Here is a 72,089-nt window from a genome sequence, read left to right on the forward strand (position 1 = left end):
GATGGGAAAAAAATCCACAAAATTTTCATCTGAAAGTACAACAATCAAAATGGCATTGGACTTACGTCATCAGTAACATCGGAACCTCAAGGACAATGGACTAACACCTTCAAATTTCTGAGGGACGGGGACAGTGGATTCTGTACTCACGAGCTCAGTATTTGTGATTTACCTGCTCGCTAACATTTATTTTTAACACTGAAGCCAATGCTTGCGATGCTCCCCTGCTCATTTGGGGACAGGTGCAGAGTGGCAGGAAACGTGAGCAATACAACATTCCCAGCTGAGGTCAACGAGGTCAGCCAAGGCGGCCCGCCCCTTTCAGCTCTCATCTGTGAAGCAAGTGTCTGCCTCCCTGTCTATTTAGTGCCGCATTCTCCCCATTTTTTCCTGATTTTTGTGAGTGGTTTCCAACTGTTTAATATGGTTCCCACGCACAGTGCTGTGTAGTGCTCCTAAGAGCAAGAGGCTGGGCTGAGCTTACAGGGAACACTGGTCTGTTAGGCATAAGTAACGGCGCTGTTGGCAGAGAGTTCCACGCTAGTGCATCGGCAATAGCTGTTAAGTAAGGCATCTTTAAACAGAAACACACACAAAATAAGGTTGGCGGTGGTTGGTGAAAATGTCATGACAGCAGCTGGAAGGAACCCAACCCTGGATTTCCTGCAGGAGGGGGCTCGGAGTTCCCTCATTTGGCAGTCATGTGACTACAGAACACAACGACTGCAAATAACAATAGTCAAGTATAATTTAATTTTTTTAGTAGAGGCCTGGTGCACGAATTCGTGCACCAGTGGGGTCCCTCGGCCTGGCCTGCAGGATCAGGCAGAAAACGGCTCTCCGACATCCCCCAAAGAGTCCCAGATTTCGAGAGGGCGCAGGCCAGGCCGAGGGACTCCACTGGGTGCATGATCGGGGCTGTGGAGGGACGTGGGAGGTTGGCCAGCTGGGGAGGGACCGCGGGAGGGCTCCAGGGCATGTCCAGCCCATCTTGCTCAGTCCCCATTGGCCAGACCCCAGCAGCAAGCTAACCTACCAGTTGGAGCATCTGCCCCCTGGTGGTCAGTGCACTTCATAGCGAGCAGTTGAGTGGCCTTAGCATATCATTAGTATATTACACTTTGATTGGTTGAATGGCCGACCAGATGACCAGACACTTAGCATATTAGGCTTTTATTATATAGGATTGTTGACACTATTACAGATGTCCCCTGAATAAACTATAATTTTAACTTAGAGTGTTTTTCTTTAATAATATAGTGAGGTTTTTCCTGTCAGTGTACAGTTCTGTGAATTTTAACTCATGTACAGATTTGGGTAATCATCATCACAGTCAGCATACAGAACATTTCCATCACCCCAATATCCCCTCGCATTGCCCCTTTGTAGTCAAATCCTCCTCTCCCCGCTTAAGGCTGGTGACCACGGATCAGTCCTCAGTCACCACTGTATTGCCCTTTAAAGAATGTCACATAAATGGAATCATCAGACAGTATGTAACCTTTTGAGACTGGCTTCTCTCACTCAACATAATGTCTTAAATATTCATTCAAGTTTTTACATGTATCAGGAGTTCTTTCCTTCCCACGGCTCAGTGTAATATTCTACCAAGCCTAGAATGTTAAACACAAACCATCAATAAAGTATGAGGATATACATGTTACCTCTTACAATGTACCCCCTTGTCCTTTATCAGGGGACTAGAGAACACCAAAAGAAAGGCACTAAACCAAGCAGGGGAAGGTAAAAGATTTGCAAAGCCAGGGGTTCTGTCCTGAGGGGAAACATGAGAAATCCCAGGACGATGGTAAAGACAACATCCCAAGACAATAGCTGCTCAGCTCCCCAATCCAGCTTGAAGAATCTTCTTCAAAGGATGGAATCCACAGAACCATCGTGTGTTCGAATGCATTGAGAGGAAATTCCAGCAACTGGTGGTGACTCATTCAGAGGAATTAATACACAGGAAAGGAAGCAAACAGAAAAGGAGATTTTTTTTTTAACTCTCATGAAAACAAAGAGTTGTGCAGATTAGGAAAAGTAGCCAGAATATACTGGGGGTCAGCTGCAACTAGGATTCACACAATGTAAACAGTGAATATTTATCTAAACACAATTCCTCTGGGGCCCAGGGAATAGGGGTAAAGAGATGACTCTTGTTCATAACAAGCCTTATAGAATTATGTAACCCTGGAAACGATGTGCCTTTATAACGTAGACACAAATTAAAACTAAATTTTAAAAAGTTAACATGAAAAAAAATGTTTCTTTCTAAATCAGGGCCAAGATAAAAAGGAGAAAGGAGTGAGCGGTTCCTGATAGCGCCGTCCTTGAAGCTAGAGTCATCAATTCCTCCCAATGCTCACAGCACTGAGGATGAAGGTGGGAATGGAGTGGGGACAGGCTTCCTTCCTACATGCCTCTTCCTTTTGGGGTGGGACATCTTTCTCAGAAGCTGCAGATCCCCTGTGTGTCTTACAGAACAGGACTTGGTCACATGTTCTGATGTGTGTGTTTTCCCAACACCTCGCAATTCCCCAACACCAGCTGGGTGTCCAACTCTGCTCAGCTCTGACACAGCCGGCAGATAGCAGCAGATCCCACAGGCCAAGGGCTCAGTCCTACAAGACCATCCTCCCACCCCAACTTCAGAAACCCACAGCAGGCCCAGGTTGTCACCTGTGGTTCTGAGGATACCCAGTGACTAGAGCAGCCATGGGCAAACTACGGCCCGTGGGCTGGATTCGGCCCATTTGAAATGAATAAAACTAAAAAAAAAAAAAGACCGTACCCTTTTATGTAATGATGTTTACTTTGAATTTATATTAGTTCACACAAACACTCCATCCATGCTTTTGTTCCGGCCCTCCGGTCCAGTTTAAGAACCCATTATGGCCCTTGAGTCAAAAAGTTTGCCCACCCCTGGACTAGAGGTTCCATTACCCCTCACTGGGTTTGATTAATTTGCTAGAGTGTCACACAGAACCCAGAGAAACATCTTACTTTCTAGATTACCAATCCTATCTAATAAAAGGCTAATATGCAAATCAACCGAATGGCGGAACAAACTGTTGCTATGAATGATGTGCACTGACCACCAGGGGGCACTCAATGCAGGAGCTGCTCCCTGGTGGTCAGTGTGCTCCCACAGTGGGAGTGCCGCTCAGCCAGAAGCCGGGCTCATGGCTGGCAAGCACAGAGGCGGTTGTGGGAGCCTCTTTCACCTCTGCAGCAGCACTAAGGATGTCTGACTGATGGCTTAGGTCTGCTCCTTGCAGGGCCTAAGCCATCAGTCGGACATCCCCCAAGGGCTACTGGACTGAGAGAGGGTGCAGGCCGGGCTGAGGGACCCTCCCGAGTGTACGATTTTCATGCACTGGGCCTCTAGTTTATTATAAAAGGGTACAACTCAGGAACAGCCAGAGGGCAGGGGTGCCTAGGGCCAGGAGTGTGGGAAGGCCACAGAGCTTCCTGTCCTCCACGAATCTCCACATGATCAGCAACCCGGAAGCTCTCTGAAGCCCACCCTCCCCCAGGCTTTTGTGGAGGTTTGGTTCATTAAATCACTGGCCATTGATGATTGAACTCAATAGTCAGCCCTTCTTCCCTCCCAGGAGCAGGGGGTGGGGGATGGGAGAGATGGGAGAGTAGGAAGTTAATGGGGTTGGTTCCCTAGGCAACCAGCCCCCATCCCTAGATTCCCTAGAGCAGTGGTTCTCAACCTTGGCTGCACATTAGAATCACCTGGGAATCTTTTTAAAAGCCTGATTTCTGGGCCTCATCCTCCGGAAATTCTGTTTCTTTGTTATGGGGTGGGGCCACAACATTAGTAACAAAGAAACAGAATTTCTGGAGGATGAGGCCCAGAAATCAGGCTTTTAAAAAGATTCCCAGGTGATTCTAATGTGCAGCCAAGGTTGAGAACCACTGCCCTAGAATCTTTCCAAAAATCACTTCATTAGTATAACAAAAGACACCTTTGTGGCTCTCGACATTTAGAAAATTCCAAGGGGTTCTAGAAGATAGTTTCCAGGACTTTGAACCATTGTATTTTGGGGAATACCGATTTCAGTGGAAAGTGTGGCCCTAACTGCTTCCCAGGACATTTAAAATATATATTTTTATTGATTTCAGAGATGAAAGGAGAGGGAGAGAGAGAGAGAGAGAGAGAGAGAGAGAGAGGATGATGAGAGTCATTGAGCGGCTGCCCCCTGCTCGCCCCACACTGGGGATCAAACCCATAACCCAGGCATGTGCCCTGACCTGGAATCGAACCGTAACCTCCTGGAGCCACACTGGTTGAGCTCCAGAACATTTTAATGAAATGTCTGAATTATCAATACAATCGTGACATGGCTGCCTTCTGCATTGTCTATGAACTTGGATGGGTAAAGAGCATTTGAAAGATTTTTTTGCAATTCAAAAACAACCTGACGCTATTATTATGGGGAGCTGGGTGAAGGGTACATGAGAACGCTCTGTAGTATTTTTGTAACTTTTGGTGACTCTTAAACTATCTCAGAGTGAAAGGGTATGAAAATATATTCCAAAAAGGTTGAAAAAATGTTTTTAATTTCTACCAATAGCTTTGGATTCCCACAAGAAGGGAAGGGCCTCCGTTTCCTCTTCTATAACATGAGAACTAGATCAGTGGGTTTCAAACCATAGTGTCACTGAAGGTGTTTCAACAGCTCAGCCAATATCTGCTTTGATTTTTATCTTATCAAAGCCAAGTGAAAATGCACAGTATTCGTCCTGACTTTTAACACTCTGGGGGCACCCGCAAGTTCACTTTACTTTCAGATTAGCTCTTTGACTTCCCAACTTTGAAACAGTGTCTCCTTTCCCACCTATGCGTTATACTTGAACCTCTTTGGCGTCGGTAACTATACAGATTGTAACTACACTGCATTGCTTTTTTGGAAATGGATGTGGATAGTTTGCTTTTCTTTGCTTACATTCAAACCTTGCATCGGTTTAGAGAAATGCAAATTAGATCTACCACAGAGCATTTTTTACCCTCAGCTTGGCAGAGATCAGAAATGTGATAGCACCTGTGAGGGAGGCTGCAGGAAACCGGTGCTCTGACGAGCTAGCCGGGAGTTCTAAGTGGCACAACCCCCTGGCACACTTCAAAATTTTCAGTGCATGTACTCTTTGACCTAGTAATTCTATTTTAGGAAATTATCCTACAGATACTCTCTCTCATGTACAGATACAGGCATAGATATTTGGTGCAGCTTTGTAGTAATTAAAAAAAAAAACTGGAAACAAACTAAATGTCCATTAATAGGGATTGTTGAAGTCAATTTTAGTGTATGTACATACACAATGGAAAACTGAAACTCCTCCTAAAGCAATGATGCAAATCTAGACCCATGTATAAGCAATATTTCCCACGATACATTGTTATGCAAAAAAAAAGCAGAATGTAAAATGTTGTTTGCATTACAGTATAATTGGGGGCGGGGGGGTGGACAAGAAACTGGTAATAGTTGCTGCTTCCTGGAAAGGAAACTGGGGGGCTAGGGGAGGCCGAAGAGGCACCCACTTTTCTCCTTTTTTTTAGACTGTTTGAGTACTTTCATGTTCATGCGCTAATTACATAAGAGTGAAAAGAATCAGGCATTTGTGCTTGCCTGTGTGAAATTATCCAAAGTGAATACACTGTTAAAATACAGGTGTGCCACCCTCAGTGAGGTGCCAGGCAAGACGCAAAGCCAGCTCTCAGCAAATACTCGGTTGTGCAATCACCAGCTAATGCCCGACAGGTTGAGTCTGATCATGTCCTGTTACAGAGGGTCTTAGCACTTACGTTAACGTTCACATGATTCTTCCTTGACTTGTATGTTTATGTCAGGATTGCAGGCAGTTGGTAAATATTGCTGGTGCATCCGTTGGGGATAAATTTTCCCCTGGTCCCCTTCCAAGATTTCAGATCAGGTTCCAGTGATGAAGTCAGGAATGCTCGCTCGCTGGAGTCACCCAGGCGTGTCCCTATGCTGCGTGCCTGGACCACATGCCCTGCCACCATTCCGTCCTGGGTGTGTTCTCAGCATGTTCCCCAGGAGACGCTAAGGTGCCCTCCAGTTAAGAATCACCTGCAGCGTCCAGAAAGGCAGGGCACACCTTAGAACAGTGGTTCTCAACCTTGGCTGCACATTAGAATCACCTGGGAATCTCTTTAAAAGCCTGATTTCTGGGCCTCATCCTCCAGAAATTCTGTTTCTTTGTTACTAATGTTGTGGCCCCACCCCATAACAAAGAAACAGAATTTCCAGAGGATGAGGCCCAGAAATCAGGATTTTAAAAAGATTCCCAGGTGATTCTAATGTGCAGCCAAGGTTGAGAACCACTGTTCCAAAGGAACCTTGATACCATCTGTCTGTCCACCCATCCATCCATCCATGAGACATCTATCCATCCATCCATATATACATGCATGCATCCATCCATCCCTTTTTATTATACCAGGCTGTTAACTTGGTAAGAAATGTCATCCTCACTGAGCAATTCAATCTGGAAGGAACCCGTATTGAAAAAGTGACCTGAAAGGGGAAAGGGAGAAAACGCCCTTCCCAGTGGTGCTGGAACAACATATCCTGCAGCTCTGCTCAGAACGGCTGGCATGGACATGTGTTCACATGGACCAATAGCAAAGCAACTGCAGGTATGTTACTTACACCTAAAAAACCATTAGCACCCAATAGCATCCCAAGTGAATCATGATGCCACTTTAGAATGAAATATTATGCAACCATGACAAGTAAGAGGGGGAAGCAGAGGTCTGCAAGTGCTGAGTGCCCAGGTTCACCGAGGGAGCGTTCACGTGTACCAGACTTCACCCAGACCTTCCGAAGCCGTCTCTACAGACGGGGTTGGTGAGTCTGCACGTGTAACAACTACACGGGTCCTCCTCACGCGCCAACCAAGCTGTGAAAACTCTTCAGAATCGAAGCCAGTTATGAAACAGTGGGCATCGTGTCGCGTTTGATGAGGATTTGATTCAGCTGCATGTGAAAGAAACAACACCCCCGCCCCCAAACACACACACAAATAACAGTACCTGACACAAGATAAATATGCATTTCTCATGAAGCTCAGAAGTAGGCAATCTAGTTGACATCCCCATAAAGAAGTTAGCGGCCCAGCCGGCATAGCTCAGTGGTTGAGCATGGACCTATGAACCAGGAGGTCACAGTTTGATTCCCGGTCAGGGCGTCACACATGCCTGGGTTGCAGGCTCCATCCCCAGTGTGGGGCATGCAGGAGGCAGCCTATCAATGAATCTCTCTCATCAGTGATGTTTCTATCAATAAAAATATTTTTTAAAAAAGAAGTTAACGACCTGGACAACATCCAACTTACCTACCCAACATACCTAGAGGACAGCCTCATTCTCACAGTCCAAAATAGCAGCTAGAGCTCCTGCCATCACATCCCCATTCCAGGCAATAAAGGCAGGGAGCGATAAAGGATGGGCAAATGGCATATGTCAGCTGCTGTTTTTAAGAGATTTTCCAGAAGTTACATCACAGCATTTCATTCACGTTGCCAGAATTTAATCCTACGGCCATGTCTGGTCACAAAGGAGGCCGAGGAAAGTTTTCTTCAGAAGGTCATTCACTCAGTTATGAATCAGAAATTCTACTACGAAACTGAAACAACCAATGTTGGGTACAGAAACAACCATCTGTAACAGAGGTATAACATTCTATCCAGTGGTGGGCAAAAGTAGGTTTACAATGGTGATTCGGATTAATGCAATAATTAACAAATAATAATACAAGAATAAACTGTTTCACTTATCACAGCTGTAAACCTACCATTGCCCATCCCTGTATTGATTTGAGAGCCACATGAAATTAACATTTTTAAATTAAAAATAGACAATACCACTAGTTCGTGTGGTACATTCTATTATATATCTATGGTAAAATGTTGAGAAAGATGTATCATACATAAAGATGTAAATACTGTTTATCTATGGTTGGTGGGATCTCAGGTAGCCATGTATTACTTGTGTTTTTTAAAATAATGGTCATAATATATACCCCACAAGGAGATTTAAAAACAGCATGTAAGTTCTAGTCATAATTTTATAAAATACATGAATAAAACACACACACACTTACATATTTATATATGTAAAAGCCTGACATGCTAAGTGTCCGACTGTTAGACCATTTGACCAGTCGCTATGATGCACACTGACCACCAGGGGGTAGACACTCCAACAGGTAGGTTAGCTTGCTGCTGGGGTCTGGCGGATGGGAACTGGGCGAGATGGGCCGGACATGCCCTGGAGCCCTCCTGCGGTCCCTCCCTGGCCTCTGAAATATTTATTCTAGTTAATTTCCTTCTGTGCACAGGGCCTCTAGTATATGGATAGACAATAAGAAAGAAATATTGCCCTCAGCGGAATGCCTTTTTTAGTCGTGTTACCTAGGGACAGGTATAGTGAAGGTGACTGGTAGAGTCCCAAGGGGGCAGGTGCTTTCCATAGAGACAGGAAAGGTCTCCCTGGGAAGGGGCATTCCACTTGGCCCTGACTGGCAGAAAGAAGCTAGTCCTGCAAAGACCAGGGAAAAGCAGAGAGAGGGCCTCAGGGGCAGGAGAGCTGGTGTTTGAGCAACAGCTGGGAGGCTGTGGTAGGGGCCTGAGCACAGCAGGAGAGGACTGGCCGGCAGGAAGCTGGACTGGTGGGCAACAGCCAATCCACACCTAGCTCATTCCTGCCTCAGGGCCCTTGCTCTGCCGTCCTCCATCCCCATTCAAGTAGCACCTGCTCCGAGAGGCCTTCCTTGACCATTCCCACGGCCAGGATCACATCCGTGTTTTATGTCTTCTGAGGCCTTACCACTGTCAAGCAAGAACCCTGCTGATCTGATGAGCATCGCTAGCCACTCCCAAAACTCTCTTTTTGGATCACCCCTGCACCTCCGAGGTCCAGCCCAGTGCCTGGCACATTGCAAATACTTATAAACAAAGAGTCCCTAGAGCAGTGGTTCTCAACCTTGGCTGCACATTAGAATCACCTGGGAATCTCTTTAAAATCCTGATTTCTGGGCCTCATCCTCCGGAAATTCTGTTTCCTTGTTACTAATGTTGTGGACAACATTAGTAACAAAGAAACAGAATTTCCGGAGGATGAGGCCCAGAAATCAGGATTTTAAAAAGATTCCCAGGTGATTCTAATGTGCAGCCAAGGTTGAGAACCACCGTCTTATAAGAACTCTTGTGATTATATTGGTCCCACCTGGATAATCCAGGATACTCTCCCCATCTGAAGATCCTCAACTTAACTACACCTGCAAAGCCTCTTTTGCCACATCCTATGTAATCCTATATAATAAAAGGCTAATATGCAAATTGTCCCCTCAACTGGGAGTTCGACCAGGGGGCAGGGCCAGTAGGCCAACCACCCATGGCCCCTCCCCCTGGCCAGCCAGGCCTAATTGGCCCCAAGTGGGGCGGGTGGGCCAGACCCCACCCATGCACGAATTCGTGCACAGGGCCTCTAGTAAGATAATATATTCCAAGTTCTGAGGATTACAATATGGATAATTTTGGAAGGAGTCATTAGTCTACAACAGACATATACATGCTGGCATGCCCCATGGTCGGAGACAATGCTTTTTAGGATCCATACAGATCCTTCAGATAATGGTTTTGGTCAATGTGGGCAAAAAGGGCAAATCTGTAGCAGAATATGTATCAATTCCAGCCAAGTTGAATCACTGGCCCATCCAGGTAGAATATAAATCAACGATCCAGTGAGTGGCTGGCTGGTCCCTTTGCAGGATCGTGCTGCATTGGGGGCTTAGTGTTGGTCTCTTGTGCTGCCATGTTGTGCACTTGGCACTAGCAGGAGCCAGGTCAGCACTGTGAAGTAAGAGCCCTCCCTGTAAATTCCACAAAGAGAACCTTCACCCTTGCCACCAGGCAGAGGAAATTCTGTTCTTTGTTACTAATGTTGTGACCTCACCCCATAAAAAGATTCCCAGGTGATTCTAATGTGCAGCCGAGGTTGAGAACCACTGCCCTAGAGAGACAGACTCCAGATAGTATAAAGTTGGATAAAATGAGTTCTAAGAAGAAAGACAAAGCAGAGGGAGGGAGACAAGGCGGTTGGGAGGGGGAAGAGGGCAGCAGTATTAGACTGAACAAGCCAAGGATGGTCTCTGAGCAGGGACTTCCCCCGGGAACTTAGAAATGCGCGTTCCCGGGCCTCGCCCCAGACCTACTGAATCGGAAACTCGGGCGGGCCCAGCAGCCTGTGCTCTGACAAGCCCTCCAGGTGGCTGTGCCCGGAAGGCTCGCGGGCCTCTGGAGCAGGGGCCTTCCGAGTCCGGTCCCAGGTGTCAGTCTCATCTGCATGATCGCGGTCCTCTTCATTTCACCAGTGTGGCCCGGCCCCCACCAGCGCTCGGATGAGCTGCGCGCTGACGCTCAGCGGGCTTCCTCCCAGGTCTCCGGTTCCGCAGACCCCTTGGAAGGGGGCGGTGGGGGAGGGCATGCCGTTCAGACAATCGCCACCCCCTTGGGACCTTTCCCGGCCCCCTCTTCCCCCCCGGTGGAGTTTGGGAGATTTGGGGTAACCGCTGCGACGCTGGTGGGAAAACTTCTGCCTCGGTGGCCCCAGATCCTTGAAGTGTGGGGATCGGAGGGTCTCACGAGGTCTGGCCGGCGGGGCTTGCCGCCTGACTGCAAAGCCTTGTCCACATTAAAGGTGGAGATTTGAATGGGGAATGGAGCCGTGGTCGGTTCCTCGGAGTTTGGGGTTCGTTTTTCTTTTTCTTGGGAGACAAGCAGTCCCTGGTTTCGCCCGAAGCATTGTTTCCCAAAGTGTGGTCCAGGGACTGCGTGCACGCAAGCCACCTGGGAGCGCGGGCGCTTATTTTAAAAAGCAGAAAGCTCTCGGGGCCCCACCCATCTGGTCGGGGCCGGGTTGCCGGAGGGATGATGGAGGGGGAGAGACCCACCCTTTCCTGGGAGATTCGGGAGCACGTAAAGTTGGAGAACGCCTGGCACAAGGGTTTGCACACACCTGGCACAGTGAGCGCTTACCCTGCTAGCTGTTACTAGTTAACAGTTTGGGAGACTTTGGCTCCCCAACTTGGCAGGGTATGTCATTTGCATAATTTGTGAAAAGCACAGATTTTCCTAAACCCCAGCGCCCCTTCACCCCGCCTCCTTTACGGCTCCTCTCGGAAGTGGGACTCAGATGTGTCCATGTTTAACTCCTAGCCCACCTCCCCCAGGTCATTCTGATGCCGAAACAGGTTTGGAGAACTTGGCAAAGAAAAATAAATTCTTTTTGCTGGTGGTGAGCACGAGCTGTGCCCAGAGTTTTTTTTTATTTGGTCTCAGTTCATTCTCACTACAAGTGCAGAGGTAGGTAATGTTTTATCATTCCAGATTTTCAGATTTGCAAATTCAAGTGGGGTCCCTCCGTCATAACCCAACCGGGAGACATGCTGGGGGCTGGGGACCCCTGCGCTGGCCTTTTACAAGCACCACCTCATTGAAGCCTCTTAACCAGGCTGTGAAGCAGAAACTTCTCCCCATTTCATCCTGGGCATCGGAACCATCCGCGATGCAGGTCCCTTCATCTCTTGGTCCCTTGTTTCCAGTTAGTGCCACCAGCACCTCAGCAGCCCTGCGGCAGGTTTTGAAGGAATGGCCTCCTTCCTCCCATCCATTGACTTCAAAGTCCTTAAGTGCAAGATGGCTGATAAGGTATTGCCACGCCCAGTCTCAGAGCACCTCTCCGCAGCCGGTCCACCACATTGTATTTCCCCACAAAGATCTCTTGTCTTAGTTAGACTTGGGGAAAATTGAACATAATGTAACTGACTTCGAATTTTTCAGGAAATTGATACATGGATGCCAGCCATATATGCGCAAAATATTTCTCATATCGTTTAGGCATGGGAAAAGTTAGGAATAATATAAAGACCTAGTAATTACTGAAATTTAAGAAGCACGGGGAACATGAAATAATGTGAATGTGTTATTACATAACTATATTCACAGATACATTTTAAAGATGTAGCACAATGCTTATGCCATCTTATGTGGGGGAAAGGTTAATTTTACAATACTTTATGATCTTAAACAATTTTCAATTAAAAACAATTTTTAAGTGAAGAGGAATGGAAGAAAATATTTTGTAATGTTCGTGGTACACATGCTGCTTCTCTTCTAAATTTTCTGTTATAAACATGAGTTTCCTTAGAAGAAGACAAAGTAAATTTTTAAAATAAAAATTAAGGTTCTCATGTTAGAGACTTATTAATTAGTGATGTTTCTTTATTCAATAAGCATTTACATAGCCCTTTCTAATATAGTGCCAAGTACTGTGGTGGGTACTTTGTAAAGTAACACAGTATTACTACTTAGTATCATTACTCGGGAGACACAATGTCCCTGTCAGTTAGGAATGGATTTTGGCCATATGTAACAAAACTGACCTATGCTAGCCTAATGAGAAGTCTGCAATTGGTTGATTCAGGAGATCCATGAAGTAAGGACCAGCATCTGTAGGCATCTCAACATTGTCCTCATAGTTACAATATGGCTGCACAAGCCCCTGATATCACATCTGCATTCAAGGGAAAATGCCTGTTCCCTTTTTATCATGAAAGCCAAACTTTCTCCAGAACCTCCTTTAGCAGTGTGCTGCAGGGGTTCCCAAGTATGGAGGGGACCAACATTATTTAGAGTGGTGGCTCTTACAATTGAGGGGGGAGGGTGGATAGGATTTGGAAACGTGGAGGGATTCGTTTTCATGACTGGGAAGTACAACCATTTTTTTTTCTTGTTTGATTATCTTTTTCTTTTTTTTATCCTTATGGGGGGAAAGAAGAGGTACAACCATTCTTTAGCTGGGCTGCTGATTTTTCGAAGTGCAGGGCAGACATGCATATCAAAGAACATTCTCCTGTAAAATGCCACGCGTGCCCCTACGGACAAAAATGTGTTAGGAGCCATTACTTGGGTCTGGGTGCGTTACTGCTAGGACAGACTCGGAAACCTGTTTGCAAGGAAGAAGAGGGAAGTGGAATGGACATTGAGCCGGCAACTAGCCATGTCTGCCACCATGCCCTGTTTTCCTACATGGATTTGGTTTGTATTGTAATTTCACACTGTTTGGGATTAATCTGTCACTTTCCCTTTGTCCCATGGAGTTCCTGGGGGCACAACGGTGCTGGTCGAGCTGACCCCCGACATCCATATCTGTGGCATCTGCAAGCAGCAGTTTAACAACTTGGACGCCTTTGTAGCTCACAAGCAGAGTGGCTGCCAGCTGACCAGCACGACCGCGGCGGCCCCCAGCACCGTCCAGTTCGTTTCCGAGGAAACGGTGCCTGCCACCCAGACACAGACCACCACTAGGACCATCACCTCGGAGACCCAGACCATCACAGGTACGGCGGGGGGATGGGGAGCCGGGCAAAGTGGGCCATGTCCCAGACGCCGCCACGGAACTTGTGAAAAATATAGTTTCCCAGGGTTCACCCGCTAGGGTTGCTGGTTCATTATTTTTAACAAGCTCCACTGGGAAACCAGCCACCCAGCAGGGTTTGGGAACGGCTGGGTTAAAACATTAAGTGTTAGCAGTTATGCATGTTGTCACATGTTAAACCAAACAAAATTAAAAAAACAAGTTTCTAAAGCAAAAACCTAATACTAAGAGGAAGAATACTCGCAGGAAATGCATTGCTGTTAAAAAAAAAAGATAGCTATTCTGGGTGATGGGAATATGTATGTGGTCTTCGCATTTGCATTATTTGTATTAAGGGATAAAAAAGAGGGGTTTTTTTTTTTTTTGCTTGTTTTTAACCCTATAAGCAGGCATTGATGCCTCCCTCCCCTGGGGTACAACCAGGAAAACAGAAAAGTTCATCCCAGTTCTGGGTGGTATCCGTTCACTCCACCAAAAATAAGCTGTAGATGGATCCCAAATTTAACTGTGTATAATGAAACCATAAAAGTCCTAGAGTAATACTATACACACAGACGCACACACATGTGTACCCACAGACACACACGCGCGCGCACAAACACACACATACACCTACACTTACACCTATATAACCTGTCTTAAGGGGGTCAGACAGATAACTTTACAAATATGAAGTAACCCATTTAAGAGTGAGTACTGACATTGTGGGGTCCTGTGGGGAATTAGAGAATGTATTCCTTAGCTAAAGGCATTCACATTTTTAAATTTAAAAACAAAAAATACTGTGCCTACCAAAGAAGACAGGTTGTGGACACCACCCCCCACCCCCACCACCAAAGAAAAAGAAGCATGTAAGTAGTTGCAGATTAACTTGCAATTTTTCCAAAGTGAAAACAATGTATCGAAAAGTCTAAAGGCAACTGGAGAAGAGAATTGCAACATATGTGACTAAGGCCTAATGTGCGTCATATGTAAAGAACTCCTAAAAATCAGTGACGTCGCGAAAAAGAACCAAGTGGAAAAGTCGGCAAAGGCAATAGGTGCTAGACAGGAGGCACCAGCAGGGAAGTATGCCTGCTGCCTCAGCAGTGGAAGACATGCCTGTCGACAAGGCTTAGGGGGAGGAGCTGCTCCCCTTCCTGGGGAGGTAAATTCACATAACCTGGGAGATTTTGTGGTATCTTTTGAGTTTTTAATGTTAGATTTCAGATCTTCCACATTTCAAAATGTACATGAAACACATTTACCCAGTAAGTCCACTCCCAGGTATTTATCCTGTAAAACTTATAGCGCATACTGTAAAGTAAGTGGAACTTTTATATGTCTACAACAAGAGGAAATTAGATAAATCAATATCAGAGATTCAGACAGTGGATTAAAACTTGGCTTTGAAAAGGGGAGCTAGATCTATATGCGGACAGAGAAAAATCTCCAAGTGTAAAACTCATACAGATGCATACATATATATCATTATATTCAAGGGCAGCTTCTAGAACAGGAGTGAGGCAGGTCATACTAATGAGAGGAATGTAAACTGCGCACATTAGGGAATGGTGAGGACTGTGGGAAAGCGGAGATAGCTGCTGTTTGGATGCAATCAGATACTTGAGTGTTTCAGAGAAACCAACCAAATGTGAAATTTCCCAAACTTTGCAACTTTGATGGCCAAACAAAACACATCTGTGAACCTGACTGAGCCACAGGCTTTTTTTTTTTTTTCTTTTCTTTTTTGTTTTTTTTTTAGCATATTCTCATGTTTACCAAATAGTTCATCTGGAGCTGAGGCGTGGAGAACACCACCTACTTTCTCTTCATCAAATACATGTTGCTGTGATGTTTGAATTTTTTGGTAGTAAGCAAAGTTCTGTAGTTGTTTCCCTAATGCACCCAAAATAGTGTTTCTGCTGAGTTTTTAAAACATTGAAATATCATTAACTGATCACCTCACAAACCTTAATAATAATACCTCGAGGTCTTCCCACTCTCTCCAGAGTTTATCTTAATTATTGTTTTAGAGGAAGTCACCAAGAACATTTGAAACCTAAAATACACCTTGGAGATGGGCCTGGTACAACCTTCTCATCCTACAGCTAGACCAGTGTAGCTGTAGATGTGGGTGAGACATGGCCAGGGTCCCACCACAGGATCAAGACAGTCCTGGGACTCAGGTATCGTGGCCCTTACCGCGGGCGCCTTCTTTCTGCAGACTCAGCTCCCTGTCCTCAGAAGCAGACGCCCTGTACCCTCACGCTATGCCGTGATGCCGCAGTGTGAGGAGGCGTCGAGGCCCACACTTTATTTGTGTTCCAATCGTTACATCCTTCTGTGTTCTGAGCCTTTGCCTATGAGGTTCCCTCTGCCTGAAATACCTTTCCTGTCTTTGCCTGGCTGACACCAGCTCAGCCTAAGAGTTTAAGGTTCATAACTGTCTACACTCAGAGCATCTGGCTTATCCTGGAACATCCCCTCCCCTGTGAATTGCAGCAGCAGCGACGCACACCTTTCTGTTTTCCAAAGGAGCCAGGATTCCTCTGGCCTCAGAGCCGCCGTGCGTGTTGTTCCTCTGCCTGGAACTGACTTAATTCTTAGGTGTCCCTCAGTGCTGCACCTAGAGGCATTTCCTCCAACCCCCCTCCTTGACACCACACACACACTGTTCTCTCGGACCAGGTCAGGTTCCCATAACTCAATGAGTATGTGGGCATGAACCTTAAGGTCTGCCCCATCGCTGAACCATAAGCACCATGAATGAGGTCAGGGCTGCACCCCTCATGTTCACCGCTGCATCCCCAGCGCCAAGAAGGTGCTGGGCAGGAGGGTGCTCATTCTGGGTTGAGTAAATGAACCACTGACTGCCCAAGTGACATTCATCAGTGAAACTGACCCCACACCCAATCGCTCCTCTGTCATCCTAGTTCTTGGCCCGATGACATCCATCTCAGCATTTCCACTGCCCACGTTCCTTCACTCATGCTGTGCCTCAGTTGTGCGTACCGTCCTGTACGCTCAGGCCAGACCTGGAGTCCTCTTCGTGCCCAACTCCTGGTGGCACCCACTGCACATGTTGAAGGGAGCGCCCTGCTCTGAGCTCTGAGCTCCGGAGACGGATAGCTGGACTCACATCGCAGTCTAACGCCTCACAGCCCTGGACTGCACAAGTCACTTATGCACTCTTATTAATATTCCTCATCTGGCCCTCCTTGGTGTTCTCAGTGGTTAGAGCGTCGGCCTGCACACCAAGGGGTCTCGGGTTCGATTCCTGTTCAAAGGCACGTACCTTGGTTGCAGACTGGATCCCCAGCCCAGTAGGGGCTTGTGCAGGAGGCAACCAATGGATGTGTCTCTCACATTGATGTTTTTCTCCCCCACGTCTTCTCCCCACACCTCCCTTTCACTCTAGCTAAAAGCAGTGGAAAAATACCCTCGGGTGAGGATTAAAAAAAAATAATTCCTCGTCTGTACAAAGAGATCATTATGGTACCTACCACTATCAGGGCATAGAGTTAGCACCGGGCATTGTAAGGATTCTGCAGTGATCCACGGAAAGGACCTGGGGCAGAGGATTGGGACTCAGTAAATGACTGATTTTCTTAACGAGGAGATGAATGAACAGATGGTGAGATCTGCTGCTTTTCTGCCAGACTCAGCTGCCCTTTCCGATCGTTCCTGCGCCTGTGCCACAAAACAAGCGGAATCTTGCGGGTTTCCTTTCTTTCACACAATTTAGTTTGGTTTTCTGGGCCCAGCTCCCCCCACGCTGGGGCATCAGTGTCCCACCCGTGACGGTGCCCAGACCTGCCTGTGGACTGGAGTCCCCAGGGAGCTTGTTAAGGACCCCGGTGCCTGGGCTCTGCCTCCCGGAGCGGCACCTCTGGCTGAGGCGCAGGCACCTGGTGCTTAACAAGCTCCCGGGGGACTCCGGTCTCAGCCAGGTGGGAGAGCCCCTCCCCGCCCAAGGCCACAGCCCGAACCCGGACACCGACACTGGCAGCTTTCTCCAGATGCCCCTCCCAGACGTGGTCCAGGCTTATTTCTCGCTCTTTGGTCCTTGATGAAGCCGACCTCCTCGTCACTCAGCTCCTGGGTCTCTCTCTGTCCTACACTAGTTGGATGTACAGTAACATGTATTCTCCGCCGGTAGTTTGGAAGCTTCCTGTTTCACATTGGATTGAAGAACTTGCCTGTAGGAGCAGTAAAATTAGATGCTGATGCTGGCGGGGGGAAAAAGCATCCCACGTGCATTTTCTAAGTTCTGGCTTAAAATCGTGGGGCTTTGGAGGCAGGGGCCTGGGTTCGAGTCTTGGCTGCATGGGGCCGGAGGAGCCAAGGACTCTGGGTGTCTCATTTTTAAAGTGGGGACGGGAATAAATGGCAAGTTCGGGGCCCTGAGCCGGACTGGGCAGAACTCCTGCCATGAGCACTTGCTGTCACCGTGGGCAGGTCACTTGGCCCCGTGTCTCCGCTTCCCCAACTGTAACACGGAAGTGATGGAGTTGCAGTCACCTTGGGGGTTCTAACCCGGCTTTCTGTGTTCTGAGCCTTTGCCTATGAGGTTCCCTCTGCCTGAAATACCTTTCCTGTCTTTGCCTGGCTGACACCAGCTCAGCCTAAGAGTTGAAGGTTCATAACTGTCTGCACACAGAGCATCTGGCTTATCCTGGAACATCCCCTCCCCTGTGAATTGCAGCAGCTGCAACGCACACCTTTCTGTTTTCCAGAGGAGCCAGGATTCCTCTGGCCTCAGAGCCGCCGGACGTGTTGTTCCTCTGCCTGGAACTGACTTAATTCTTAGGCATCCCTCAGAGCTGCACCTAGAGGCATTTCCTCCAACCCCCCTCCTTGACACAACACACACACACACACACACTGTTCTCTCACACCAGGTCAGGTCCCCATAACTCAATGAGTATGTGGGCATGAACCTTAAGGTCTGCCCCATCGCTGAACCATAAGCACCATGAATGAGGTCAGGGCTGCACCCCTCATGTTCACCGCTGCATCCCCAGCGCCAAGAAGGTGCTGGGCAGGAGGGTGCTCATTCTGGGTTGAGTAAATGAACCACTGACTGCCCAAGTGACATTCATCAGTGAAACTGACCCCACACCCAATCGCTCCTCTGTCATCCTAGTTCTTGGCCCGATGACATCCATCTCAGCATTTCCACTGCCGACGTTCCTTCACTCATGCTGCGCCTCAGTTGGGCGTACCGTCCTGTACGCTCGGGCCAGACCTGGAGTCCTCTTTGTGCCCAACTCATGGTGGCACCCACTGCACATGTCAAAGGGAGCGCCGAGCTCCGAGCTCTGAGCTCCGGAGACAGATAGCTGGACTCGCATCGCAGTCTAACGCCCCACAGCCCTGGACTGCACAAGTCACTTATGCGCTCTTATTAATATTCCTCATCTGGCCCTCCTTGGTGTGCTCAGTGGTTAGAGCGTCGGCCTGTACACCAAGGGGTCTCGGGTTCGATTCCTGTTCAAAGGCACGTACCTTGGTTGCAGACTGGATCCCCAGCCCAGTAGGGGCTTGTGCAGGAGGCAACCAATGGATGTGTCTCTCACATTGATGTTTTTCTCCTCCATGTCTTCTCCCCACACCTCCCTTCCACTCTAGCTAAAAGCAGTGGAAAAATACCCTTGGGTGAGGATTAAAAAAAAATAATTCCTCGTCTGTACAAAGAGATCATTATGGTACCTACCACTATCAGGGCATAGAGTTAGCACCGGGCATTGTAAGGATTCTGCAGTGATCCACGGAAAGGACCTGGGGCAGAGGATTGGGACTCAGTAAATGACTGATTTTCTTAACGAGGAGATGAATGAACAGATGGTGAGATCTGCTGCTTTTCTGCCAGACTCAGCTGCCCTTTCCGATCGTGGAAAGGACCTGGGGCAGAGGAATGGGACTCAGTAAATGATTATCTTAACGAGGAGATGAATGAACAGATGGTGAGATCTGCTGCTTTTCTGCCAGACTCAGCTGCCCTTTCTGATCGTTCCTGCGCCTGTGCCACAAAACAAGCGGAATCTTGCGGGTTTCCTTTCTTTCACACAATTTAGTTTGGTTTTCTGGGCCCAGCCCCGCCCCCCCACGCCGGGGCATCAGTGTCCCACCCGTGACGGTGCCCAGACCTGCCTGTGGACTGGAGTCCCCAGGGAGCTTGTTAAGGACCCCGGTGCCTGGGCTCTGCCTCCCGGAGCGGCACCTCTGGCTGAGGCGCAGGCACCTGGTGCTTAACAAGCTCCCGGGGGACTCCGGTCTCAGCCAGGTGGGAGAGCCCCTCCCCGCCCAAGGCCACAGCCCGAACCCGGACACCGACACTGGCAGCTTTCTCCAGATGCCCCTCCCAGACGTGGTCCAGGCTTATTTCTCGCTCTTTGGTCCTTGATGAAGCCGACCTCCTCGTCACTCAGCTCCTGGGTCTCTCTCTGTCCTACACTAGTTGGATGTACAGTAACATGTATTCTCCGCCGGTAGTTTGGAAGCTTCCTGTTTCACATTGGATTGAAGAACTTGCCTGTAGGAGCAGTAAAATTATATGCTGATGCTGGTGGGGGGAAAAAGCATCCCACGTGCATTTTCTAAGTTCTGGCTTAAAATCGTGGGGCTTTAGAGGCAGGGGCCTGGGTTCGAGTCTTGGCTGCATGGGGCCGGAGGAGCCAAGGACTCTGGGTGTCTCATTTTTAAAGTGGGGACGGGAATAAATGGCAAGTTCGGGGCCCTGAGCCGGACTGGGCGGAGCTCCTGCCGTGAGCACTTGCTGTCACCGTGGGCAGGTCACTTGGCCCCGTGTCTCCACTTCCCCAACTGTAACACGGAAGTGATGGGGTTGCAGTCACCTTGGGGGTTCTAACCCGGCTTTAGGGCTTCTGCATGGAAGACACTTAGCACTGTCAGCATTAGCTCTTGTTCAGTGAATCGGGCTGTGAAAACTATACAGCACCCAGAAATTGCTGGCACCGGGCCTGGCTCATGGCAAGTCCCCGCCAATACTAGTTGAATTGATCACTTGACCTAGAATGATCTGTTCATCTCCTTTGGTTAGTTTTCACTCTGCAGGTCCCAGGTTAAAAGTCACCTCCACCTAGAAGCTAGCCGTGATTTCCCCTCCCGCCACTCCTGCTTCCCCAACTGTAACACGGAAGTGATGGAGTTGCAGTCACCTTGGGGGTTCTAACCCGGCTGTAGGGCTTCTGCATGGAGGACACTTAGCACTGTCAGTGTCAGCTCTTGTTCAGTGAATCGGGCTGTGAAAACTATACGGCACCCAGAAAATGCTGGCACCGGGCCTGGCTCATGGCAAGTCCCCCACCAATACTAGTTGAATTGATCACCTGACCTAGAATGATCTGTTCATATCCTTTGGTTAGTTTTCACTCTTCAGGTCCCAGGTTAAAAGCCACCTCCTCCTAGAAGCTAGCCGTGATTTCCCCTCCCGCCACTCCTGAGATGAGGTTTCTCACTGCCTCCCACCTAGCACTCACGGCAGTCGTAACTAACCAGTTATTTGGTGACAAGCGGTCTTTACTTAGCCAGAGAAGGGAAGTGGGCTGCTGTTGGGGGTCTGGCAGTGTGGTGGATGCAGCAGACGGAGAGTGGGAGGGCTGTAGGCAGCCAGCAGAGAAAGGAAAGCGGCCGGACAGCTAGGAGCCATCGTCGGGAGGTCTTGGTGTTGCTAGGAGCCGGGCTGGCTCTCCCAGGCCAGGCTGTTCTGTCGAACATAAACAGCGTCACAGAGCACCAACATGGTCCGGGCCACTCTGTGACCATGGAGGAACCGGAAAAGCAAAATACCTTCATCATCGTTTGGCGCCACAAAATAGCAAACATCCCCCCACGCTGATCTGAGCGACGCCTGCTTCTCTACCTGTTACAGCTTTAGCCTCCTCTGCTGCTCGGTAATATTTACTATGATGTCAAATCACAGACTTTCCCCCACTTTTTCTTTTATTTTTAAATATGTTTATTGATTTCTCTCTTTTTTTTTTTTTTTAGAGGGAGGAAGGGAGAGGGAGAGAGAGGTGGAAACATCAACGATAAGAGAGAAACATCAGTCAACTGCCCCCTGCGTACTCCCTACTGGGGATCGAGCCCACAACCCATGTGCCCTGACTGGGAATCGAGCCATGACCACCTCTTGGTTCATAGGTTGGTGCTTAACCACTGAACCACGCCGGCCAGGCTCCCCCACTTTCTGGCAGCTTCCAATGCAGGCTTCCTTGAACTCTCCCCCCAAATTACCTAGCATGAGCCCCAAATCTGAGTCCTTTCTAGCACCCTGTCACTGAGACTCCACGGCTCCCATGGTCTGAGGGTTCCCTCCTGCAGTGAGTAATAAACTTAGTCACCTGCAGGTGTGTCCCTGGTCTGTGGCCAGAGGACATTGACATAGGGAAGAACAAACTCACCTCGTTGATCTGAAAGCCTTAAAAAAGAATCTGAAGGCTTGTTTGGCCTGTGAGCCATTGATTAGTGGTTTCATTTCTAGACCAGCAGTTCTCAACCTGTGGGTCACGACCCATAATTTCTAGATCAGCGGTTCTCAACCTGTGGGTCACGACCCCTTTGGGGGTCGAACAACCCTTTCACAGGGGTCGCCTAAGACCATCGGAAAACACATATATCATTACATATTGTTTTTGTGATTAATCACTATGCTTTAATTATGTTCAATTTGTAACAATGAAAATACATCCTGTATATCAGATATTTACATTATGATTCATAACAGTAGCAACATTACAGTTATGAAGTAGCAACGAAAATAATTTTATGGTTGGGTCACAACATGAGGAACTGCAGTTAAAGGGCCAGAAGGTTGAGAACCATTGTTCTAGACCAGGGGTGGGCAAACTTTTTGATTCGAGGGCCACAATGGGTTCTTAAACTGGACCGGAGGGCCGGAACAAAAGCATGGATGGAGTGTTTGTGTGAACTAATATAAATTCAAAGTAAACATCATTACATAAAAGGGTACGGTCTTTTTTTTTTTTTTTAGTTTTATTCATTTCAAACGGGCCGTAGTTTGCCCACGGCTGTTCTAGACTGTCAGTCTCCCTGCAGGCAGGCCTGGCCCCTCACAGGCGCTCAGAGAAGCAGTTACCGAGTGAGAACAGGAGCGGGCGCTCAGCTGTAAGGATGAAGTTCATTAACGTGCATGAAGCACAACGCCTGGCGCCTGCCCCATCCCGGGGCCCAGTGACAGTAGCTCTGGGCCTGTTGTGCGCCAGACGCTGGAGCCGAGAAATGGAGATGCTCACCCCTGGAGACTTCCAAGCCCATGAGCAGGGGAGCAGGACCAGGGTGTGAGACATGCACGCCCAGCCTTGTCGGAAAGTAAAAGAAGTAGTTAGTCCCCTGGGGAAAGCCAGGGAAAATATTGTGAGGTCAGACGTATAAGTCGTCTTGAAAGAATCACCTGCCTTTGGGAGGAAGATGGTGGAAAGGGGGCATTTCCTAATGGTGGTCTGCGGGTGGGGCAGCTCGAGGCAAGATCTGATAACCGTGCCTAGAGATGACACGGGAAGTAGTGGTAGGAGCCATGCTTCATCTCTGGCTTTTTTTTCTGAAGGAGCTGGGGAGCCATTGAAGGTTGTTGAGCACATGAGTGATGTAGTAAGACAAACTATGTAATGATTTGTCATACAATGTGGCAACAATAATATTAGCTAATTCTTTGTTGTTTTTTTAATATGTTCTCATTGATTTCAGAGAGAGGAAGGGAGATAGAGAGAGAAAGAGAAACATAAATGATGAGAGAGAATCACTGATCATCTGCCTCCTGCACATCCCCTACTGGGGATCGAGTCCACAACCCGGGCATGTGCCCTGCCTGGGAATTGAACTGTGACTTCCAGGTCCGGGCATAGCTAATTCTTAAGTAGTTCTTATGAAGTCGTCTGTCTGAAGTCCTTTGCGCAACAGTAAATTAAATACTGAGAGTCATTATCCCATTTTACCCATAATAACTAAGGAACAAAGGGGTTAAATAACTTGTTTGGGAGGATAGAGCCAGAAATCGGCAGAACTGGTCTCTAAGCCACACCGTCCCTTAGTAACTCCTCGTGGAAGCATCTCTTAAAAGAACCACCTGGAGCTGAGTGAAGAAGGCAGCCCCCCAGCCCCCTCCCCGGGATAACATCTCATGGACCCAGGCAAGGTCCTGGGAATCGGAACCAGCCAGTACTTCCCATTGCCCTTAACACTCAACTACAAATGGGCCAGACAGCAAGACATTGGTTATCTCTTTGGACAAGAATGGGCAGGGCACACCCAGGTCCGTTCCACAGTTCAGAGATGACAGGTTCTTTGCATCTTTTTGGTGTCCTGGTGGTGGGTGCTGTCCTTTGGCCTCGAGCCTCATGCACGTCATGGTGAAAAGAAGGCTGCCATTGCTTTATGCCCCAAGCCTTCGCTCAGCCCTGTCCACAGATCGAGAGAGGGACAGCTGCTCTTTACCAGGGAGGACGTGCTTCCCAGAAACTCCAGACCCCATTGGCTAAGATGGGACACAGGCCCAGGCCCACGGCCGTGGAGGCGGCTGGGCCAGCGAGGGACAGGGAGGAGGGCTCAACGGTGGAATCCAAGCCAAGGGCCCCTCTGCAGAGCCGCCCAACTGCAGTCTCTGTAGACTGGACCAGAGCGGGAGTCAGAGCTGATGGGAAGGAAGAATTACCTAGAAACCTTGTTAAAAAATACAGCTATAGCCCGGCCGGCGTGGCTCAGTGGTTGAGCGTCGACCTGTGAACCAGGAGGTCATGGTCACAGTTTGATTCCTGGTCACGGCACATGCCCGGGTTGTGGGCTGGATCCCCAGTGTGGGGTGTGCAGGAGGCAGCCGATCAGTGATTCTCTCTCGTCATGGATGTTTCTCTCTCTCCCTCTCCCTTTCTCTCTGAAATCCATAAAAATCTAGTTTAAAAATATAGCTATAAAGATATCCAGACTTTACCCCTGATATCTCCATCAGAATCTCTGGCACATGATCAAATTTGAGAAGCACCGGACCAGGAAAAGGGGAGAAAGGAAGGAAATCTATTGGCATGGGCGTCTGGCACATAGTAGGTGCTCAGAGATCTGAATGAATAAGTGAGCCCAGCACTCGGAGTGGGAAGGGGTGTGGGAAGTGGGAAGGAAGCTCCATTCTGCTTGTAGTGGTGGGTTTTTTGTTCCTGTTCAGTGATTCTCAGTCTAGTGCAGGTTCACTTTGTTTTAGGGAGGACGGTTGGTTGTTTGCCTGTGACAGACCCCTGCTCTGGCTGTCGTAGTTTAAGCCCGAGAGGAGACTTTTATTTAGAAGGGAATAGGGAGTCACTGAGGACCAAGGGCAAGGGTGTGGCTGGAACTCAAAAGAGAGCGATACTGCCCAGCCGGTGTGGTTCAGTGGTTGAGCGTTGACCTATAACCAGGAGGTCATGGTTCGATTCCCAGTCAGGGCACGTGCCCGGGTTGTGGGCTCAATCCCCAGTAGAGGATGTGCAGGAGACAGGCAATCAGTGATACGCTCTCATCATTAATGTTTCTCTCTCTCCCTCTCCCTTCCTCTCTGAAATCAATAAAAATATATATATTTTTTAAAAGTGGCTCTAGCCCAGTGATGGCGAACCTTTGACACGCGAACTCATTTTTTTGGTTGATTTTTCTTTGTTAAATGGCATTTAAATATATAAAATAAATATCAAAAATATAAGTCTTTGTTTTACTATGGTTGCAAATATCAAAAAATTTCTATATGTGACACGGCACCAGAGTTAAGTTAGGGTTTTTCAAAATGCTGGCATGCCGAGCTCAAAAGGTTCGCCATCACTGCCTAGCCGGTTTGGCTCAGTAGATAAGTTTCGGCTTGTGGACTGAAGGGTCCGGGTTCGATTCTGGTCAGGCACATGCCCAGGGTTACGGGCTCGATCCCCAGTTGGGGGCGTGCAGGAGGCAGCTGATCAATGATTCTCTCTCATTGATGTTTCTATCTCCCTCTCCCTTTCTCTCTGAAATCAATAAAAATATATTTTTAAAAAAATAAAAATAAAAATGTAAAAAGCGATGGACACCAGAAACCAGAAATATATTCGGGGTTTCGGATGTTCACGGTTCAAAGTGTGGCCCGAGGACCAGGCCCACTGCTCAGGAGCTTGTTAGAAACCCAGTCTCGGCCCCACCCAGAGCTGCTGACTCCGAATCTGCATTTAAAGAGATCTCAGGATGGTCTGTGTGCTTGTTACACGGGAGAAGCGTGCCTTTTTTTTTCTGCAGAAGGAAAGTCCACGCCAAAATGCAGTATTAGTCCCAATTCTTAATTCCAGGGCAAGCGGGTCTGAGTGGCCTGTCAGGTATCTGCTGGGACAGGAAGGTCTGAGCGTGCAGGTCGCTGCTCACATCCCCGTTTTATTTATTTATTTATTTATTATATATTTTATTGATTTTTTACAGAGAGGAAGGGAGCTGGGGATGTGTCCGCAACCCAGGTACATGCCCTTGACCAGAATCGAACCTGGGACCCTTCAGTCCGCAGGCCGACGCTCTATCCACTGAGCCACACCGGTTTCGGCTCACATCCCCGTTTTACTGGCAAAAAAACTGAAGAGCAGCGACGTGGTTCGGTCAAGACCCCATAGCTAGTGAGTGGTGGGGACAGAGGTTGGTCTCAGGTCAGCCTGGCGTTTACACACACAGCACATACACACTCACACTCATCCCTGGGGACGAGTGGCTACTCCAACACTCAAAGCAGCCCCTCCGTGATCAAGGCCACCTGAAGGCTTTCCCTGTGGGACCTGCAGGTCCCATGGCAAGAAGCCGAGTGTCGGGGAGGGATGAAAGGGGGGTCCCTGATAAAGCCATCCAGGAGGCTCCAACAAGACTGGGTAACTTGGCTGTTGAATTCCAGACGCCTGCAACAGAAGACGATTAATAATCACACGCTTCTGTGTTCTGTATTGAAATGTCACCTCCTCACTGAGGCCTTCTGGGATTACCTTACTTAAAGTCGCATGCCCCCAGCACTTCCTGTCCCACTTCCCTGCTGTATTTGTCTTCATAGCATTGAGCTGTAGAGTATCTATTTACTTTTTTTTTTCCTTGCACACTCACAACTAGAGTGCCAACTCCACAAAGGCAGGGGTTTTGCCTCTGGCTCACTGATGTGTTTCCATGCCTGGCACACAGTAGGTGCTTCGTAAGTTTTTGCTAAATAAATCAGTGAAGAATGGCAATAGCAGTAACAGTTTCACAGGCTTGATCTCTAATCCTCACGACAGCCGGAGGAGATAGGGATGGGAATCGCCCTATTTTTCAGGTGAGGAAACCGAGACTCAAGAAGATAAGACTTAGGAGCCCAAGCCCTGGAACAAACCCTTTCCCGTCCAGGAGACACCTGTTTGGGGTGACTCACATGTTATGTGTGAGCAGCCCTGCCTCTGAAATGATCCCTGCAGTTGGGTGCCTGGCCCTTTGCTTCCTGCCCTCTCCCCGACACAACAGAGGCAGAATGGACAAATGGGGCTGCATCAAACTTCTGCGCATGAAAGGCAACAACAGACTGGAAAGGCAGCCTACGGAATGGGAGAAAGTCTTTGCAAGCCACACCTCTGAGACCTGGTTAATATCCACATTCCTCCCGCGAGCCCCCTCTGCTGTGACTTGCCATGAAATCCTGGGGCGCTGAGGCTCACAGGAGAGGGGCCGGCGGGAGGTCAGGAGCCGAAGCCCCGCCCATCTCCCGGGAGTCACGCTCAGCTCAGGAGGACAGGGGCCCTGCATTCACCTCCTGGGAGGACTGAGAGGGACTCCTTGGGCTGGCCTGGGGGGGACCTGGCCACTCCCATAACCCTGCCCCCACCCACCACACACACCCGTCAGCCTTCTTTTTGTGCAGAAAGCTGTGGAGCAGAAAGCTAGGAGGTCATGAGAACATGACCAGCCATCCTAGTTAGCACTAAAAACCCTACGTCCTGGGTGACCTTCTGCCCCCCGAAAACAGAGATGTTGGTCTCCCTGGGTCTTGGTCAAACGCCCCTTGAGAATCCAGTGCCATTGCCCAGTTCTGTTCACCTGTAGACTCGAGCATGGCCACATCCTGGCTTCCGCTTCTCTCGTTAACCTTTGCAACAACCTTATGAGGTGGGCGCAGTGACTATCTCTACTTACAAGGGAGGAAACGGAAGCTCACACAGCTGGCCTGAGGTCTCCCACAGTAAACAGCTGGACCTGGACGCATCAGCCAAAGCTACAGTGTAAGATCCCCGACAGGGAGGTGCACCTTAGAATTAATGAGATTGCTGTCGGCCGACAGGCAGTCCCAAACGAGGTGCTCTCTGGACCCGTGAACTAACTTGAGCCTCTGGGGCCCATTTCGGTCACTTCGGCCGAGTCGTGAACCTTTTCTGGAACTACGCACATCGAGTTTCATTGCTGGTTAGAACGTCTCCCAGATGCTGCGTGATGATTCAGGTTGAAGATGAAAAGTAACTGTTCCCAGAGATACCTGGAAACAATCGTAGGGGCTCCGTCTGCTAGTGATGACGCACATGTCTGCGTTGGAGGAACAGCCCTTTTGTTCGTGAGACGCAGCAACAAGAAGGGTGGGTGGCCTCCCCTGGACAAAGCTGGGCTAACTCTTCCTGCTGGAATGCACGGAAAAGGGCCACCTGCGCCAGTGGTGCTCAGGCTCAGACTCACCTGGGCAGATGGTTAGAACGCAGAGCGCTGGGTCCACCCCAGAGTTTCTGATTCCGTAGGCTGGGGTGGGGCCCAAGAATTTGCCTTTATAGCAAGTTCCTAGGTAGGTCAGTGCCGCTGGCTGGGGTCCAAACGGAGCAAAGGAAGCTGGAGCCAAGAGCCAAAGCCCACAGAGTAGACGGGACACGTCAGGAGAGGCAGGTGTGGTCGATGGACGCATCTGAGAGGCTTGGCATGAAGGCGGAACATCCGCCTGCAGAATGGTTTGGCCAACTTTGAGCAAAAGCCGCTTCACTTCCCTCTGCATGTTTCAGTTGAGGACAAGGGAAGCCAATTCCAGCACGACAGCAGGGCTGAATCTGGGAATGGCTGGTGGCATTTCCCCAAACCTGAGCAGGATACATTAAATCAGTGGTTCTCAACCTTCCTGATGCCTCGACCCTTTAATACAGTTCCTCATGTTGTGGTGACCCCCAACCATAAAATTATTTTGATTGCTACTTCATAACTGTAATGTTGCTACTGTTATGAATCATAATGTAAATATCTGATATGCAGGATGTATTTTTATTGTTAGAAATTGAACATAATTAAAGCATAGTGATTAATCACAAAAACAATATGTAATGATATATGTGTTTTCCGATGGTCTTAGGCGACCCCTGTGAAAGGGTCGTTTGACCCCTAAAGGGGTCGCGACCCACAGGTTGAGAACCGCTGCATTAAATTGATTGTTTGATGCCAGACAGCTCAGGGCATCTTAATCTACATCTTATTGCCTCCTACTGGCTGAACACCTGAGCAGCCGTAGGCTAATTCTCCCCATTCTGACAATGTCTCTGTATACGAAAACCTGACCCTTTGAAGTGTCTATCTCTGCCTCGCTCGCCTCAGGACAAATTGTGTTAATAAAAAGCATGGGGTCCTGAGACAAGGAAAACTTAGCTCCTTTCGCTAAAGCTCCTCTGACCCCCAATGCCTTTCAAAATTATCTTTCGTCTCTGGACTCCAATTTAATGTACGCACAGCCTTCTCCAGATTTCCTGAACCCTTCTTGATGCTGGAACAAGAACCCCGGCAGAGGACGATGGAAGCCATGGGTTTACTCAGACACCAGATGCTGGTGGATCCAGGTGTTCCTTGCCATGCATCAGGATGATGTTGTCATTCTTGCCACGGTGTCCGGGAGGTGGAGGTCCACACAGCCAAAGAGTTCTAAAAGGACCCATGTCATATGTGCGAAATTTCTAGGGAACGTCAGTACTAGATATAAAATGAGGAATATGAAAGCACGGCATCGTCAGGTGTTTAATTGGCAGCTTTTTAAAATCTGTTATACACAAAGTAACGGTACATCTTACAATCTATAATGTCTTACATTCAGAGAATGAAGATGTTTGTTAAGAGAAAATATAGCAACTCAAACCTGTGGCAGAGATGTTGTTGCTTCAGCCACAGCCCAAACAGGTAATGATGTGAAGTCTGTCGATTTAAATAAAGAAGTTTGAGACTACCTGTTTTATCTCGTATAATGATAAATATGTGTGGTCCCCTTTTTTTTCATTTTCCCTCAAAACTTCAGTGAGAGTACACGAATTACTTTTTTTAGGAGTACTTGTGTTAAAGAGTGGTTTTGGGAGAACTTGTAGTTTTACCCAGGATTTCTTCAATCAGTTTCTTTCCAGTTGTTTGTTAGGATTTTTGTGGTAAAACCCTGGGCGGAGTTGCTCAGTGGTTAGAGCGTCGGCCCGCACACCAAAGGGTCCCGGGTTTGATTCCAGCTCACATATCTGGGTTGCAGGTTCAGTCCCCGGCCCCAGTTGGGTTGTGTGCAGGAGGCAGCCAGTTGATGTGTGTCTCTCTCTCACATCAATGTCCTCCCTCCACCTTCTCCCCACTCCTACTCCCCCTGCCTCCCTTCCACTCTAAAAATCAATGGAAGAAATATCCTCCGGTGAGGATTAACAAACAACCAAAAAAAGAAAGTACCTAAAGCCTTTGCCTGAATTAACAGAAAACCTACCTAGTGTAAACGGTGGGGGCGTTTCTTGTTTATGAAGGAAGCCTAGGTTTGGATGGTTTCAGAACTCTGGCCCAACATCTGATTTCCTTGCTGTTCCCTTGTGCTTCCAGAATGGCTGCCACAGATCCGGGCATCACATCCTCACTCCAGCATGTCCAAAGACAGGAAGTGGGGTGACCAGGGCAGCAGGAGTGAGCATTCCTCCACTGTCTCTCTTCCCCGACTCGTTTGTTTGTTCTTAATCCGGGAGGAAATCTTTTCCAGAACCCTCAGCGTGTATCTCCTGTGTTCCACTGGCTGGAACGGGGCCACGTGGTCACTACCAAGCAGCTAGGGAGGCTGGGAAAGCAACCTAACATGTTTGTGCTCTAGAGAGGCAGGTCGGCCAAAGGGAGAGCTGTTGGGTATTCATAGTATGAAAATTAATAACCACCCTGTCTTTTAGTTTCAGCTCCAGAATTTGTGTTTGAGCATGGCTATCAGACGTATCTGCCCACGGAAAGCAACGAAAACCAGACGGCCACTGTCATCTCTCTGCCCGCCAAGTCACGTGCCAAAAAGCCCTCGGCCCCACCTGCTCAGAAGAGGCTCAACTGTTGCTACCCAGGTAAAGGCAGCCTTGTGTGCTGCTTGTGCGAAGGATGTGACGTTGTGCAGGTTCCAGGGTCCTACATCGTGAACTCAACGTAGATGGGCTCCCAGCTCCCCGGCTTACACGTCAGAGCCCGTATTTGCATCGTCCCGTACGCCCTACCTCCGCTATTCCTGGTCGCCATGTACCTAGGCCAGTGGTTCTCAACCTCCTGGCCCTTTAAATACAGTTCCTCATGTTGTGACCCAACCATAAAATTATTTTCGTTGCTACTTCATAACTGTAATGTTGCTACTGTTATGAATTGTAATGTAAATATCTGATATGCAGGATGGTCTTAGGCGACCCCTGTGAAAGGGTCGATCGACCGCCAAAGGAGTCGAGACCCACAGGTTGAGAACCGCTGACCTAGGCTTTTGAGACTTTCACAGCCATGGGACTTTGAAATGGGACATGTGAGTTTCAGGTGACTGTGAATTTTTCATGTCGTGTGGTAGCTTAGGAAGACATCCAGAAAGATTGCTCTTTTCTTAGTTAAAAAAAAAAAAAATGCACACAAATTTTTATTTGGAAATAATTTCAGAATTACAGAAAAGTTACAAAAATTGTTCAAGCCCAGCTGGCGTGGCTCAGAGTTGAGTGTTGTTATGAACCAGGAGGTCACAATTCAATTCCCAGTCAGGGCACATAACCTGGGTTGCAGGCTCGATCCCCAGGAGAGGGCATGCAGGAAGCAACTGATCAATGCTTCTCGCTCATCATTGATGTTTCTCTCTCTCTCTCCCTCCCCCTTCCTCTCTGTAATCAATAAAAATATATTTAAGAAATAATAATAAATTGTTCAAAAATTTTTCTGTATTCTTTTATCTAGGTTTTCCAAATGTTAACATATTACATGTAATTTGTCATTTTTCCTATATACATGTATATTTATATATTTTCCCCCCCACACCATTTTTTAGTAAGTTGCAGACATGCTATCCCTTTGTCCCTCAATATGTATTTCCTAGAAACAAGGAAATTCCTATAACCACAGCCCAATCATCGAAGTCAGGAAATTCACATTTATACACACTATTGTCAAATAACTGACCTTATTCAGATTTTACCAATTGTCTCTGTGTCAAAAGAAAAACATTTTTGCCCTGGTCCCGGATCCAGTTCAGGGTCACGCATTGCATTTAGTTTTCAGGTGTCGTTTCCTTTCATGACCTTGACATTTGTGCAAAGTACAGGCCAGTTATTGGGTACAGTGTCCCTCCGTTGGGTTTGTCTGAGGTTTCCTCCCGATTAGATTTAGGCTCTGCAATGTGGGCAGGACGCGCAGGAGTGATGTCATGACCGTGGTTCATCACGTCGGGGGCACGGGACACCTGTGTGTCCTGTTTCTGGGGGGTTATTTAACTCTCATCACTTGGTTGAGGAAGTTTCTGCAAGTTTCTCCGCTCTAAAGTGATGATGTCTTATAATTAATCTCTCCTTGCCTTTTTAAGGCTGCCAGTTCAAGACTGCCTATGGCATGAAGGACATGGAGCGGCATTTAAAAATCCACACAGGTAAGTTACATTTCTTTGGCACCGACGCCCTGAACACGTCCTCTGTGCTAAGAGCTGGGGATCCAGACAAGTCAGACACAGGACATGACATAGAACCTCAGTGCATTACACACACAAATAAACCAAAGCAAGATGCTGTTCCTACACATGATTTTGGCAGAAAATGTCTAAAGCAATAAATCCTGGACTGAAACAGACCTGAGCGAACTTAACTAGTGGCAATGTGCACTGCTACAGCCATTGGGAAAATTAATTTGCCAGAATGAATTAAAATTTAAATGCACCTATTTTTGTCATTTTTGAGGAGATGATCGTATAAATGTGTCTCTGTGGGGATGTTTGTGTGTGAGAGAGAGATGATTGGTGAAGAGAGGAATAAGGGGGAAGAATAGTAACATTTCTTTGTTGTATCTTTACACTGTATCATTGGATGCAGTGAGTGTGTTATTTACGCAATTTTGAAGGGGGGGATTTCATAAATAAATACTTTTTTATAAAAGGAGAGAAAATAATCAGTGTGTGGAAAAAGAAAAATGTGATTATTTCTAGTGATTTTAAATTTCTTTAATATGTTACTTTTATGTCTCCCCAATTTTCTGCAAGGAAAAGGAATTGCATTTTTACACTGTTTTTTAACAAAGCATGAGATACCCCTAATTCGATGCTACAGACATGTATAAATCTAAAAATAAGTGTATAAGGTAGAGACCCACTGAGATCTGGCTTAGGCGTCACTAGTTGCCTGAAGACCACATTTTAGCCTCAGCATTTGGAAGATCAGTTGTTTCTGATACTCCTTGGCCCTGGCCACTGATTGCCTTATTGCACTGGCGGCCACCATCGGATCCTATCAACCTCACAGTGACCTGTCACTTGAATTTATTCTAGTTACCAGAATGTTCAGTTATTAAGTTTCAAGTATTGGTAAGCATTCTCAATGTAACAAGCAGTGAATTTCTCCAGGCCGCTTTCATCAGCCAAGTGTCACATATTCATCATTGCACGAGTGCAGTGCTGTAATTATTATTATTTTTAAATATATTTTATTGATTTTTTACAGAGAGGAAGGGAGAGGGATAGAGAGTTAGAAACATCGATGAGAGAGAAACATCTATCAGCTGCCTCCTGCACACCCCCTACTGGGGATGTGCCCACAACCAAGGTACATGCCCTTGACTGGAATCGAACCCAGGACCCTTCAGTCCGCAGGCCGACGCTCTATCCATTGAGCCAAACCAGTTAGGGCAGTGCTGTAATTATTAATGAGGCTTGGAGAAGCATTATAAAAATATAAGTAAGGCCCTGGTTGGTGTGTCTTAGTTGGTTGAGCATCGTCCCATGCACTGAAAGGTAGCTGATTTGATTCCCAGTCAGAGCACATGCCTGGGTTGCAGGCTCGATCCCCGGTCAGCGGCATGCAGGAGGCAGCTGATCGATTTTTCTCTCTTTCTCTCTCTAGAAAAATCAATTTAAAAATCTTTTAAAAAACATATGTATATGTAAGTAAGGGCCACGATCTTCAGTCTATGTCTGCAGATCTTCAGAAAGCATCTTTCATATGCAGTTAGCCAGGCTTGCGTTTGTAGAGTAGTTTCTACATAACTGCAGTATGTCCACCAACATCTTCAAGTTGGAGAGTTGACAAGAAGGCAAACTTACCTTAGTTACTTTCAGAGGAGAGGATGTGGCCGGGAGTGAGAATAGCAGGGCTTGCCCGACGGGCATGGCTCAGTGGTTGAGCATCGACCTATGAACCAGGAGGTCACAGTTCAATTCCTGGTCAGGGCACATGCCTGGGTTGTGGGCTCAATCCCAGTGTGGGGTGTGCAGGAGGCAGTCGATCAATGATTCTCTCACATCATTGATGTTTCTTTCTCTCTCTCTTTCTCTCTCTCCCTCTCCCTCTCCCTTCCTCTCTGACATCAATAAAACTATATTTGACAAAAAATAAAAAAATTTAAAAAAGCATAGCAGGGCTCTGTTCCAGCAGAGCCAGCCAGCATCTGCTCAGTGCTGCAGCCACACGTACAGGGACTCCAGGGGCCACCTAACAGCTGACAATAATGAGAAAGTACTGTTCCTGGATATTTAAATTTGACTATTAACATTTTAATAATAAAATTGTCATCTTTAATACACTTTTAGGGGTGTTCTTGAATGCCAGATGTTTAGTCTATGATGGTAGTGGACAGTTTTGGCCGACATTGATATGAGCACTTGGTTATTTACGTATTTGCTATAAAGTAAAAGTGAAAATCCTAACTCGCATCCCATCTCCTTCTTACCCAGTGCCCATAAGTCACCAGTCTTAATCGTCCAGTGGGTCTCATTCTTAGATTTTGGCATGCCTATACCAAGCCTACGACATACACACAATTTACTTTTTTCATCTCTTACTAAGGTAATATTGTATATATGGTAGCTTCTCAGCCTTTTGGCGAAGATCAAGCGTGATAGTGTATCCATTATCACTGCAACTTGCTGTTTTCCGTTTACTACTGGACATCTTTCCACATCAGTATGCACATACATATTTTACTCTTCTCAGTGGCCAAGTAAGGAATCGGTTCAGTAATGCACGGTACATCTACAGATGAAATACTTCAAGCTTAAAAATCATATAGGTATTGCCTGGCCGGCGTGGCTAAGTGGTTGAGCGTCAACCTATTATGAAACAGGAGGTCACGGTTCGATTCCTGGCTGGGATACGTACACCGGTTGTGGGCTCAGCCCCCAGTAGGGGGCATGCAAGAGACAGCCGATCGATGAGTCTCTCATCATTGATGTGTCTGTCTCTCCCTTCCTCTCTGAAATCAATCAAAACTATGTAGATATTAATGATGTGAAAAGATGTAGTCAGTGGGGAGGCAGTGTTGCGTTTGGCTAAGAAAGCAAGACAGTCCTGGATTCTAATCCCAGTTGTTGAGAGAATTCAGTAAAACCACTCAGAGGCACAGTGCCTTCCAGAAAGGAAGTGTTTAAATTGATGTCAGCCAAGAGGTCTTTTTGTACCAAAAAAAGTACAGGTACACACAGATACAAAAGAGATTGGAACAATTTACGTCAAAAAAACGTACGGTTGACATGTGTGTAGCGAGTCCAGATTAAGCAGGGATAGCAAAGAAACCCGACACCAGCTCAGACAAGGTAGGGCTTTGTGTCTCTGTCACATGCCTGGCCAGAGGTAAGCAGGTGGTCCAGGCAGGTAGGCGGGGGTTTAAGCTCCTTCTGTGCCATCACAGTACATGACGTTACGATCCTCACCGTCTGCAGGTGCACTGGCCTAACCTGCCCACACCTGCCAGTTCACCCCATGTCTTGGTTACAGCTGACAGGAAGGAAGGGAAAGAAGAAAAGTATAAAACACACAGTTTCTTTTTCCAAAAGGGGCACATTTTCCTTCTCTGCCATTTCACTGATGAGGACATGGTCGCAGAATCACACCTCGCTGCACATGAGGCCGAGAGACATGGTCCACAGCTCGTCAGACACGAGCCCCTAAAACCTAAGGGGTCTGAGATTTAGGGCATGTCTGTTGTGACAAGGGAAATGGAGAGAATGGATATGAGGGACAGTGGACACTTTATTTTACTGAGCTTAAATTTAAAAATTTAAGTTGCATTCTATTCTATTCTTTTTTTTATAGTAGTATATGTATTTATTGATTTTTAGAGAGGAGGAAGGGAGAGGGATAGAAAGATAGAAACATAGGTGAGAGAGGAACATCATTGATTGGCTGCCTCTTGCATGCCCCCTACTGGGGACTGAGCCTGCATCCCGGGAATCAACCGGTGACCTCCTGGTTCCTGGGTCCATGCTCAACCACTGAGCCACACTGGCCGGGTTGCATTCTATTCTTAATAAATAAGAAGCTCATATTCAACATAGGGAAAATGAGAAAATACCAGTAATAGCACAGTCATCTTCAAAATAGAGGCACCCCGCCCCCGTCCCAAGATGTTAGCTCTTTGCCAACCACCCATCCCGCTCGGGGTTTTTCTAACAGTCTTTGGTGATCACGTGTTACTCCTTTCACAAGGCAGTGGGAGATAAGCCTTCTTCTTTACGCTTGTTTCCTGACGCTCTCTGTGTGTTTGAAGGAGACAAACCCCACAAGTGTGAGGTCTGTGGCAAGTGCTTCAGCCGGAAGGACAAGCTGAAGACCCACATGCGGTGCCACACGGGCGTGAAGCCCTACAAGTGCAAGACGTGCGACTACGCCGCGGCCGACAGCAGCAGCCTCAACAAGCACCTGCGGATCCACTCCGACGAGCGGCCCTTCAAGTGCCAGATCTGCCCCTACGCCAGCCGCAACTCCAGCCAGCTCACCGTCCACCTCCGGTCCCACACGGGTAAGTCCCTCGCCGCTCCCGCTCTGTGCTCCTGGCTTGCTATTGCTTCCGTCATAGGCACAACATGCGTAAATGAACTGGGGACGTTTGATGATCCCGTCGTATGCAGTTTTGCTTTTCATCTGCTTAGAAGTGCCTTCCTCAGTAAAATAGGGGGAACCTCCAATTTATAACTCTCTCTATATATAGCTTTATGTAACTTTATAATTTACTCACTAGTATTTAATTGAGGAGATATGCTAAACGAAATAGAGATACAAGTAGTGCATTTTTAATACATTTCTGCATAATGGTTGTTCAGTCATTTCCCTCCGTCTTAAAGTATACTCTGATGAGTTGAGCGTGGGACAGCTTGATGGAAAAGCTCAGCAGAGTAGGTAACTTAACAAATTGTGTGTGTTTTCCTTCTGGCAAGTGTATCCGTCAGCAATTGATACAATGATGCTGTGTAACAACCGGCGTGAAACCCCAGTGGCATATCATACTAAGTACTTTTTGCTCATATACTTCAGGTCAGCACGGGCGTGGCTAGACAACTCTGTTGATGTTGGCTGGGCTCAGTCACGTGTGTGGGGAAGGCTGGGTGTCCATTGCCCTTGGCTGGGGATCTGTTAGCTGTGGGCTCCCTGGCTGTCCATCGCCTTGGCTGGGGCAGGTAGGCGGGGGTTTAAGCTCTGCCCCCCATATATCTCCTCCTCCTTCTGAGATCAGTGGGCTACCCCAGGCTTGTCCTTCTCATGACCGTGGCAATAATACAAGCAAGCATGCCTAAGTGTGTAACCCCATTTCAAACCTGTACTTGTATCCCACTGGCTAAAGAAAATGATATTTTGGGCCTGGTGTAAAGGGTTGGGCACGAGCTCACCTACAGGAGGAGGTCACCACAAGGTTACATGGCAAAGGCCAGAGAGATGCAGGGAAGGATAAAGAATTGAGCCCCCCCCCCCTCCCCCTGTCATTCACATCTTTCTGGCACGCAGATGCATTCACACCCTCCCAAGTCCAGGATCTCTCGATCTCCGTCAGGTTTGGATACGTGTCCTCTTGACAAGTATCCAAGTAAAAAGACAAGTCCGTCCCACACTCCCGGTGTACAGAGCCGGGACAACGGCAGTAACCTTGCTGTTGGGACGGGTAAGGACTAAGGCACTTGGCAGTCACTGGTCCACACATTTCTGAAGTCCCTCCGACCCGTGTCCCCGGTCCCCCACTCTGTGGACAGGGAATGGTTCGTGATGAGCTTTGGCTCAGCTCCCTGGTTTCTAGATTGTTCCGTGGCACATCCTTTCCTTCCCCTTCCTTGGCTACTTCTGCAAAGGAGTGAAAACGTGCCTTTGGGAGCCTTTCTCAGCCTGCTTCTCAGCTGCCGAAAGCTGGGCACCTCTTTCGAGTTTTAGTCCAGGTTGGGACAGCTTCGCTGGCAAAGCTGTCGTAACACTTCGGAGCTTCCGCTGTGTCGGTGCCAGCAGCCACACCACCGTTCCTCTGAGCCCAACTGCAGGCACTTTGGGCGCATAACCTTCTGTGGGTCAAATCCTTGAAACCTGTAGGACTCCTTGTCCAGCTGAGAGAATCTACGTGGTACCAGCTTCACTCTTTTAGAGATTTTAACAGAACCTACATTCACATCCTTCATTTCTCATTCAGTCTTTTCTCCCCCACTCCTCACTGTCCTCCCCCACCCCACCCCACTCCTCACCATCTTGAGATCAAGATGGACAGGATCTTTGTCCACAGTTTGTTTTCTTTGAAAACCTTCTGTTGGCTGGAGATGAGAATCTTTTTGTGGTTTTTTAAAAATATATTTTTATTAATTTGAGAGAGAAAGGGAGAGAGAGAGAGAGAGAGAGAGAGAGAGAGAGAAACATCAATGATGAGAGAGAATCATTGATCAGCTGCCTCCTACACACCCTTCACTGGGGATCCTGGGCATGTTTCCTCACTGGGAATCGAATTGTGACCTTCTGGTTCACAGGTCGGTGCTCAACCACTGAGCCACACTGGCCAGGCAAGATGAGCATCGTTATTCAACCCAGCACATCTTTGATTTTCTACTTTCTCTCTCTAAGTTCCATTTAGAAAATGGCCAGGTTTTTTTTGTGTGTGTGTTTGTCTCTTTCTTGTGATAGCTTATCAGGTGCAGCTTGTGAGACACTTTGGGTGTTTTGCCTAGAATTAACCTCTTCGATCAAGTCCACCATTCAATAGGTGTGTATTCTATCTTTTGTTGTTGTTGTTGTTCTAAATATATTTTATTGATTTTTTACAGAGAGGAAGGGAAAGGGATAGAGAGTTAGAAACATCGATGAGAGAGAAACATCGATCAGCTGCCTCCTGCACACCTCCCACTGGGGATGTGCCCACAACCAAGGTACATGCCCTTGACCGGAATCGAACCTGGGACCTTTCAGTCCGCAGGCTGACGCTCTATCCACTGAGCCGAACTGGCTAGGGCTATTCTATCTTTTAAGTTACCGCAGGCGACAGTTTTACCAAATGTTTGCCATTCCATAGTGTGCAGGCAGCCTCTGCCTGCCAACCAATCCGAAAGCCAGTGGTACATAACTTAGTTTTCTGTTGTGGCAACGCTCCATTTCTCGGTACTGGTATCTGTATCCGTTATCTGTTATCACAACCATGCAGTGTAACAACCCCGACACCTCAGTGGATACAACAACATGCCTTTTCTGTTCCCACGTTGGGGATCAGCTGGTGTCATCTGGGCAGCTCTGCTGATCTTGGCCGGCTCACTTCCCAGGCGGAGACTCAGCTGGCCGTGGCCTGGCTGTGCACTGGCCTTTACCGTGGTTCCCCAGCTCTGCTCCACGCACCTGTCCTCCTCCTCCTGAGACCAGAGGGCCAGCCCAGGCTTGACCTTCTCACGGTGACGGATGACAGACGTGCAAGTGAGCAAATCCCAATGCACAAGCCCATTTCAAGCCATTACGGTGTCAGGTCTGCGCAGCGTACCATCAGCTGAATCTGATGCCATGATGGGTCCTGTTGTCTGAGGTCATGGCAGGTCGTCCTGCCCCGGTCAGGAGAGCATGCCTGATGACATATGTGACAGAGGCCATGACTACAGGGAGAAATGGTTGGTGGGAGTTTGGGGGACATTTTTGTGGCGTTTAGCACATTAAGACATTGACATAACTGATGCCCAACCGATCTTCAGAAATCTCCCCAACCTAAGTTAGAGGAGCTGAAGGATTCATTTTTGGAAACAGTTCAGAATCACTTTGATTTACATGGATAAACTTAGTATTTATTGTAGCATCTTTAACTTGGTTCAGAAAAGTGTATTATCTAAAAATTTGAATGTGTTCCATTTATGACTCCATGGAGTTTTCATTTCCCCTTTTTAAGTCTGTAGCACTTATAACATTTTACAAATTGTAAAAGTAATAGGATTTTGTTTTACTCTTCCTTCACTTTGATCAACTACGTTGTCAGTCATCTTAGGAGCAACGTAACCTCAAGAAAGATCTGTCCACTTAAATGTGTCTGTCATTTATTCCTTCAACAACACCCATTAAGTCCCCACTGAGGATGAGGTAGTGGGCATTCCTCATTTAAGAAATAAATCTATGGTTAAAGGGGAATAAAGAAGATGGCAAAGGGATTTAAACCTTTGACTTTCATGTCAAAAGTGTTGTTAAGCTCTGTGAGATTTGGTTATCTGTCTTTTCTGGGTTTCACCTCTGCTGATGCTTTTTTTGAAAAAAGGCAAAAAGATTGTCACTAATTTCAGCAGGGATGTAACAGAAAACCTGGTAAAACATTCCGGAGCAGAGCCCTAACTGGTTTGGCTCAGTGGTTAGAGCATCGGCCTGTGGATTCAAGGGTCCCAGGTTTGATTCCGGTCAAGGGCATGTACCTTCGTTGCGGGCATATCCCCAGTGGGGAGTGTGCAGGAGGCAGCTGATCGATGTTTCTCTCTCATCCATGTTTATAACTCTCTATCCCTCTCCCTTCCTCTCTGTAAAAAATCAATAAAATATATTTTTAAAAAAACATTCCGGAGCAGAGAGTCTTCCTCTGAGACCACAGACACCTCCACCCACGGAGCCATGCGTAGAATTTAGGAAGTCCATGAAGTTGGGTGGGAAGACTTTGCATCTTCATTTTCACTCACCTGGACTGAAATTCAGTTACAGCAACTGGCAACCAGTCTGATCACAGTGCACGGGACTCGTTGCCAGTAGAAACCACAGGTCTTCCCATAGCAGTGGTTGCAGGAAGATCAGAATTTCCTCAGTGCTCTTCTCTGTTTAGAAAGGGCTGTAGTCACTAGACCTGCCGTTGGATCTTACTATTTAATACATTGGTAAGCACATACATTGCCATACCACAGATTTTTTTTCTTTTAATTTTTAAAAAATATATTTTATTAATTTTTTACAGAGAGGAAGGGAGAGAGATAGAGAGTTAGAAACATCGATGAGAGAGAAACATCAATCAGCTGCCTCCTGCACAGCTCCCACTGGGGATGTGCCCGCAACCAAGGTACATGCCCTTGGCCGGAATCGAACCTGGGACCTTTCAGTCCGCAGGCCGACGCTCTATCCACTGAGCCAAACCGGTTTCAGCTCTTTTAATTTTTAATAATTACTTCAATGTAATCGGTTTCTTTTGTATCCCTATTCATTTTCAGTTTACTTTGAATATTTAAGCATTATTCTGAGAAAGGGCCCATGGGTTTCACTGAACCGGGAAAAAGGGGTTGATGGTATGAAAAGGGGGTCAGCAAACTTTTTCTGTAAAAGGCCAGATAGTAAATATTTTAGGCTTTGTGGGCCACACAGTCTCTATCACAGTCTCTCACCTGTGCCTTGAAAGTGACCATAAACAACACACAAACTAATGGGTGTGGCTGCATACCAATAAAACTTTATTTATAGCCCTACCTGGTGTGGCTCAATGGATAGAACGTCGGCCTGCAGACTGAAGGGTCCCAGGTTCGATTCCGGCAAAGGGCACATGCCTGGGTTGCGGGCTCGATCCCCAGTAGGGGGCGTGCAGGAGGCAGCCGATCAATGATTCTCATCATTGATGTTTCTATCTCTCTCTCCCTCTCCCTTTCTCTCTAAAATCAATAAAATATATTTTTTAAAAACCCACTTTATTTACAAACACAGGCTGTGAGCCAGATTTGGCCATAGCTTACCATTCTAGAATTTAGTGTGCATGATCTTGGTGGTATTTAGTTACACATAAAGCATTTTTTAGGTTTGGGCTTCCCAATTTTCTTGAAGCTTGCTATTTCTCCTCCCTGTCATCTTTTTATTTATTTATTTATTTATTTATTTATTATTGATTTCAGAGAGGAAGGGAGAGAGATAGAAACATCAATGATGAGAATCATTGATCGGCTGCCTCCTGCACGCCCCCTACTGGGGATCGAGCCCGCAACCCAGGCATGTGCCCTTGACTGGAATCAAACCCGGAACCCTCCAGTCTGCAGGCCGACGCGCTATCCTCTGAGCCAAACCGGCCAAGGCTATTTTTTTTTTTTATTTTTTATTGATTTCAGAGAGGGAGAGGGAGAGAGATAGAAATATCAATGATGAGAAAGAAGCATTGATTAGCTGCCCCCTGCATACCCTCCACTGGGGATTGAGCCCGCAATCCCAGGCATGTGCCCTTGACTGGCATCAAACCCGGAACCCTCCAGTCTGCAGGCCGACGCTCTATCCTCTGAGCCAAACCGGCCAAGGCTATTTTTTTTTTTTATTTTTTATTGATTTCAGAGAGGGAGAGGGAGAGAGATAGAAACATCAATGATGAGAAAGAAGCATTGATTAGCTGCCCCCTGCATACCCTCCACTGGGGATTGAGCCCGCAATCCCAGGCATGTGCCCTTGACCAGAATCGAACCCAGGACCCTTCAAGTCCGCAGGCTGACGCTCTATCCACTGAGCCAAGCCGGCTAGGGCGCTCCCTGTTGTCTTTAATTGCCTGCATTAAGCAGCTCATGGTGATGTGTTAGGCCTTACACCAAAAAGCAGGAACACAGGCTTAGTCTATTGAGCCTGCGGCCTAAGACAGCGAACATTGGCCATAGGCACCGATGGTTAATTACCGGGCATCTAAGCATACCAGCCTGGGAGTCCAGGCCCTGCTACACGCTCCCGGGTGACTGTGAACAAGTTCTGTGTGTAGTCTCTCTAGGCCTCAGTCTCCTCATGTGCACAATGGTGTGAATGATAATATTGCTAATGTACCTACCTCCTGGGACTGTCGGAGCATCCGATGAGACCATTCTTGTGGAGTGTTCAGCAGAGTGCCTGCCGTCCCGGAAGCAACCCTGAAGAATGTTAGCTGCTGTTGTTTTGCCTAATTATACAATAATTGAAATGGGCGGGGCCACCCATGTGCCTCAGATACGCTGGACTTGGCACTCACAGACCAAATCCATTTGGAGTATCACGCCGTGCAGATGTTTGCAGTTTCACTTTCCCTGCTCATCTTTCAGCGAACGTGAACTTAAAATTAAAAAGTAGAAAGTCAAGCGGCTGGATTTTATAACTCCACCAGCAAAGAACGCAGTTGGCAATGTGTGGGATAAAGTTTGCGCGATAAACACGTCTTTATTAATGAGAATCTGCCTGAAGTATAAGCTGGCCATTTGAATCACGGTAAAAAGAGTATTCTGATGAGTGAGCGCGGAGCTGGCTGGTTCGAAATGTGTCCTGCAATCTGTTACAACATGTAACTCAGTCACAATCAATGGATCACGCAGAATGGTACAACCCCGAACCAGAGTGGTCACCGTAACTGTAGGAGCGATAGCTTGGTTGTTTTAAAGACTATGCTAAGGATATGCACACATCTTATTTTACTTGGGACAAATTACAGAGCTCTTTCCAATCTCCGTTTTTCTCCTGGGTTTTGAGTCGGTGGTGGTGCACCAAGCATGTGGTGGCGGCTTAGGTTTGGGGAAAGAAGAGAAGCCCTCCACCCCCACCCCCTTTTTTTTCTCCCAGGGGCTGCTGGGAGCTGCGGTTAGAAGGTGTGTGCTTCGGGGGGATCCGCTGTGGTTGTTGCCTGCCTGTTCTCATCGAAACTCACCTTGTGTTGACAGGGGACGCCCCCTTCCAGTGCTGGCTCTGTAGCGCCAAGTTCAAAATCAGCTCGGACTTGAAAAGGCACATGATCGTGCACTCGGGGGAGAAGCCTTTCAAGTGCGAGTTCTGCAATGTCCGCTGCACCATGAAGGGAAACCTCAAGTCCCACATCCGCATCAAGCACAGCGGGAATAACTTCAAGTGTCCGCACTGCGACTTCCTGGGGGACAGCAAGGCCACCCTGCGGAAGCACAGCCGGCTGCACCAGGCCGAGCACCCCGAGAAGTGCGCCGAGTGCAGCTACTCCTGCTCCAGCAAGGCGGCGCTGCGCATCCACGAGCGCATCCACTGCACCGACCGCCCCTTCAAGTGCAATTACTGCAGCTTCGACACCAAGCAGCCCAGCAACCTGAGCAAGCACATGAAGAAGTTCCACGCGGACAAGGTCAAGAGCGAGGCCTCGGAGAGGAAGGACACGGGCCGCCAGAGCAGCCGGCAGGTGGCCAAGCTGGACGCCAAGAAGACTTTCCACTGTGACATCTGCGAAGCCTCCTTCATGCGGGAGGACTCGCTGCGCAGCCACAAGAGGCAGCACAGTGAGTACAATGAGAACAAGAACTCGGATGTGACCGTCCTGCAGTTTCAGATCGACCCCAGCAAGCAGCCAGCCGCCGCGCCCCTCGCGATGGGGCACCTCCAGGTCCCCCTCCAGCCCAGCCCAGTGCCCCAGTTCAGTGAGGGGAGAGTCAAAATCATTGTGGGCCATCAGGTGCCGCAGACAAACACCATCGTCCAGGCTGCGGCGGCCGCCGTGAACATCGTGCCCTCGGCCTTGGTGGCCCAGAACCCAGAGGAACTGCCCGCTAACAGCCGGCTGCAGATCCTGCGCCAGGTCAATCTCATCGCCCCTCCCCAGCCCTCGGGGTGCCCCAGCGAGGCGGGTGCCATGACCCAGCCCGCTGTCCTGCTGACCACGCATGACCAGACGGACGGAGCCACTCTGCACCAGACTCTCATCCCCACGGCCCCGGGCGCCCCCCAGGAAGGCGCTGGCAACCAGACTTTTATCACCAGCTCCGGCATTACCTGCACCGACTTTGAAGGCCTTAACGCTCTGATTCAGGAGGGCACGGCCGAGGTGACTGTGGTGAGCGATGGGGGCCAGAACATCGCTGTGGCCACCACGGCCCCGCCCATATTCTCCTCTTCCCAGCCAGACTTGCCTAAGCAGACTTACTCTATCATTCAAGGAGGGGCCCACCCAGCTTTGCTCTGCCCAGCGGATTCCATACCAGATTAAAAAACAAAAGAAGGAAGGGGGAGCTTAAAAAAAAAGAAGAGCGGGGGGGGGGGGAATGTGACAAGTCATACATAGAATTCTGCAAGAGGTATGCCCTTTATGTTTTTAAACATTATTGTGAACACACACACACCCCTAATAAATTGTAATTTTATACTGCCCACTACAATTTTTAATGCTGTAATAACTTTGAGACCTCCTCTTGAATCGCAGTGTTGTCACTGTTGTAGAATCTTCAATGTTACCGGGATAATTATGATTAGAGCTTGGAATTAAATGCATTGAGTAGTGAGTACATTTGTCTCCAACTTGATTTCCCAACTCTAATAAAAGTTTTCTCCATCTCATTAAACTTGTGGAGTAGATGGTACTTCCCAGCCTCTCACGTGCCATCCTGAAATACCCCCAGAATACATGGCTACAAATCTATGGTAGGAAGGACCATTTTCTACATAATGTTACATCGGTATTTGACACCCCCCTCCAAAAAAAAGTTTAGTTCTAAAACAAAAAGGGAATGATTTTCTAATAAATTGATATATGATTAAAATATACTGAATGCTAATGATTTTGTAGTCACAGTATGATTTGGGGTTGAGGGGATGTGAATGAGCATATCATTAAAGAGAATTTGAACAAGCAAAGGTGTGTAGCCCTGGCTTGTAAGTATTACAGAAACGCCTTAACAGTCAAATATCTGTGGTACCTCAAGTGATTTGAGTGGAAATGCTGTTTGACCAGTAGGTGGCACCAGAGAGCAAGCTAGGATTACACCCAAATACATGAACTAGGGTCATAATATCTCGATTTCCAGCCTCTAGCATGATCTTCAACTCATGATGGGCTCTTAGTAAGTACTGAATGAATGAAGCATGCTCTCACAGAATGTCAGCAAGATTGTGAGTTAGATTATTCTTGTGAGAGAAGTATATTTAAAATATAAGAACACTTACTTTTTTTTTTAACTTTTGAAAAATATTTTTATTGATTTCAAAGAGGAAGGGAGAGGGAGAGAGAGAGAAACATTAATGATGAGAGGGAATCATTCATCGGCTGCCTCCTGCATGCCCCCCACTGGGGAATGAGGCCACGACCTAGGCATGTGCCCTGTCTGGGAATCAACCACTGAGACATGCCAGCCGGGGGTTAGTGATATCTTTTAATGAAGGCTGTTAACTTCGAAATTTCTATTGTCTTTCCAAAGGCTAAGAAAAACATTCTTTGGGACTGAAGGTCATGGTTGTGTTTCTCGTACTATGTCAGGTGAATTCACATGCTCCCATTTAATTCTTAAAACAAACTGTGAAGTAGGTATTATTTCCATCCTGCAGGTGAGGCATGGGCAATCAGAATTCTATCCAGTTATGTATGTTTGTGGAACACTTACTTTTTTTAATCAGAGTTTTTACTACACACTTTTACTTCCCTAATACACAAACTTAGAGTTCTCATGCACATCAGTTTACTTTTACATAAAAGATATAAAGCAAACTAAAGAAATAACAAAATGACAAAGCTGGGAACCTTGAGGGTTGTCCGTTGGAAATAGATACAGAGTTTGAATTGGGCTTTTCTTCCTTTGCTCCTTACTTACTTGAACACAATGCTGATAATTCATTGTGTTTTCTTTGCCAGAATTTCTTTCTTTTCATATCAGCAATGGTAATAATGATTCATTATTGTTTGATAAGAAATCAAAAAAGCTTCCAGCGTCCAGTGTTAGTATTTTAATAATATTATTGCTTGTAGCTCTTGAGGAAGCTCAGCTACTGAATTTTAGCAGGGAAACTTCCATTGTCATGAACCTGGTTTTTTACTTCTTTCTTTTTATCCAGAGTACCCCTTTTCTTCAGCTTTTAAGGATTTTTTCCCCTGACTGTAAATGTAATATCTATTCAAGATAGAAAGTATGGGTCTGGCCTGTGTGGCTCAGTTGGTTGAGCACTGTCCCATGTACCAAGTTTCGGGCTCAATTCCCAGTAGAGGGCATGCAGGAGGCAGCTGATCGATGTTTCTATCTCCCTTCCTCTTTAAAAATCAATAAAATAAACATATTTTTTTTAAATACAGAAAGTATGGGAAACATTATCTAGAAAAATTAGTTACTAATCTTACTATCCAGATGTAAACATTGGGACCATTTTGATGAAGTTTCTCCTGATCTTTTTTTCCCTGCTTATGTCTCTGTTTTCTACTCCAGTTACAGAGTTGATGTTGAATTGGTCATACTATTTCCTTCCTATGTACTATTGTTTTGTAATTGACTTTTCTTAGAGAAAGGGAGAGAGAGAAAAAAAAAACATTGATGTGATAGCAAGACATGGATTGCCTGCCTCCTGCATGCCCCCTTAGCCAGCAACATGCTTAGAGACAGGAAGGGAAAGAGAGAGAGAGTGAGAGAAACATCAATGTGAGAAACATCAATAGGTTGTCCTCCGAATGTGCCCTGACTGGGTATCGAACTGGCAATCTTTCGCTGCACCAGCCAACACCCAACCAACTAAGCCACTGCAGCCAGGCCCTAACTTTATTTTTTAAGCAAAAATGAGGCTATGACCAAACCATGCTTTACTCAACCATCTTCTTCGTGGATATTTAGGTTGTTTTTTGTTTTGTTTGCCATTACAATGTTCACAGTAAAACATCCTACATAATTCCTCATACTCGGTTGTACTTTTGGAGTTTCAATGCATTTCCATAGTTTGTACCTGTGTAGATTTCAAAATGGTAGTCTTATCTGGTCTGCGCCCAATTATCACCAACCCTGGGTGTTTTCCGGCTTTTGAAGTCTTGCTAATTTGATGAGAGAAATGAGTTGTCTAGTCCTTGTGCGTTTCCCCAGCTGGTGTTTTGATCTGTATTTGTTTCTACATAGACTCTTTGATCATTTGCATTTTTCTCTCCTATGACCTTTAAACTCCTACACACTCATTCTTTTCCTTGGGTTGTTGGGAACTCGAGGATTCGAACCCATGACCATCACATATTGCTGAGTTTTCTCCCCTCCTGTGCTTTGTCTTTTGACTTTCCTTATGGTGTTATTTCCATATAAAAATGACTGTCCTTTTATGCAGTCGGATTCTTCTGCTTAATTTGTGGCTCCTGTCTTTCCTATGAAGGCCCTCCCTCCCGAGGCGTTTCTGTAATATTGTTATTGTTTGGCTTAGTTAGCACCTTGCTGCTGCCAGGATTCATATCTATACACTTTTGATGGAGGAGTTTGGTTGCCCTTGGGACGGAAATCTTAATTTCACCTTTAGATGAAGTACCCAAATGTACTTGGATCTATTTCTGGAATCTCTATTTTGTCCCATTGATCTTCATATCTTCTCTGGTTTGCCAACATCACATATTTGATTATGTTTGCATTAAGGTAAACTTTAATAGCTTTTGGACTTACAAAGACTCTGTAGATACTCTTTTCCAAAATTTTCTTAGCAATTCTTAGGTATTGATACTTCTAGATTAACTGTCACTTGTCCAGTACCTAACCCCATCCAGAAAAGGAATACCCATTGAGGATTTTTATTAGAATTGCATCAATGTGATATATGAACTGAGGAAAAGAATAACTTGATTAAAATGTTAAATCTTCCACTCAAAAACTTTTATTCAAATGCTGTTGTAAACATTATTCAATGAAATTACATAATTTTATTCATATACAGTATAGTCTTATTATATACGCCTGTATTTTCATGTTCTGAATTTTACTGTAATTGTAAATAGAACTTTTTCCATTTTAAAATAATTATTTGTTAGCCCAGCTGGCATAGCTTAGTGGTTGAGCATTGACCTATGAACCAGAAGGTCACAGTTCAATTCCCAGTCTGGGTACATGCCTAGGTTGCGGGCTCAATCCCCAGTAGGGGGCATGCAGGAGGCAGCTAATCAATTATTCTCATCATTTATATTTCTCTCTCTCCCTTCCTCTCTGTAATCAATAAAAATTAATTTTTAAAAACTCAACTAAAATAATTATTTGTTGCACAAATAAAGTATAGCTATTTTTGATATAATTGAATATATTAAGCTAGCTTAGCAAAAAATCTTTTTTTAACTTTATTATTGAAAGTATTACATTTAACCCCCTTTTTTTCCCATTGACCCAAGCTATAAGCTTGCCCCCACCCCCTACCCCAGGTTTTTACCCCCCATTGTCTGTGCCCATGGGTTATGAATGTATGCATACAAGTTCTTTTTGGTTGCTCTCTTCCCACCCATCCACCCACTCCCACCTTCCCTCTGAGATTCCAGTCTCTTCCATGCTCTATGTCTCTGAATCTATATTGTTCATCAGTTTATTTTGTTCATCATTTTATTTTGTTCATATGAGTGAGATCATGTGATACTTGTCTTTCTCTGACTGGCTTATTTTGCTTAGCATAAAACTCTCCAGGTCCCTCCATGCTGTCTCAAAGGCTAAGAGATCCTTCTTTTTTACTGCTGCATAGGATTCCATGGTGTAAATACTGCTTTTATATCCACTCATCTACTGATGGGCACATGGGCTGTTGGCAGATCTTAGCTATTGTAAATTGTGCTTCTATGAACATAGGGGTGCATACATTCTTTCTGATTGGTGCTTCAGGTTTCTTAGGTTATATTCCTAGCAGTGGGATCACTGGGTCAAATTTATTTAATTTTTTGAGGAAAGTCCATGCTGTTTTTCATAGTGGTTGCACCAGTCTGCATTCCCATCAGCGATGTACTAGGGTTCCCTTTTCTCCACATCCTTAACTTTATTATTGAAAGTATTACATTTAACCCCCTTTTTTTCCCATTGACCCAAGCAATAAGCTTGCCCCCACCCCCTACCCCAGGTTTTCACCCCGCCATTGTCTGTGTCCATGGGTCCATGACTGGCTTATTTTGCTTAGCATGAAACTCTCCAGGTCCCTCCATGCTGTCTCAAAGGCTAAGAGATCCTTCTTTTTTATTGCTGCATAGTATTCCATGGTGTAAATACTGCTTTTATATCCACTCATCTACTGATGGGCACATGGGCTGTTGGCAGATCTTAGCTATTGTAAATTGTGCTTCTATGAACATAGGGGTGCATACATTCTTTCTGGTTGGTGCTTCAGGTTTCTTAGGATATAGTCCTAGCAGTGGGATCACTGGGTCAAATTTATTTAATTTTTTGAGGAAAGTCCATGCTGTTTTTCATAGTGGCTGCACCAGTCTGCATTCCCATCAGCAGTGTACTAGGGTTCCCTTTTCTCCACATCCTCGCCAGCACTTGTCATTTGTTGATTTGTTGACAGTAGCCATTCTGACAGGTGTGAGGTGATACCTCATTGTCGTTTTATTTTTTTTTAAAATATATTTTATTGATTTTCTACAGAGAGGAAGGGAGGGGGATAGAGAGTTAGAAACATCGATGGGAGAGAAACATCGATCAGCTGCCTTCTGCACACCCCCCACTGGGGATGTGCCCACAACCAAGGTACATGCCCTTGACCGGAATCGAACCTGGGACCCTCCAGTCCGCAGGCCGATGCTCCATCCACCGAGCCAAACCAGTTAGGGCTCATTGTCATTTTAATTTGCATCTCTTTGATGATCAGTGACTTTGAGCATTTTTTCATTGTCTCTTGGCCATCTGTCTGTCTGCTTTGGAAAAGTGTCTATTTAGGTCATTTGCCCATTTTTAAATTGGATTGTTTGTCTTCCTTTTATTAGGTTGAATGCATTCCTTTGGATAGTAAACCTTTATCAGATGTATCATTACCAAATATGTTCTCCAATACAGTGGGCTAACTTTTCATTTTGTTGATGGTTTCTTTTGCTGTGCAGAAGCTTTTTATTTTGATGTAGTCCCATTTCTCTGTCTCTGTCTCTCTCTCTCTCTCTCTCTCTCTCTCTCTCTCTCTTTTCTTCTCATTGCAGCAGTCCCTTTAGCATTTCTTGCAGTGCTGGTTTGGTGGTAAAAAACTCTCTTACCTTTTTTTGTCTCGAAGCTCTTTACCTCACCATCTATTTTGAATGACGGCCTTGCTGGATATAGTAACCTTGGTTTCAGATCCTTGCTTTTCATTACCTTGAATACTTCATGCCAAATTGGATTGTTTGTCTTCCTTTTATTAGGTTGAATGCATTCCTTTGGATAGTAAACCTTTATCAGATGTATCATTACCAAATATGTTCTCCAATACAGTGGGCTAACTTTTCATTTTGTTGATGGTTTCTTTTGCTGTGCAGAAGCTTTTTATTTTGATGTAGTCCCATTTACTTGTCTTTCTCTGACTGGCTTATTTTGCTTAGCATGAAACTCTCCAGGTCCCTCCATGCTGTCTCAAAGGCTAAGAGATCCTTCTTTTTTATTGCTGCATAGTATTCCATGGTGTAAATACTGCTTTTATATCCACTCATCTACTGATGGGCACATGGGCTGTTGGCAGATCTTAGCTATTGTAAATTGTGCTTCTATGAACATAGGGGTGCATACATTCTTTCTGATTGGTGCTTCAGGTTTCTTAGGTTATATTCCTAGCAGTGGGATCACTGGGTCAAATTTATTTAATTCGGCTAGGGCTACTCTAATTTTTACATAGAGTTTTCATTAGGGTGAGTTCCTTACTATTATCAAATATCTTTTCAATATCTTTTGATATAAATATTTGGATTTTGCACTTAAATATGTTGCTATAGTAAATTAGTGCAGGACATCGCCTGGTACCTAATCACCTAGCTTTCCTGAAATAAGCCCTCTTGGTCGTGTTGGATTCATTTTCTAATGCATTGCTGGATCTCTTTTACTGATATTTTCCTTGAATACTTCACAACTACATGTGTAAGTGCAGTTGGTGTCTAGTTCTCTTTTTTGTGCTTCGAGTTTTGCTTGTTTGTTTGTTTTAGGTTATTCTACTCTGAAAATAAATTCTATCCTTTGCTCACTTCCTTCCCCTGTGGCACACCTATTGTGCAAGGATTGTTATGTTTCCTGTTGTCCCACAGCTCTCTTAAGCTGTCCTCCTGGTTTGTTTGTTTTTTATTATTGTGTTTGGGTTTTTTTTGGTTCTCTGATTGGTTTTTTCTACCCTGTCTTCTAATTCACTGATCCAATCCTCAGCCTCCCCCAACCTGGTATTTCTTCCACTGTATTCTTTATTAGTGCTATGTTAGTCTTCATAGTTATTATGTCTTTTCTCGAGCTGTTGAACATCTTTGCCATCATTCTTTTGAACTCCATATCTGATAAATTTCTTATCTCCATTTCATTTAGCTTCTCTTATGGAAAAGTCTCTTCTTCTTTCATTTGGGGCTTGTTTTTTTTTTGTCTCCCCATTTTGGCTGGCTGTTTGGGTTTGTGTGTGTGTATTAGGTAGATCTGCTGTGAGTCCCAATCTCTAGTAGCAAAAATTATTATTAATTGGCAGTATTTATTAGAAACTCTTGGTCTCTGATAAATATGATATATGATGGTTATGACATAGTCATTTCATCTCCAGATTGTTTTATCCTTTCCTTACAGTATATATACTAATTTTGTTTTCTTGTCCTATTGCATTAGCCAGAACCTCCAAACAATGTTGCTACAGCTGGCATCCTTGTTGTGTCTCTAACTTTAATCTGAGTGGTTTTAGAATTTTTCAAATTTAATATAAAATACACAGTTCCTTTGGGTGTTGGTTTTTACATACTTAGGTCATTTTCTTCCACTCTAATTTTGTTTAATATATATTTTTATTGATATCAGAGAGGAAGGGAGAGGGAGAGAGAGGCATAGAAACACCAATGATGAGAGAGAATCATTGATTGGCTGCTTCCTGCACACCCCTACTGGGGATCAAGCTCGCAACCTGGGCATGTGCCTTGGCCAGAATCAAACCCGAGACCCTTCAGTCTGCAGGCTGACGCTCTATCCACTGAGCCAAACTGGCTAGGGCTACTCTAATTTTTACACAGAGTTTTCATTAGGGTGAGTTCCTTACTATTATCAAATATCTTTTCAATATCTTTTGATATAAGTATTTGGATTTTGCACTTAAATATGTTGCTATACTCAATTAGTGCAGGACATCGCCTGGTACCTAATCTCCTAGCTTTCCTGAAATAAGCCCTCTTGGTCGTGTTGGATTCATTTTCTAATGCATTGCTGGATCTCATTTACTGATATTTTCCTTGAATACTTCACAACTACATGTGTAAGTGCAGTTGGTGTCTAGTTCTCTTTTTTGTGCTTCGAGTTTTGCTTGTTTGTTTGTTTTAGGTTATTCTACTCTGAAAATAAATTGGGACTCTTGCCTTCTTTCTCGGCAACCAGCAAATATTTAGTTATCTCAGTAATTAATCTGTTTATCATCTGGGCTGATGCCTTTTTTCATTGTACATCCTTAATAACCTTTCCAATTTTTTCTGTAATTTTCAGTCTGTTTTATGTTTCATCTGAATCAATTTAGGTAATTTATCGTTTTCAAAAGAAAAAAAAATTTTCACTTTGCTCTAAATTTTTAAATCTGTGGCCCTTCCATTTAACATTCTCCTAAAATTATTTTTAAATCTTTGACATTTGTTTAGCAGCTTTCTTATTTCTGTTGCTTTTGTTTTGTGTTTTCATTCTTCATCTTAGTTTGCCAAGAGTTTATTTTGTCATTCGTATTAAGTAAAAGTAAAGCTTTTGCTTTTATTTCTTTTTTCTACTCCATTTTATTCATTTCAGCTTTTATCTTTTTATGCATTCTTTCTGTGCTTTTCTTTCCATTTATTTTGTTATTCTAATTTCCCTAAGTTCACTTATTCTTAGCCTTTAGTAATGAAAGCATTTAAAGCTATATATTTTCCATTTGACTTCACCTATGTTAAAAGATAATTTTTAAAAAACTTAAAATGACTGTCGTACAAATATAAAATGAACATATTAGGGATTTTATTTATTTATTTATTTGTTTATTTATTTATTTAATTGGGGACCCAGTAAAATGGTACAACAGGTTCAAAGGAGAATTAATTCAACAAATGCAGACTTACAACGGCCATCAGAAACACAAAAATAAATTTACAGACAGATGCAACTGGTTGGTATCTCCAGGGCAACAGTGTGTTTGCATTTATGTAGATGATTCATTTGCATTATTATATATTTCTATAACCCACAGGTTGTAAAATGCCTCAAAAACAATGAAAGGCACTAACCCCTATAGAATTAGACAATCCAGAGCTGGAAACTAACAGGACATTCAGAAATCTCTTTTGCTTATTTCGAAGTGTTTCAAAAAATTTTCATGGCATCCATATTTGTATAGATTTTTCTCCGAAGCATCCTTTCATAAATGTCTAGATCTTTTGTTATTTTAGTCTCAGGGATGGTTGGTTGGTTGGTTGGGTTTGTGGGTCAGGGGGAACGAATCTGAGCGTTACATCGAGGTATGCTTTTTATTTTTCAAGTAGTTCCAATTTGTGAAACCATGCTTTTGGCTTCTGATGATAATGGGTTTTGGTCTGAGAATGCGACCTGTAAAAGTACTTCCTGTAATTTTAGTTTTTTATTTTGAAAATGTTTTTATTGATTTTTAGGGAGAGAGGAAGTGAGAGGGAGAGAGAAATAGAAACACCGATGCATCAACATTGATCAGCTGCCTCCTGCATGTCCCCTGCTAGGGATCAAGCTGGAAACCTGGGCATATGCCCTGACCAGGAATCGAACCTGGGACCTCTTGATATCTCGATACATGGGTTGACACTCAACCGTTGATCCACATCGGCCGGAAAATTTTAGATTTCTTTATGGCCATGTTCATGAGTGATTTTTGTAAAAGTTCGGTGGATATCTGTGAATGAAGCATGTTGACTTGTTATTCATTTCTTGTAATCCTCCTGTAGATTTTGTCTATTTGATAAACTTTGAAAGTATTTTTAAACATCTCACTATGATTGTGTTTTTGCAACCAGTTCCAGCTTCTGATTGCAGAACCTTTTCATCCCCCCCAAAACAAACCCTGTCCCCACTAGCAGTCACTGTCCTTCCCCTGCCTCTCCCCAGCCTCTGGCTACCACCAATCTACTTTCTGTCGCTGTTGCTTTGCCTGTTTTTGTAATTTCACATAATTAGATTCATACCAATGGGATCTTCTGTGTCTGGCTCCTTTCACTTAGCATAATGTTTTCAAGGTTCATCCATGTACCTTGTATCAGTATTGCATTCCTTTTTTATAGCCAACTAATATTCCATTGTATGACTATACTATACTTCGTTTATCCCTTCATCAACTGATAGAAATTTGGGTTTTTCCCACTCTTTGCCATAGTTTTTAAGACATCATTATACTCAGGCTTTTAGAATCATTTGTGAATTTTTATCAGGGTGTCCACTACCTACGGAGCAGTTGCTCTGTGTCAGTCACATTAACTCATGGACCATCCCCCCAGTCCTACCCAGGCGCTGTTATTACCATCACCATTTAGGGCTGATGAGACTGAGAAACAGCATGAGTAAGCAGCTGGCCTCGACTCACACAGCTAGTTTATTTCATTGGACTTGAATCATAGAGTCAAAATGAGGGGTAGGAGTTACACAGTTGAATGCAGAAAGCAGAAATGGGGGTGAGCAGCTTAAGGTGGGCTGGAACATATGAAGGTCTGGAGGAAGAGAGGTCATTTGTAACGAGCGTTTTTCTAGACGGGAAAGCAAAATACGTTTTTTTTTTAAAGGTTGGTGCTTCTTGGCGAGTGTTAGCTCTTAGGAAGGTTGTTTGTTTCTGGAGAACAAAATCCTGTATTTATATTGTATTTATAAGATGATCATATAAGCTTGTCATCCAAACTGGGAAACCTTTGAGAGTGAAGTGGCATTATTGATCACTATGTTGGGTGAACAGGTATGTAAATCAGCTTCTAATTTACCGTTATTACTGATCAAAAGCCAAGCCAGAAACTGTAAAGTAATGACAGTGCTTCACCCTAGTGGTGCAAAGCAGCAAAGATTAGAATTCCACAGCCCATGGGTCAGTTTTCCAGAAAAATACGTCGCGTGCCATAAAGCTGATCAAAATTTGGGTTTTCTATGTAATGTTTATGTAAACATTTATATTACTATAAATATATCTATCAATCTGTTCGATTTTAGCCACGTGATTGTATTCCTATTTTTAATGTTAGTAAATGTGGTAAGTGAGATCATTGTTTCCAGTTGGCATTCCCTCCCTGGGACAGAATTACATTCATCCACCCTTGCCCGCTGGCATCATGGTGAGTGGAGTGTGCTTCCCTGCCCCATTGGTTTTGGGCCAAGCCATTGTTTTACTTTGGCAATCCGTTTGATTTTAGCCACGTGATTGTATTCCTATTTTTAATGTTAGTAAATGTGGTAAGTGAGATCATTGTTTCCAGTTGGCATTCCCTCCCTGGGACAGAATTACATTCATCCACCCTTGCCCGCTGGCATCATGGTGAGTGGAGTGTGCTTCCCTGCCCCATTGGTTTTGGGCCAAGCCATTGTTTTACTTTGGCTCTTTGGCTAATGAAATACCAGTGGGCCTGATTGGAGGAGGGGCTTTAAATGTGCCTGTACAATTTGGCTCATCCTCTCACTCTCATGTGACCTGTCGTGAGAACATGCCTGTGTAGTTGATGGCCCAATGAGACACTTGCAGACATGTGGGCCTGTGAACCCACTGGCAGCCCAGAGCCAAACCCAGCACAGCCCCAATGAACTCACAGACCCATGAAAAGGAAAATCAGCATTTCCTATGGAAAGCCACTGAGATGTTGAGGCTGTTACATGGCAGAAACTAATACAAGAGACCACTGGGGCAATCCTCAACTTAGGATGACCTACTGAATTGCCATAGCCAATGTTCAGTATTTATGTGAATGAACGACATGATGTCTTCCCTACATTTCTACTTTAATCCCACTTTTAATACACATGTAATGAAAAAAGTATTTGTCTTTATAAAATTTGGATGCAAATACAGCAGGTCTCTCCTTCCCATCTTGTCTTGCCTCCTTTTTTTTCTTCTTCCCCCCGTAATTTCTGGTCAGTTCCCTTTCATGGGGAAGGGAGAGGAGAAGCTGCCCGTAGGACTCCCCACCCAATCTACTGAAGACCCGCTAGTCTCCATGTGGACATCTCTGTGGCGAGGCAGCCTTCCCTCCTGGCTCCGAGACCAGGCCCCTCCCAGGAGAAGCTGCATGAAAGGATCAAACTCCTGGAGATGCCTCCGTTTTTACGAGATGTTATACCTTCCTAGAGAGGACTTTGTTCATTTTGAGCCAACTCTAAGCTACCATGCGTCTTCAGAAAGATAAGCCGAGTTCAGATTAGTTTGAAAGATTAGTATGTTGAAGGTTCAGCCAGCATTTAATTTGGGGGGTTATTAAAAGTTCTTTCAAATCAGCGGTCATCTTTACAGAGTGGCTCTCAACCTAATCCAGTGTAGACAGCACAGACACACCCAAACTGCCTTTAAACAGGTGAGTAAGTACCATCATCCAAAGATCCTTGGGGGTCCAGTCCACCCCCACTTCCAGCCATACGCTTCAAATGGGGCTGACATACCCTCTACCTAAGAGGAAGCATGTGTCCAAACTTGACCAATCATAGTACCCAATGACCTTGGTCAGAGTTATTGGGGTAAAGCAAGGTTCAGCAATGTTTTTTCTAAAATGACAGAAATGGTTGCTGGTTTCAACAGAAACATTTGCTAGTAAATATTTTAGACGTAGAGGATCATCCAGTCTTTGTTACAACTACTTTACTTTTTAATTTTAGCATAAAAGCAGCCATAGACAATACATGTGAATGAATGAGGCTGTGTTCCAATAAAACTTTTTTTTATAGAAACAAGCAGTGGGCCAGATTTAGTCCACAGGCCATAGTTTGCCAATTCCTGGTCTTAAAGCAGCGGTTCTCAACCTGTGGGTCGCGACCCCTTTGGGGGTCGAATGACCCTTTCACAGGGGTCGCCTAAGACCATCGGAAAACACATATGTAAAGTATATAATTACATATTATTTTTGTGATTAACCACTATGCTTTAATTATGTTCAATTTGTAACAATGAAATTGGGGGTCACCACAACATGAGGAACTGTATTAAAGGGTCGCGGCATTAGGAAGGTTGAGAACCACTGTCTTAAAGGGTGGGCATATGAATCAAGGTAAGCCATTGAGGCCTAACCAGGAATGAATCATAGGACTTTTTTTCAGTGATCAGGAAAAAGGCACTTTCTTTACCTTGGATCTATGAGAATATAAGGCTGGTCCTGCCTGAACTTCCAAGTAGAGATGTATTATTTATCTACTGCTATGTAATAAATTATCCCAAAACTTAGTGGCTTAAACATATGTATTATTTCAGAATTTCGATGGGTCAGGAATGCAAGCATAGCTTAGCTGGGTCCTCTGTCTCAAGTTCTCTCCCAAGGGTGTAATCACATTGTTGGCCAGGGCTGGGGTCTCATCTGAAGGCTGAACTGGGGCATACATCTGCTTCCAAGCTCACTGACATGGTTGCTGGCAGGATTCAGTTCCTTGTGGGCCACTGGGCTGAAAGACTCATTTCCTCACTGGCTGTTGGCCAGAGGCTGTAATTAGTATTGTGCCACTTGGGCCTCTCCACAGGACAGCTCACCACATGGCAGCTGGCTTCCATAAAAGTGAGCAACCAAGAGAGAACAGGACAGGGTGAGCAAGGAGAAGCCAGTGTCTTTTTTGTGATTTCATCTCAAAAGTGACATTTCATCTCTTTTGTCAGAGTCTGTTCATTAGAAATGGGTCTCTGGGTCTAGCCCAACCTGTAGGGGAGGTGATTAGCCAAGAGCAAGAATATTAGGGGGTAGGGCTCAGTAGGAGCCATGTCAGAAACTGTCTTCCCCTTTAAGGAACTTTCTGGAGGAAACCAGCACACAGCAAAGTCGTGCTCAGAGGAGCAGAGCAAGACCGAGCTGGTATGACCGAGTTTGAGGCCCTGGATCAAGCCAGAGCTAAAATAAAAGTACACTCTCACCATTTAGTTATTTGAGACAAAGTATTTTTTTTCCTTAAGGCGGTATTAGTTGAGTGTTTTGTGGCTTTCAAGCATATAACCATGACCAAGTTTGAGGCCCTGGATCAAGCCAGAGCTGAAGTAAAAGTACACTCTCACCATTCAGTTATTTGAGACAAAGTATTTTTTTTTTCCTTAAGGCAGTATTAGTTGAGTGTTTTGTGGCTTTCAAGCATATAACCCCAACCAAAAGATGCTCCATTTCAGAAATTGAATCCAAAGCCACCTGGGCATCTATAGTAATTGAGAGAAACGGTCACTTTTCATTGACTGTTCCCTGTGCCCAGTAATGCCCTAAGCATGTTACAACTACCTCAGCAACCCTTGTGACAGCTCGAAACAGTAGATAAGGCAATAATGCTCTTTCCACAAATGAGAAAACCAAGGCCCTGAAATATTCAACCATTTGTTCCAAGCTGTAGAACTGTGACTTGACCAACTCTGTCTATGTCAGAGTTTATATCTTTTTGAGCATTCATTAGGCTACATTACTTTTCAGTGAGTGCCTCTTTGGGAAAAAAAAATCATGCATTTTACTTCTTTGTAGAAATTTTACAAACCCAGCACCTCAAGTTAAATACATTTACTGTATTGATTGAATGACCGATGTTTGATTGGTTTAGCAATCCATAAGCTCCTTAGGCCTGCAAACTTATTCAGGGTGAGCTTTATTAGATCCAACAGGGGTCATTTTTCTTACAACTTTGAGAAGAAGGTTAAATGAGTATTTACTGGTATGCCCACTTCTCGGGTGATGTAACTGAGGCCCCAAAGTCCTGGGTCCACGTTGCTCACTGCCAGACAGGCAATGCCGGGAATCACCATCACCCTTAACTCCCCCATTCTGTTTGCAGCCTTGGACTTGTGCCTCTAAAAGAACGGAGAGAGAGGAGATGAGGGACTCACACCTTTGCAGTATGGCAAGCAGTGGTTTGGGATCAAGCAGAAATACCGTAAGCAAAGCAGTAATGGGGTTCTCTGGCAAACGCATTTTTGTGAGATCTTTCATGAATAGTTCATATATTCATAATGTCCAAATAGCAAAACAGTATAAGATGGTATACACTGAGATGTCTCTTTCCCATCCTGTGTTCCCTTCCCGGTCCTTAAGGGGGACTGCTTTTAAAATAATTTTTTAAATAATTTTTATTTCTCAAGTATAGTTGATGTACATCATAGTAGTTTCAGGTGTACAACCCAGGGATTAGACATTATGTAACTTACTAAGTGGTCATCCCAGTAAATCTCGTCCCCACCTGGCACCACACACAGTTATTGTACTGTTATTGACTATCTTCCCTACGCTGCACTTCACATCTCCGTGACTATCCTGTAACAACCAATTTGTATTTATTAATCCCTTCACCTTTTTACCAACTTCCCCAACCCACTTCCCATCTGGCAACTGTCAAAATGTTCTCTGTATGTAAGTCTGTTTGCTTTTTAAAAAAAATTATTTATTTATTTTTTATTATGAGTCTGTTTCTGGTCTGCTTGATTGGGTAACTTTTTTTTTTTTTTACTTACTGGAGTTTCCCCAGTAGCAGTAAGGAGGAGAGATTAGAGTGTGTTAGGAACACTTTCACCACTGTGGGCAGCTGGTGCTTACTCCTGCTGGAAGCCCCTGGAAGTCTGTTTGCTTTTTTTAAAAAATTATTTATTTATTTTTTATTATGAGTCTGTTTCTGGTCTGCTTGATTGGGTAACTTTTTTTTTTTTTTACTTACTGGAGTTTCCCCAGTAGCAGTAAGGAGGAGAGATTAGAGTGTGTTAGGAACACTTTCACCACTGTGGGCAGCTGGTGCTTACTCCTGCTGGAAGCCCCTGGATAAGAGGGAGGAACTGGTGCCTCAAAGTTATCCACCTGCAGGGCGAGAGCTGAGGTATTGTCCAGCAATCCCAGCGTTCACTGGTGGAGGGCTGCTCCTGAGCTGGTGGGAGGAGATGAAGGGCCCAAGTCATTCCTGTTGTTGCACAGTTAGGAAGAGGGGATGCTGGCAACCAGAGGAAACCCTCAGGAAAAGACATGCAGGTGCTGGCAGTTGAAAGTCAGTCCAGCGTGCACCAAAGAGACATGGACGAGGGGATATGGGTGAGGCAGCAACAGCGTTTGCTATACTGTATAGCCTTCCATCATTTCTTTATTCAAATGCATAAGCAAATCTAATCTAATAAAAGAGAAACATGCAAATTGACCGTCCCTCCGCTACACGCACAAGCCATGCCCACCAGCCAATCAGTAGCAAATATGCAAATTAACCCAACTAGTGATGGTGGCGGCCACGGAGCTGGAGCGAGCAGGAGGCTTGGGTTGCCCCCGGCGATGGAGGAAGCCAAGCTTCCTACCTGCTCTGGCCGGCACTGGGCTCTGCTCAAGGCTACAAAGTTTTAATTATAGAAGATAAATAAATCCCAGATACCTGCTTCCAGCCCGCGGCCATGGCCAGCCTGAAAATGGCCCTCAGCCCCTCACCCAGGCTGGCCAGGCACCCCAGCGGGGACCTCCACCCTGAAGGGGGTGTGGTCAGCCTGAAAACAGCCCTCAGCCCCTCACCCAGACTGGGCACACCCCCATGCGGTGAGGGTCCCTGCTGGGGGGCTTGGCCAGCCTGCAAACAGTCATCAGCCCTCACCCAGGCTGGCCAGGCACCCCTGTGGGGACCCCCACCCTGAAGGGGGTGTGGCCAGCCTGAAAACGGCCCTCAGCCCCCCACCCAGGCTGGCCAGGCACCCCAGTGGGACCCCCACCCTGATCCAGGACACCTTTCAGGGCAAACCAGCCAGCGCCCACCTGTGCACCAGGCCTCTATCCTATATAATAAAAGGGTAATATGCAAATTGACCCTAACATCAGAACAACTGGGAATGACTGGTCACTATGACACATACTGACCACCAGGGGGCAGATGCTCAATGCAGGAGCTGCCCCCTGGTGGTCAGTGCACTCCCACAGGGGGAGCTCTGCTCAGCCATAAGCCAGGCTGACGGCTGCCAGCACAGCGGTGGTGGTGGGAGCCTCTCCCCACTCCTCAGCAGCACTAAGGATGTCCGACTGCAGCTTAGGCCTGCTCCCCTCTGGCAAGTGGACATCCCCCGAGGGCTCCCGGGCTGCCAGAGGGATGTCTGACTGCCAGCTTAGGCCCGATCCCCTGGGGAGCGAGCCTAAGCCAGAAGGTGGACATCCCCTGAGGGGTCCCAGACTGTGAGAGGGCCCAGGCTGGGCCGAAGGACCCCCTTTCCAGTGCACAAATTTTTGTGCACCGGGCCTCTAGTATGAATATACTCGTCCATTACCCCTTTCCTTTTGCAAAAAAAAAAAAAAGCATACTATATACACAGTTCTATACCTTGCTTTTTTAATAATATGTTCAGAAGTTCTTATCATATCTCTATATATAAAAGGCTAATATGCAAAGTGTCCCCTTGAGAGTTCGACTGGGACACCAGGAGTTAGATTGCTCGCTATGATGTGTGCTGACCATCAGGGGGCGGTGTGGAACAAAGAAAGGCCTCAGCCGGCAGCCAGGGAAGGAAGGCCCCAGCTGGCATCCGGAAAGCCCCAATTGGCCCTGATCGCAGGCCAGGCCTAGGGACCCTACCCGTGCATGAATTTCGTGCACCAGGCCTCTAGTTAGTAACATAAAGAGCTTTTTTATTCTTTTTCAGCTACAGAGTATTCCATTGTGTGGCTCTACCATGGTTTATTTAGCAAGTGACCTGTAGACAAACAGTTGGGTTATTTCTAGGCGTTTGCCATTTCAAAGAGTGCTACAGTGAATAATCTTGTAGATGGGTCATTTGGGGTGTGTGCCTATGTATCTATAGGATAAAGTCCCAGAAGTCCTCTGAGTTTAAGTCAGACATACAACCACCCTATTAGAAGCCACATCCTCAGACTCCCTTGCAGCTACATGTGACCACGTGACTAAATTCTGGCCAATGGCACACAACCAGGAATGACACATACACTTGGTCACCTCTGTAAAAGGCAGCTGCTCGCCTTCCTCTTCCTCTGTGCTCCTTCCCATGGGCTGGGTCACTGGTCTGGATCTTTGCCTCGAGGAGATAGAAAAGCAACAAGCTAGGAGATGGGTCCCTAGATGATCTCATGGAGCATCACCCAGCAGAAATAAACCTTCTGTTTTATTTAAGTCACTTTCATTTGGTCTCAAAGAACTCTAAGCAATAGCCTAACTAAAGATGGGATCACAGGAGGGCCTATTTTATAGTATGGCTGAACTAAGTGTTCCAAATACACCCCTCCTGTCTTTTTCTCTGATGTATCCCCAGCATGCCTGGCACAGTGTTGGTATTCAGTAGAATCAGTAAATTTACAGTTATTTTTATTATATTATAAAATAGTTTTAAAAGTTATTATAGTTTAAGGATAGTAGGTAGATGACTGCCAATAGTAATAACCAATATCCTTGATTATTTACTGTTTGTCACTCCCTTTTACATATAGTCCACTTTAATACTCATAAAAACTATTTGATAGACAGAAGAGCCAAATCTGTAGAGACAGAAAGCAAATCAATACTTGTCTAGGGCTGGGGAAAATGGAGAGTGATAATAGGTAGTTTCTTTTAGAATATAAAAATATTCTAAAACTGTGATGGTTGCACAACTCTGAACTACCAAAAGTAATTATGTTGTACAGTGAAAGGGTGAATTGTATGGTGTGTGAATCATATCTCATTAAATTTGTTTGTTTTTTAAAAAAAGAAAAACAATTTGAGATAGGTAGGATTATTATCCTCAATTTACAGATGAGAAAAACTGAGGCTCAAGGAGGTTAAAAGCTGGTTCAGAATTACACATCTGTGAAGAGCTGGGGATCAGTGAGATAATACACATAAGACATCTTCTAAAATAGTACTTAGCTCATGGAGAACATTTGTGAATGTTCACTTTTTTCATTGTCATTACCACCACCACCACCACCATTATTACCCTTCATTGCTTCTCGGAAAGGAGAGGTAAAGTAACCTTCCAAACCAGCCTAGGATTGGCCTCTGCATGTGTCTGAGGTTTAATAGGGAAAGAGGGGAAAGGAGAAATAGAAATGGTTTAATCATATCCTGCTTACCTCTACCTCCCACCTATCTCCTTCACCTTATCTCCAGCACTCCACCCATCTACAGCGAGACTGAGGTTGCTCAGACGTGCCATCACTTTACTTCCTGGTCTCAGCACAAACTATTCCCTCTGCCTGGAAGCCCCCTCACCTCACTTTTTTGCCTGCCCAAGACCTACACATCTGGGGTTATGAATCTGCCTCTTGCAGGAAGCTTTGGCTGACCACTGTGTGAGCCTTTATCTTGTTCACTTATTTTTCCTCCTGATTATTATGTGACTCCCTTAAAAGTTTGCTGTTGCATTCCTAGAGGTTAGCATAATGCCTCACACCCAGATAGAACCCAATTAATGTTTGTTAAACAAATGAGTGGCTCTGGAACAAACCCTAATAGCGGATGTCAGAGTCAGGGAAACTGTGGCATAAGACATGGAGAATGATGATAGGTCTGGGTGCTCTCAATGTTGCTTGAAAGGGATCAAAAACTCATTTTTCTCAAGAGTAGGTGAAACAACTACCCGCCTCAGGCTGCCACCCCGGCCCCAGGTCTAGAATCTGCAAATTCCTATGCTTAGACAACATTCCTTTACAGGTCAGGAGCTTACAAACCTGTAGGAGCCAGCAGGTGAATTGGGGGCTGTTTGTTTTCTCTGTGAATAAAGGCCCTCATTTCTTCATTTCAGATTCGGGGGAGGGACTGGGGGTAGGAGCAGAAAGGAAAGAGAAGAAGGAAGCGAAGATTTGGATCTGGTTATTCACATTTTCAACTAAGACTGTGCCCTAGTGACTTTTAAACTAGTACTTTTTTTTTTCCATTTTAAACGATTTATGTGGGTAGGGATGTAAGTTGATATAGCCACATTGGAAAATACTTTTGCATCTTCTAGGAAAGTTGAACGGGAGCATATGGTGGGATCCAGCTATTCCCCCCTCACACTGTGCTTCCAAACCGCCATGCATGAGAATCACCAGGGGAGCTTGTTAAAATGCAGATTCTGACCCCAGTGTGTTTCCGGATATAACGTGGGCACAGGTCACCTAGGAACCTAGTTAAGAAGCAGCTTTTAACGCAGTGGTTCTCAACCTTGGCTGCACATTACTCCGGATATAACGTGGGCACAGGTCACCTGGGAGCCTCGTTAAGAAGCAGCTTTTAATGCAGTGGTTCTCCACCTTGGCTGCACATTAGAATCACCTGGGAATCGTTTTAAAATCCTGATTTCTGGGCCTCATCCTCCGGAAATTCTGCTTCTTTGTTATGGGGTGGGGCCACAACCTTAGTAACAAAGAAACAGAATTTCCGGAGGATGAGGCCCAGAAGTCAAGAGTTTAAAAAGATCCCAGGTGATTCTAATGTGCAGCCAAGGTTGAGAACCACTGCTTTAAGGGTAAAGAGAAGCCTCCCTACATGAGTCAGGGAACCTGTGCGAGAATGTTTACAGCTACGTTACTCATAATGACCAAATTGGGAACCGCCCATTGGCAGTGACAGTGCAGGCCAAATGTGCTATCTTCGTGCAACGGAGGTCACGCGAGAGTGAAAATGAATGAGCTACAGCTGCCTGCAGCAACCTGTTCCATCTCACAGACTTAAAGAAGTGAAGGAAAGTTGCTCGTACAGTTCAAACGGTGGCCAGACTCAGCAACATGTTATCTGGGCGGCAAAACTATTTTTAAATCATACGCAAAATCAGAAGTCGTGGAACAAGGTGGCAGAAGGAAGGAGAAGCTCATGGATGGGAACATGTGAAGGGTTTCCTTGGTACAAAGAATGTTCTAGATCTAAAGTTGGTGGTTACTGCGGGGAGCTGGCACGGCCATGGCATACTCAGCCCCAGGGCGCCTTATGTGCCATGCCAGCTCAGCCTGGTTCAGTGACCCTGAGTGGGGGGGGGGGGGGGGGGGGGGGCGGGAGGCGTGAAAGGATTAAGGAAAAGACAGACAAGAGAATGAAAGCTGGGTCTCGGTGGGACACTGCTCCCTGATGAGGAGACAGTGCCAGCGCCCACAAGCCGTGTCTTTATTTTATAGCAGATGCCACGAGGCAAAGTAGGGGCGTGATCACGTTGTTTACAGCATTCTCGTGAGCTCCAACCCTACTCAACTACATGCACCCGAACTCTATCACAAGGCACGTGGGGCCACGTGTTCGGACCATAGGTTCAAGCTTACAACCACAGCCGTTGGCTATGATTGTGCTGGGAGGGCCCTGCCCTCCAGCTGGGACTTGCACGTGGCAATGAGAGGACCCTGTCCTTTCATTAGTCCGAGGCTTGAACCTGGCCAAAACACTGTAGCCGAGCCCCACAGGTTACATGAGTGTTAGTTTTATTCCTTAAATTGCACATTAATGTTTTATACACTCTTGTATGTGTGCCAAGTTTTATTATTTGTTTCAAAATTTAAAAACTTGAAAGATTGCAGAAAGGCATGTACCTATGTAGCAAGATGTCAGTCACTCAGACAATCACATCACAAATATTGCTGCCCTGTCCTCAGGGATAACTCCTGTGACCAGGGTCCCTGGTCTCCTCCGCATTCACAAGTGTGTGTGTGTGTGTGTGTGTGTGTGTGTGTATACAGGGTGTGGCAAAAGTAGGTTTACAGTTGTTCATATAGAAAATAATACGATAATTAATAAATACAAGAATAAACTCGTTTTGCATACTCACAACTGTAAACATAATTTTGCCAAACCCTATATATATTAAATTTTATAGAGAGAGATGCTGTTAGAGCTTTATGTACTTACATACATATATCTACATACACACAACAGCATAATTTGTGTTATTTGAACATTTGATTTATATATCTTGAAGAATATTCCCTATCAAAGCACAAAGAAATATATTATTCTTTTTTATGGTCATATAGAATTTATTCCATTGTATGACACAATCACAATTTAGTTATTTATTTCTTTTTAACTATAAAGAGTCTGTGAATACATTTTTTAAAGGAAGTAATACTATATTACGAATACACAGAAAATTTAGGTTCCTCAGTCCTTCTGCCCTCCCCCTCAAAGCTGCTCCCCTGCCCCCACCTTGCTTAACACATAGCCAGTGTGTTGCCTTCCAATACCTTTTTGTCCTGGATTTTCATGTTTCAGTATTGGGAATATATGTAGATTTGAATGTGTGTATATCTGGGGGAACTTGCTGGGTTTTTTTTCAGTGCAGTAGATTTGGGACTTAAGCCAGGCTTGTATACAGAAATCTGGCTGGTTACTTTTATTTGCTGCCTGGTATTCTACGGTGTGGCTAACCCTCACTTTAATCGAACCACTGCCCTATGATTGAGCATTTAGTTTGTGTCTCAATTTTTTTTGCTATGGCAACGATGTTGCAACAAACATCCTTGGACACACTTCTTTGTGCGCATGCTAAGATGTTTCTCTGGAGAAGACTAGAGGGAAAGGAGAATTAATTGCTAGATCATTGGCGGGGCACATTTAACATTTTATTGCCAAATTGTCCTCCAAAGTGACTACAAACATTCACGCTCCTGCTGGCAATGCATTAGGAGACCAATTACCCTGCACTCCTGCTAACAGTAGAATGCTATCAGCCTTCTTAATATTTATTGATCTGGTAGGTGGAAAAAAAAAAAGAGAGGAATTCCTGGCTATTTAATATTCACTCCTTGTAATTAGTGAGGCTGAACACCTCTTGCACGATTGCTGCCCAGAATCCACATTGAACAAGATCTCCAGGTCGTTCTTCTTCCCATTCAAGTCTGAGCAGCACAGAAATCAGAATCTGATGCTTAACAAGGTCCCCAGGTGATCCGTGCCTGTTACTCTCTGAGACACACCGGAGTCAGAATCTGCATTTTAGCAAGGTCCTGGCTGATTCTCATGCAGGTACATGTGAGAGTGCAGGGTGGGGCAGGAATAGAGAGATCATAGCATATGCTCACCTTTACTAATACGTGTTTAGTCTTTTTATTCAGGCAGGATATAAAACAGTGTTTCAATTTATTTCAACTTGCATGTCTTTAATCATAAGTGAGCTTGGACATTTAAAAAAAATTTTTATAAGCGCCCTGACCGGTTTGGCTCAGTGGATAGAGCGTGGGCCTGTGGACTGAAAGGTCCCAGGTTCGATTCCGGTCAAGGGCATGTACCTTGGTTGCAGGCACATCCCCAGTAGGAGGTGTGCAGGAAGCAGCTGATTGATGTTTCTCTCTCATCGATGTTTCTAACTCTCTATCCCTCTCCCTTCCTCTCTGTAAAAAATAAATAAAATATATTTTTAAAAAATTTTTTTATAAGCCAGGTTTTCCTTTCTGGGAAACAGCTCGTCAGTGAATCTCGTTACTTTGCTCGGAACACACCAAAGCTGATCTCCTTGGAGCCTTTGCTGTTGTTTCCTCTCCCAGGATGCCATCTCCCTGGTTCTTCCCATGGCTTTAGCTGTAAAGGTCCCTCTAGACCAGCTCAGATACCCCACCCCCACCACCACCACCCAGGGATCCTCCATCACCATCCCATTTCATCTTGATCGTAGCACCCATTGTTATCTGAAATGACCTTATGCATGACCCCATTCATTCATTCATTCATTCTTCATTCCTTCCTTCTCTGACTGCCCTGCTGGTCTTGTTGGTCTTGCATATCACTCTATATCCAACACCTGGAACAGACCAGGAAGTCGTGTGGGTCAAAACATTGTTAGCAGATGAATAAACAAATTAATTCCTGGCCGATGAAGAAATAAGATTAGCTTCTGTCTAGATGTACACCCCATTTGGGAATCACTTGTACCTGGATCGTTCAGTCCTGTATCCATCGTGGAGAACTGTAGTGGTGATGACAGAAGTCAAATGAGGTGGCTTAGGGGAGCACGAGCCAGGGGAGGTGAGCGCACCCCCAGGAGGCCTGGGACAATCAGAGAGATGATGATAACTTATTTTTATCTATTTCTCTTGGAAAATAAGGCAATTACTTGAGCAGTGTTAAATGAGTAGTATTAAATGCCTCACATATATATTGGAACTGGGATAGGAAGCATGGGAAACATGCAATTCAGAAGGGCTGAGTAATGTCAACACAGGCTTGTTTGCGTCCGATTAATTTCCACGTAAAATAATACCTGTGCCTAGTCAATTGGAAGCACCAATTCTAGATAAGTGTGAGCTATTATTATAGGTAACTGTAACTCTTACTCTATGGTTATAAATAATAATTATCACGTAGAGAGTACTGCCTCTGTACTGTACATAGCTCTGTGCGCTGTACACACATGAATCTGTCCTCACAACCACCCCAGTTATCGCATTGCCTTGTTATTGATGAGAAAGTGGGGCACGGAGCAGCTTTCTCAAGGCCACGGAGCGACAGAGCCAGGATTCTACTCTGGCGGCTCCCAGGAGCACTTATTCCATGCCACTGCCTCCGGGCTTCACAGTGCTCTGGAAAGAGGTGTGGAGTGACCAGGAGAATCTTTGTATAGTTCAGAGGTGCCCCATCATTTCTTGGCAAAATACTTAACGAGTTGTCAAAATTACAGATATTCTCCATTTTTCTTTTATAAAGTGACAAATGTTGAAAATGTATTAACTTTCTCCATGAAGAAAGGAGACTACTTAACCATTTTTTTTTTTTTAATTCAGGGTAAAGGTGATATGTAAAGATTGAGAAAGTAACTAGTTTGCATGAGGAACATCCCATGGAGCAGTGGTTCTCAACCTTGGCTGCACATTAGAATCACCTGGGAATCTTCTTAAAATCCTGATTTCCGGGCCTCATCCTCCGGAAATTCTGTTTCTTTGTTATGGGGTGGGGCCACAACATTAGTAACAAAGAAACAGAATTTCCCGAGGATGAGGCCCAAAAATCAGAATTTTAAGAAGATTCCCAGGTGATTCTAATGTGCAGCCAAGGTTGAGAACCACTGTCCTATGGGGAGCAAGAAAGCCGCCGACATCCCAGGTGTTTACTTGTTCCCAGGTGGAGTTGTTGCTGAAGGCGGGGCTGTGCCCCGAGCTTGCCCGGACCTGATAATCACGTGGAGCCTGAGTTAAAAAGACCCAGGTTCGGCTCCGAGTCCGGGAGTGGTCTGGGAACCTGTGTTCCCAACACCTCCGCGGGCGGGGGTTCCGCTGTGGCGAGTGCGGGCCCCTGGGGTTTCTCCGCGCCCGGTAAACCGCCTGCTGTGAGGTTACTACCGTTGACAAACCCTAGGGGACCGCCTGCGAGAAGAGCATTTTTATATTTCCCCAAAACCGAGCTGTTTTCCTCAACCTTCCTGTTTTCAAGTTGTGAGTTGATTCTAGGATGTTTGTGTAACACAGTGGTTCTCAACCTCGGCTGCACATTAGAATCACCCGGGAATCTTTTTAAAATCCTGATTTCCGGGCCTCATCCTCCGGAAATTCTGTTTCTTTGTTACTGATGTTGTGGCCCCACCCCATAACAAAGAAACAGAATTTCCGGAGGATGAGGCCCGGAAATCAGGATTTTAAGAAGATTCCCAGGTGATTCTAATGTGCAGCCAAGGTTGAGAACCACTGGTGTAAGGCGGGGTGAAGTCACTTGAGGTTAAACATTTAAAATTTTTTTAAAAAATTAAAGCAATTGTAAAGATTTCTTTGGGATGTATGTACACATGAACGTACTGCCATTTGAAAACGTAATGCTAGGTCTCCGAATGCTAGGGTCTCCTTTTGGAATGTCGCAGAAGGGCCCTGGGTAAACTGGGGACAGTGGCCATTGCCCCTGGGGAAACTGAAGGGGAAGGGCACCCGGCATGGAGGGTGGGTGACATCTGACACCCTTATCCTGCTGGAGCCATGTCCCTGTGCACTTGCCTGCCTGAGCTGTCTGCACCCTTCAGCTCAAGGGCACACAACTGGATCCGTCAATCCTTGCTGCAGGACACCTTGTCATGACTGATCCATCGCTGGCCTGTGTTTGGTTGCTTGTTTGTTCCTTAGCTTATTGTGACATAATAAGCACCAGGGCTTACCCAAAACTAAGCCCTTAACCAGAACCTACATCTCATCCACCTTCCCCCCTCCTCTCCTCTAATAGCCATCAACCTAAATCCTACATATTCATTCCTTTTTCTTTATAGCAAGAGCTTTTTTTTTTTTGCTGTAAGAATACCTACAAGTATTCTTAAAAATATATACCATTCTAATTTTAAAAGAACTTCATATAAAGCGTATGTAATCTTCCAGGAATTATTTTCCCCACACTTAATAGGTTACTAAAATCGCCTAAATTGCTGTGACTGGCATTTGTCCATTTTAACTACTGTGTAATAGTCCATGGTGCGAACGTACCAGAGTTCATCCATCTGCTCTCCTGTGGACGGGCACGTGGGTTGTTTCCTGGTCTTTGCCATGTGTGCAGTGTTGACTCTGATCTATGATCTTTCTAAAAAGTGCCCTATTTTCTCACTAGTAAGTGAATGTCCACAGAGGTCGGATGGTAGATGACAAGGAGATAATGGCACTGATTCATGCTTGCCTGCAGGGCAGGAGATTCTGTGGGGCCACATCCTGTCTTAATTTTTGCCAATCAGACTGATACACAGTGATAGTTCACTATGATCCTGCATTTTCCCTGCGTGTTTTGTTTCAAGAAAAACAAAACAAAATTATTGATGTTTCCCACAAATATAATGACAGCAACTGATTACACTTGTTTCATTTTTCGAAGACACTTTTTAAATATTTTACACTACATGCATTCAAAGTTGTGCTAAATTAAGTTTACTGCTGTGTTTGGTTTTAACGGTTTGATTTCAAGGGTCATAATTGAAAAACTGAAAAAACTGTAACACAGGATATAGAAATCTAAATGAAATCCAGATATGATTAGCTATGCTGAATAAGTTGTTCTGCTCTTTCCATTCCATTTTCCCAGTATACAAATTGACTAGTCATTAAAAAAACAACAACAACAAAAAAAACACCCAGCTTGGAAATGCTCCTCTTCCCTGCTAATCATCTGGGGCTTTTGTAAATTCAACTG

General features: G+C 45.6%; 1 protein-coding gene across 1 annotated transcript; it reads left to right on the forward strand.

The window, feature by feature from the left end:
* Positions 1 to 13,165: 13,165 nt before the first annotated feature.
* On the forward strand, positions 13,166 to 45,584 carry ZFP64 (ZFP64 zinc finger protein; the record flags this gene model as incomplete). The annotated part of the gene is made up of 5 exons (XM_014539650.1): positions 13,166 to 13,433; positions 30,613 to 30,774; positions 32,253 to 32,315; positions 36,416 to 36,667; positions 43,752 to 45,584. Coding segments are annotated over 5 exons (2,028 nt in total), but the record flags the coding sequence as incomplete, so codon positions are not given.
* Between the last annotated feature and the right edge of the window lie 26,505 nt (positions 45,585 to 72,089).

The sequence above is a fragment of the Myotis brandtii genome, unplaced genomic scaffold, assembly GCF_000412655.1.
Source record: "Myotis brandtii unplaced genomic scaffold, ASM41265v1 scaffold225, whole genome shotgun sequence".
NCBI classification, from domain to species: domain Eukaryota; kingdom Metazoa; phylum Chordata; class Mammalia; order Chiroptera; family Vespertilionidae; genus Myotis; species Myotis brandtii.